Here is a 72089-nt window from a genome sequence, read left to right as displayed (position 1 = left end):
CCAGAAGGACACGCGCCGGAGAGCTGCCACATGGCAGTACATAGGGCAGGCGCAGCACCACCCTTGGCCGCGCCTGGACCATGTACTAGCACCCCGTGCACCCCCTCACGTCGCCTCTTCGCCTATAAGACCTCTCTGACCTAAAAACTCCGAAACATATCACCCTCCGACCACGAAAAGTTGCGTAGCCGCCGTCATCGCCGAAATCAAGTTTCGGGGGACAGAAGTCTCTGTTCCGGCACCCTGCCGGGACGGGGAAGTGCCCCCGGAGCCATCGCCATCGACTCCACCGCCTCCACTTCGACTCCATGATGGTTTGTGAGTAGTTCTTGCAGGGACTATGGGTTCTTGGCTGTAGCTAGATGGTACTCTCTCCCATGTGCTTCAATACAATGATCTCATGAGCTACCTTACATGATTGAGATCCATATGATGTAATCGGTGTTGTGTTTGTTGGGATCCGATGGATTGATCATTATGTTCAGTATATCTTATAAGTTTGTGAAGTATTTGTTGCTGCAATATTGTTATGTTTAATGCTTGTCACTAGCGCACGAGTGGCATGATCTTAGATCTAGACTCTATAATTGTTGCTTAGATTGTATCTACAAATTGTATGCACATGTCTTTGTCCGGAACCTGATGCCCCAAAGTGATCTCGAATTGGGATAACCGGAGGGGATGACTTTGATATGATGATCACATGTTTTCACCAAGTGTTAATGCTTTGCTCCGGTGCTCTATTAAAAGGAGTACCTTAATTACAAGTAGTTTCCCTTGAGGCCCCGCTGCAAACGGGCTGGTAGGACAAAAGATGTTATGCAAGTTTCTCATTGCGAGCACGAATGACTATATATGGAAAACATGCCTACGATATTAATAGACTGGATATTTTGTCTTAATGCTAAATTCAATTCTGCCAATTGTCCAGCTGTAATTTGTTCACCCAACACTTGTTATGTGGAGAGTTACCACTAGTGTAGATCGTCGGGAACCCCGGTCCTTTATTTTATCATCATTGCTTTTCAATCAACTACGCGCTGGGATATTTTCCAGTGCCATCTCCTCTGTGTTACTGCTACAACTGTGTTACTATTGCTCTCATATTACTGCCGCATCACATTTCCCTGTCAACACGCTATCAAAGTAGTACCAACTATTTTCTGGCGCCGCATCATATTACCACTGCTTTCACATCACCCTGTTGTTAGTGCTTTTCCAGGTGCAGCTGAATTGACAACTCCGCTGTCAAGGCTTATAAGTATTCTTTGGCTCCCCTTGTGTCGAATCAACAAATTTGGGTTTTACTTCCCTCGAAGACTGTTGCGATCCCCTATACTTGTGAGTCATCACTACCTTTAAACCTTCAAAATTATTACTTGTTTTGTGTTTTGTTTTAGCTCATGAGGAAGTATTGAATGGTTTATTGTATTTTCATGACTTCACACCTTGACCAGCATACATAATGTGCTAAAGTCCTTAATATTGCAAAAAGATCAAGGAAACCTGGTGCCCATGCCAAATAAAATATAAAATAAATAAATAATGCTCCGCACATTATGTACTAGAGAGACCCTAAATAATGGTGTGCATTGGAGAACTAACTGGGAGCCGCTCTTGAGGTCACTATATGAAAGGATGATAGATTATTTGATGCCATTCATTGACATAGACATGCATACCTCTCAAAATATATATTGTCAACACTCCTATTGCTTTCAAAATAAAAAGTTCTAGCACATGAGTAATCTTGCTTCCCTCTGTGCAGGGCATTTCTTTTACTTTTATGTTGAGTCTTCATATTCTTGCTTTATGCAGCACTAAGAGAGCATAGTTGTCATTCTGAGTATAATGTGCATAGTCCCAAAATTTATTATTGATTCATTCATGATTATGAATATTGCTTGTTCTCCAATTATTTGTATCTAGTCACCCTCTAAACTTTAAAGCTGCCCTGGCATTTATGTTTTGCTCGTTCATAAAGGACAAGATGAATACCACTTTGCTATGTTTTTGCAATGCTCATAAACAAACAGTTGCTTTCAGTGCATTATTATTCATGATCTTTTGTTTGAGTTACTTCTCTTGTTATAACATAGTTGCTAAGTATTGTTAGAATTATATCTATCATGCCTATGTTTAGAGTACTTTGATCCCAGCTCACAATGCTTTTACAACAACTTGATCAAGATTGTGTTGGCTTCATGTCACCTCAAAAATTATCTTTGTTATCACTTACCTACCCGAGAACGAGCAGGAGTTAAGCTTGGGGATGCTGATATGTTGCAAACGTATCTATCTATAATTTTTGATGCTCCATGCTTGTTTTACACCAATTTCTATATGTTTTGTCTACAATTTGTGGCGCTTTTATGTATTTTCCGGAACTAACCTATTGACAAGATGCAACAGTGTCAGTTCATGTTTTTTGTTGTTTTTGTATTTCAGAAAAGTTGTACAGGAAATATTCTCGGAATTGGACGAAACAAAAGCCGAAGTTAATATTTTACCGTAACAAAGACAAAGTCCGGAGGAGAGACGGAGGGGCGCCACAGGGCGGCCACACTACCCCATGGCGCGACCAAGGGTGGGCATGCGCCATGGCATGGTGTGGGCCACCCAGGCGGCCACCGACCTCGCCATTCCGCCTATATAAATCCTTCGACGCAAAAACCCTAAATCATCCAGCCTCCGTCCACGAAAAGTTCCGTCGCCGCCGCCATCGTCCATACAAGTTTCGGGGGTCGGAAGTTCCTGTCCGGCACCCTGCCGGGACGGGGATTGACCCCCGGAGCCATCTCCATCGAATCCAGCGCCTCCACTTCGACTCCATGATGGTTTGTGAGTAGTTCTCCCCTAGACTACGGGTTCTCGGTTGTAGCTAGTTGGTACTCTCTCCCATGTACTTCAATGCAATGATCTCATGAGCTGCCTTACATGATTGAGATCCATATGATGTAATCGGTGTTGTGTTTGTTGGGATCCGATAAATTGTGGAATTGTGATCAGATTGTTCATTATATTATCATACTACTGTTATTTAAGATCTTGCATGCTCTCCGGTACTTGTAGTTACCCTGATCAAGTAGTTGCCTGTATCTCCAAGAGGGAGTATTTATGCTCGATGGTGGGTTCATGCCTCTAGTTATCTGGAAGGGTGACAATAACTTCTAAGATTGTAGATGTGCTGTTTCTACTAGGAAGAAAACAACAATATTTTGTCTAAGAATAATTCTATTGTTTACTTTACACACATTGCTTAATGCGATAATCTGTTGCTTCCAACTTAATACTGGAAGGGGTTCGGATGATAACCTGAAGGTGGATTATTAGTCATAGCCGCAGTTAGATTACGGTCTATGTATTATGTTGTAATGCCCAATTAAATACTACAGTAACCTTTGTCTTATCATAGCATGCATTGTCATGCCCTCACAATTATCAATTGCCCAACTGTAATTTATTCACCCAACACATGTTATTTGGAGAGTTAGCACTAGTGTAGATAGCTGGGAATCCCGGTCGTCTGTCATCATCATTGCTCTACAGTCAACTACGCACTAGAATATTTTCCGGTGCAACCTCCTATGTGTTACTGCTTCTGCTGTCGTGTTTGCCATTGCTCTCATATTACTGCTGCTTTCACATCACCCCGGTTACTAGTGCTTTTCCAGGTGCAGCTGAATTGACAACTCCGCTGTTAAGGCTTATAAGTATTCTTTACCTCCCCTTGTGTTGAATCAATAAATTGGGGTTTTACTTCCCTCGAAGACTGTTCCGATCCCCTATACTTGTGGGTCATCAAGCACCGTTATGTAGATAAGAAGAGGACTGATTTGAACTAAATTAGAGGCAAGGTATGTATATATGCTCGCATGCGTAGAGGAGCCATGAAGGGTTCACTTTTTGGCTATCCAGCGCCTGCAGGTGTGGGAAAGCTGAAATCAAGAGTTTCTCATGGGTCAACTTTTAGCTGCTATAGGTTGCTTTAAGAACCGTGATATACTGATATGCAGGAAATCTTTTTTGTTGTGGGGAACCAAACACGCAATACTTGGTCCAGTGGAAACGAGAAATGACCTCGTGAGGAACCAAACTAGCCCTAGGTGTATACACGTGGTGTGGCTTTTTGTTCTAGGGGAATCAACCGTTTGATGGTTACGTGGTGTGGGTTGAGACAATCGATCTGTTGGATTTGGCACCTGACGGCTTTGATTCGTTTCGTCATCTTCTTCATTTTTTCATGGTCAAATAATACATAAATTAGAGCATCTCTAACAAATAATATATAATAGGACACCAAAGAAAATTGCACTATGAACTATACATGAGAAAAATCCAGAATATACTGTGCAATTTTTGTTTTACAAGATGATGCGAAATAGTTTATGTTGCCACACAAGATGATTGAAAATAGGGCAGGACTACCGCACAACTACATCCATAATTGCATACATATATGAAATAAATAATACTCACCACGTTCCTAAATATAAGTCATATAGTTTCTGGCACGAAAATTAAGGAACAAATATTTAGGAAAAATTACACCATGTTTGGCTGGAATTAGCCCTAGGAAATTGACGTGAGATAATAGAGGACTTTGCGTAAGCTAAGGAAAACTAATCAAATCCCTAAAAATATTGTGGGGCAACGCAGTAAACTTTATATTCTGGAATATTTCTCAAAAAACTATATGGCTTATATGTAGGAACAGAGGGAGTATGAAACTTCATCTCAAATAAATCAAAATAGAACACAAATAGTACTCAATTATTACATCATAATACAAATAGTTCATCAAATGATCCATCAAGTAGCACACGAATCAACACAAAAACAACATTGAATTCTCCAAAACAACAAAATGACTCGGTCTCTGCCTCTATGCAGCCGCATCAGTTGACCCATCAAGTCGTAGATGTCATGGACCTCATTCTTGTCAAGCTCATTCTCAATGATCATGCCATGCATGATCACACAATCAATCATGATGTGCGAATTGATTTGTTAATCCTAGATTGGGTTGCAAAGTCCCAAATGCTCGCTCCACATCTTTCCTAACCTCCGATTGAGCATTACGGAATTGGAGTTCTTTCTTTTCGTGAGGGTTTTGAAGTGGCTTCACAAATGTAACCCACTTTGGATAGACGTTATCCACAAGGTAGTATCCCATGTTATAGGTGCGGCCATCTGCTTGAAACTCAACCGATGGTGACTCACCATTGGCTAGCTTGGTAAAAAGAGCTGCCCATTGGGGAATATTGATGTCATTGCAAGAACTAGGCACTCATGCCCTATCCATGTCTCATGATCGGCCACGGTCTTAAAAATGATAGTGAAATCCTTCATAGACCCTCCGAATTGTCCATCCCATGTTGCATGACAGCTTTTCCACCTCCAATGCATGAAATATATGGAAGTGAGTATAGATGGAAACCCACATGCTAAGTTCTTCTTCAACAGCCGGGCTGTGTCCTGAGCATTGGATGCTCTAAAAAACTCAGGCCTGAACACCTCAACCACCGCAACTGCGAAACTCTTCACACGCTTCCGCTCTCACTCATACGACAATCACCTTTTGGTAGGTTCTATGCCCAAGCTCTCGGACACAACTCATCATCTGCTCGAAGAACCGATTATGCAACTTAACACACTATGTAATGTGGTTGAACAAATCAAGAGACATATAGAACCTATGGCAAAAAGATCTCTCGGGATACACCGGATGCTCAACATAATAGTTGAGCATGAAATTATTATCCGCATCAATATCTTCCAATGATACTCTAATCATCTAACTCCTTTTGGGACTATTTTCTTTTTGTCCTAAGTGATACAAAAGTTAGTTTTTACATCGCCATCATCTGAGACATTATTAATAGGTGGATGGCAATTAAGTTGGATCCAATACTACTGTACCATGTGAAGTTGTGAACACGCAGCTTGCTGAGCGATGCTCGCTTCATCGCTCTATATAAAATCCAGCTAACGGCAGAAACCAGTCGAAAGCGTACTGCTAGTGCTAGGCTCACTCACAAGTCACAACTCACGGGTAGTGCCATAGCACGCTCTCATTCTCCAAGGACAAGAACAGAAAGAATGTTGAGCCCTGGCATTTCGGTCAAGAGGCGCCACGGCGGCGTGGGGTTCGCGCTTGGGTGCGGCTGCAAGGACGCCAAGAGCGTGTCCGTTTCCGCGTCGCCGTCGCCGTCCGGCGCTGGTACGTCGACGACGACCGAAACGCGGCGCGGGGGCGCGAGGTCGACGAACCCGTCGGCGTCGACCACGACGGACACGCTGACCTCCGCTTCGTCGTCGTCCTTCGTCTGGGAGGACGCCGTGGCAGAGTTCGGTTGCATCGACGACGGCGGCCCCTTCAAGATGGACAGCTCGGCAGCAGCCACGCAGAGCTTCTCCGGCCTGCTGCGCGAGCTCAGCGAGCTGGAGCAGAGCGTCGCGTCGTGGGGCCGGAAGAGCCACAGCGAGAAGAAGCTCTCGGCGCCGCTGCAGGGCCGCGTCGACAAGAAACTCCCGACGCCACCGCAGGGCCGCGTCGACAAGAAACTCTCGACGCCGCTGCAGGACCGCATCGACAAGAAACCCTCCACGCCGCCGCGGGAGGCCAGGAAGGTGACCACGAAGAGCGGCGGCGACTCGACGAAGGGCGCTAAAGCCTACCACCGCGCCGGTGGCGTCGTCCAGGTGGCGGGGCTCGACGGCCGCGTGGAGGTGGGGCTGGACGGCAGCGTGGCGGTGGTGAAGCAGTCGGAGGACCCGCTGGGCGATTTCCGGCAGTCGATGGTGCAGATGATCGTGGAGCACGGGATGGTGGCCGGCGAGGAGCTGCGCGAGATGCTCCGGCGCTTCCTCAACCTCAACGCGCCGCACCACCACGACGTCATCCTCCGCGCGTTCACCGAGATCTGGGACGCCGTGTTCGCCGCCTCCGTCGACGACCCAGTCGTCCTCTCCACCGCAACCGCCACCGTCCTGACCCGCCGCGAGCCGTCTCCTGCAAGGCCGCCCGTGCCGAGGACCCCTCCGCGCCACCACCACTCGCCATCGGCATGGCGCGTGTAAACGTGCCACGTGAATATACTGCTACTCTTCGATCTTATCATTTGATTTGCCATTCGAGCTAGTTGGCAGGGAAGGTAGCGTTGGATTGGACTTACCACCAGTTCATTCTTGTACGTGAGTGAGTTTGTGATCTGTATAATGTGTGTTCTTCCGTATGTTTTCTCTCCGTACGTTCTTCTTCTCGTACGTACGAGTAGAGCACAGCTGGAACTCGACCATCCAGCGCGACCTCACGCGTACAACAAGATGGAGCACGTACTCGTGCCGGCGTCGGCGTGTACCTGGATCATACATACCCAGAGTGTCAGCGGATAGATCGGGCGTGCGACGCTTCGGTTGGGAGTGGACCGGTGGGGACTGGAGCTTGGGGCCAATACGCCATGGACGACAGCCAGTTGTGGTTGGATGGGAACGTGAGAGAGAGCGGGGCCTGTTCGTCTCGCATGCGCGCCCGCCCGTGCATTGCGGCCGGGGCAACCCGCAGTGCATGGGTCAATACGGCAGCTTAAATTGTCCGTTGCTAGTACGGGGTTCCGATTTTGTGAGTCCTGCCCATGCCACCTGCTCCTAGCAATGCCAAACCCTCTACTGTGTCAACAGCTAGCATTATGGCCAGTCGTTTCTTAAAATGGAGATAAGGAAGTTCAAATATCAGTATTTTATAAATCGATTGATAGATATATCAACCAACAAAATAAAAGTAGCAAAAAAAGCAAAGCACGTAGCAACTATCCATTCTGAAGTCAACTAATATGTTTTTAAACATAAGGCTCTCGGCCCGGCTTTATATATAAAGCCCACATGGCAAACGAAGCAATCCACCACATACAAATATCGTCTGAGACCAAGCACACACACACGTACCATAAAACCATACAAGTGCCACTCAGGCTACCCATGAAAGAACAAAGAAAAGGTAGATACTACACTAGGACGCCGCCTGTCATGGAGCTCCGGTCCTTGTCCTCGCCTGAAGCCGCCTAAGCTCTCCCAGCGCCTCGTCCAGAAGCACCATGTCCCGCTGTCTGACCAGTACCCTCCAGCTCTGCATGTATATAGACATCGTGAACATAGCGTCAGCCGGATGTGCGATCATTTTCCCCTCTAGAGCTAGCTTGTTGCGTATATTCCAAAGTGTCCACGCTAACGCCGCAAAGGCATACCAAGCAAGTCTACGTAGGGGCCCGGACAGGCCTTGTACTAAGGAGATGAAGTCCCCGACCCCTGTCGGATCCCAGGTGCATGAGAGGAGCTCCCTAACTCCAGCCCACAAAAATCTCGCGAGGTGGCAGCTCAAGAAAATGTGGTCGCAGTCCTCCAACATACCACACATCGCGCAGCTCCCGTCGGATGGTCCATGCCTCTTGGCCACCTGCTCTGCCGACGGAAGCCGCCCCCTAATGAGTTGCCAAAGAAAGACCCTTATCTTTGGGGGAACTCTAGTAGCCCACACCTCCTTGAAGAATGTGACCGTCGCCCCTTGCGACAGGCGAAGGTATAAGGAGTGTGTAGAGAAAGTCCCGGATGGCTCCAAGCCCCAAGACACTTGGTCCTCCCCCATGGAGTGTGGGTGTAGATCAAAAATCCTGCAGAGGTTTTCCCATTCTACCACCTCCGTAGTGCCAAAGGTCCGGCGGAACCTGATGTGCCACCCCGCCTCTGTCCTAACCCCTGCCACCATAGCGGAGTGGTTGTCACAGCAGGCAAAGAGGCGCGGGAATGTCAGATACAAAGGGGCCCTCCCCGTCCACCAGTCAAGCCAGAAATACGTCCGTCTCCCATCACGGACGTGGTGTTTGGCCCCCAGCTTGAAGTACCATTTGAGCTTCTGTATTGTCTTCCAGAATTGGGACCCTTTAGTCGGTACCAACGGGGAGAACAAGTCATTATTGCCCAAGTACTTGGCCCTTAGAAGGTCTGCCCATAGACCTTCTGCATTCTGGTAGAGCTTCCAAATCCAACCTACCATAAGAGCAATATTCATGTTTTTCGTATGGAGAATTCCCAGCCCTCCATACTCCTTAGGTTTGCACACCGTGGCCCAGTCCACCATATGGTATTTGCGTTTGTTCCCCACCCCTTCCCAGAAAAAACGGCTCCTCGAGGAGTTCATCGCCCCATGCGTAGAGTCATAGAGGAGGTAAAGACCCATAGCGAACATCGGAAGACTCGAGAGACACGAGTTTGTCAACTCCAGTCTACCCGCCGATGCCAGAAAGAGACCCTGCCAGGGATCAACCCTATGCCCGACCTTCTCCGTCAGAAAGGACCAATCCGCTACCGTCAGCCTTTTGTCGCTTATCGGTAGGCCGAGGTAACGAAGAGGAAAGCTCCCTAGCTTGCAATTGAGTGCGCATGCCACCCTCTTCTGTTCATCCATTGCGACCCCTGTCACAATGGCTTCACTCTTGTCGAAGTTAATCTTGAGCCCCGACATGTTCTCGAAGCATAGCAGAATGAACTTCAAGTTAGCAATTCCTAATCGTGACGGTTCGATCATGACCATAGTGTCATCCGCGTACTGGAGGTGGGTTACTCCTCCCGGAATGAGGTGCGACACAACACCCTTGATGTGCCCCGCCTCATTGGCCCTCGAGAGGATGGCTGCCAACGAGTCTGCCATGAAGTCAAAGAGAATGGGCGAGAGTGGATCCCCCTGTCTCACACCTCTCGCGTTCCGAAAGTAAGGACCAATCTCCCCGTTGACATTCACCGCCGTCTGTCCCCCAGTGACCAATTGCATCAGACGGTGCACCACCATTGCTGAGAAGCCCTTTCTCAGCAAGACTTCCCTCAAGAAGTCCCAATTGACCCTGTCGTAAGCTTTTTCGAAGTCCAGCTTAAATAGCAGAGCCTTCAGTTTCTTAACACGTAACTCATGTGTGATCTCGTGCAGCGCCAGCACACCCTCGTGCAGGCTCCTGCCTTTGATGAAAGCAGTCTGGTTCCTATCAATCGTCCTGTTGGCAAGGGGTCCGAGCCTAATCGCGTACGCTTTGGCTATGAACTTGAAGATAACATTAATGAGCGCTATGGGCCTAAACTGTCTAATATCATCAGCCCCTTTCACTTTCGGGATAAGCGAGATAACGCCGAAGTTGAGCCTAGCGATGTCCACCCTCCCTAGGGCGAAATCGTTAAGGATCTGAAGAATAGGTGTCCTAAGAATACCCCAGTATTTCTTAAAGAACAACACCGGAAGCCCATCCGGTCCCGGAGCCGAGTCCTGCTTCATGGAGTCGAGGACTCCGTCTAATTCCTCCGGTGTGAAGGTGATCTCCATGGCTAGGTTCTCCTCCTGTGAGATCCTCGTCGCCTCATCCCAAAGGCCAGGAGCAAGGGAGAAAGCCTGCTGCTCTCCCTCCGCCCCCATGAGACCAGAGTAGAACTCATAGATATGCTCAGTCATGCCTTTCTGGTCATCAATCTCGCGGTCGTCTACCCTAAGACGCGGGATCATGCACTTCCTCCTTCTCCCATTAGCAATGGCATGGAAGTAGGCCGTGCAAGCATCCCCTTGGAGAGTCCATTGAAGGCGGCTACGTTGCCTCCAATATTCCTCCTCCACCTCGTCGAGATGGACAAGCTGGTCCTCTAGATGATACCGGAGGGCCCATCCCTCCTCATCTAGCCCGGAAGAGTCCGCAATCGCATCAAGCTCGGTCACCCTCCGAAGCAGACCCGCCCGAAAATCCCTCTTCTCCTTCCCAAGATTCGCACCCCATCCCTTGAGGAACTGGCGCAGGCACCTGGAGATGCATTGCCAAAGGTCAATGCTGCAGCGATGAGGACCCTTCTCATGTATGCAAAGTTCGATCTTGCCCCTTACAAGATCGTCGAAACCGGCCACACTAAACCACCATGTCTGAAAAAAGAATCTTGGTGGTCGTTTAAAACCATTCTCTCCGCTGTCCAGCAAAAGTGGGTTATGGTCAGACCCAATCCTTGTGACAGCCAAGAGAGAACACAAGGGAAAGATAGTCTCCCACGAGGGGGTGACGAACACCCTGTCCAACACCGAACGAATGGGGTCAACCTGATTGTTAGTCCAGGTAAAGCGGGGCCCTGCCCGATTCAGCTCCCTCAAGGCCATCGCGGCGATGGCATCGTTGAAGCGTCTGATCCTCGACCAGCAGACTACCTCATTACTCTTGTCTTGACTCCTCCTAATGAGGTTGAAGTCGCCCCCGACCACCAGAGGTAAGCTGCAATTAGCCACCTCCGCCTCAAGCTCTTCTAGGAACTCCCTTGTCCTAGAGTGATCAGCTGGGCCGTAAACAAGGACAAAACACCACTTAACTTTGTTATTGCGCTGGTAGATGTCTGCACTGATGAAGAATTTCCCTTTTCTCCATATGCCTACCTCAAAGCACTCGTCCCTGAAACCCAACAACATTCCCCCTGAATGCCCCTCGGCTGGAACCCAGTTCCAAGCGAATTGTCCACCACACTCGAGGCTACGAAGCTCCCCGGAGGTGAAATCCGGTTTAATAGTCTCTTGGAGGCCTAGGATATCTACCCTCTCTTGTCTCATATAGGATCTGAGTTGGGATCGGCGCCCTAGCCGCCCAAAACCCCGAAGATTATAGATGAGCGCCCTCATTTGGGACCCTTCCTCTTGGTCAGCCCCTTCCTTACCGTTAGCGTAGGCCTGACAGGCTTAACACAGCTACGCCTAGGTCTTCCTTTAAGCCCGGTCAGAACAGGCCGAGCCGCGGCCTCCCCCGGCCCACCCTGCGCCTCCGCGCCAGAAGCCACCCCTGGTGCCTCAGACGGAGAGAGGTTCGACGCGGATGTCCCAGCATCCACGTTGGTGGTAGCCCCTGCCACCACCGCATCCGACTCCTCCCGCCTGGCCAACTCCTCTGCCTCCAGACGGTGTCGGGTTTCCGCCATAGCCGCTTGCACAGCTTCCTTCGCTCTCACCAGCGACAGTGCCTTCCTAGGCGCCCCCACCTTCGGGTGGAAAATCAAACAACTATCCCTAACCACCGAGGAAAGATGCGAATCAGGAAGAACATCAAGAACCGAAAAATCCGTACCTTTCGCCTTGTTCTTGCCCTTGACGATCTCCAGGTTCTTCTCCGCGGCGAGGCGCTGCGCCTTCTCGAGTGCCAGGGTCCCAGCATCAGCGCCGCCGTTCCTGTCGCTCTTGCGCACCGCCGCCACCACCTCCTTGTTCTTGCGCGCGTATGGGATCGCCTTGGACCTCCTCCCCTGCACCAGCGGCACGTCGACCATGGCCTCCTTCAGCAAGTTCTTGTGCATGGAAGGTGCCACGGCATCCTCCCTCTCGTCGTCGCCCTCCTCCTCCGAGTCAGACACCACCCATCCATCTTTGTCCGCCTCCGGCTCCCTCCCTGGCGAGCCCAACCTTGTGATCTTGGTAGGTGGGCCACCCATAGAAGGGCTCTCAGCCACCCAGGAGGAGATCGGGTCCGTGACCTGCGAGTCCGTCTCCGTGGACACGAGCGAGCCCTCAGTGGCCACCAGCACCCCACTCCCCGGCACCTGCAGAGCGTCAACAGCAGGCAACACTGCGCCCCCATCCAGCCCCGCCTCCTTGTCCGAGGCCCTCCCCAACTCGAGCCCCAAGTTGGTTCCGTATTGGTCAAAGGGCTGCATCAGCCCGCCCACAGGTCCTCCCTGGATCCTGGGCGCGGGGGGCGCGCTCTGTGAGGTCAACTTCCTGGCCCCAGACTGACCCGAGCTCTTCCCAGCTCCCGAGTCCGCCCCCTTACCCTTCTCCTTGTTCTGCTCAGATGATTTCTTCTTCCTGTGCTTGTTCCATTCGTCATCAGAGGACATCTCCTCAGAGTCAGCGTCGTCCTGGTCCGGTCGTGGTGGTGGCGGAGGCCCGCCAGAACTGCCACCGGCTCCCCCGCGTGGCCCTTCCTCCACCTGTAGCGTGACCGTGTACCCCTCACCATTCACAAACACCTGCACCGAACCCTTCATGCGCTCCGGGTACCTCCCTTGGAACCGGATGCGAATGGGCTCCCTGTCACGCTTCAAGATCGACAAGTCATCCACATCAATCGGCCTACCCACCATGACGAATGCCGCCATGAGACGCTCCCTGGTCATCAGGTCTTCCGGCACCCCAGTGAGACGCACCCAGGTGGACGGCAGCACTAGGCTCGGCTTAGGTGCGAGGAACACCTCCCGGATCGCCGTCTCCTTCTCACTGATTGGCAAGAACAGCTTTCCACTTGCAGTGGCCAGGCGGAGCGTGGCTCGTGAGGGGAACACCACAGTGAACTCCGAATCTGACTTCTTGGTCACTTGCCAATCCCAAAGGTCATCCACCAGTAGCTTCAGCTCCTCCGTGAGCTTGTCCTCAGAAAGGGGCTCATCGTTGAACTTGATGACTGCCGTGAAAGTCTCCCCGGAGACCTGGCCCGCCTTCAAAGGCTCAACGTCAATGTTATAGAACCCGCCCCCCTGTGATGGCATGTCCCATCGATTGCAGTCGCAGCGACTTCCCGCGGCTCGGGCAGCTCGCCGAGGAGTGTCCTTCACCGCTGCAGATGACACAGAGGGGCTCAAATTGGCATTCAGATTGATAATGCCCCTCCCGTCCACACTTGAAGCACTCTCCAGCCACCGGCGCTCCGGCCTTGGTTTGCCCCACCTTGTTCTTGCCTTTCTACATCGCCGCCCCCGCGACATTGCCGGAGTTCTTCTTTCCTTTCGCCTTGGCCTGCGACCGAGGCCCTCGGTCCCCTTGACCTGCATAGCCCTCCCGGTCGCCTTGCCGCGCGTCCAGCGCCTCATCCCTACGAGGTTGCTCCCTCCATCTCTGCGGCGGAGCCTCCCAGCTCTCCCTGCCGCGCTCTTGGTACCTGTACCCCTGGTCGCCATCTTGATATCGATAGCCTCCCTCAGATCTTCCATAATCTTGTCTCCAACTTGCCTCCCTCTCTTGCCAGCCGCCATCTCCCCTGCTACCCCCATCCTGTCTGCCTCCTCCCGCACCAGCTCTGCCACCCCCGTCCCGCCTTCCATACCCTTCGCCCACCGCGCGCCGTCCGGGCTCGTCGAGGCGCCTCTTGCGGCCTTCCTCGCCGCGCTCCATCAGAACCGCCGCGAAGGAACGAGAAAGTGGGGCGGGAGGTGGGATTCGGCGGAGGAGACGATGTGGCGGCGCGGTTGGATCTTGCAGCCGTCGCCGCACCTCACTCGCTCTTGCAGTCAACTAGTATGTCGCCAGCCAGCCAGACTCAAGTATCAGTATGTTATTACTCGATCGATATACATATATCAACCACCAAAATAAAAGTAGCAAAAAGCAAAGCATGTAGCAACTATCCATTCTAAAATCAACTAGTATGTCGCCAGCGTGACTTTAGATATCCCGAGCAACCACCAACAAGCTTTACATTCTTGCTGATAGACGACAGTAGAAAAGGCCATAATTGGATCCAATGTGTAACCAAAAAGATAACCTGTATTTTTTTGTAACTTTCATCTTGTTAAAAATAATATTATTTCTACATGTTCAAATAGACCAATGTAGAGCTAAAACATCAATGCGTATTTCAGCCTTACCTTTCTTACCAACCATTCAACCCATTGCCAAACATGTTCGTAATGTTGGCCCGAGGTGAAATATTGTAGTCAATATACATGATAATCCACACGATACGAGCGAAAAGGAAAGAAAAAAACATATGCTCAGCTATATCCTCGTCATGGAAGCAACAATTTTTATATCATTTCCAATTTATTTTAGGAAAATTATCCCTTTGTGAGCAACACTTTATGCTTGAGGAACCACATGATTTTATTTAATGCGATTTTTTAACATCCTCATATAGGTTTGAACAAATCTAGTGTACATTCATCATGTTCACATACATAGACTTGACTGTCAACTGACCCGGGCCATAATCTTCCACGTAAAACTATCAGGTTGGTCAGATAACTTGACCACTATTAGTCTTCGGCATAAGTGCAAACCATCATATACACTTACTACTAGTTAAGCCTCTCCTAAAACGAATATTTGGAGGAGTTTGTGATAAAACATCAACAATGAAAATAATTGTGTGTTGCAGAATGTTATATATCGACAGATATTGTTGAGCTAGAGGTACACCTCTAGCTATATCTTTCCAGAACCTAGTACTCTTTCCATCTCTAACTATTAAAAAAACTCCATTAAAAATATCATCGCTGAAATGCAGGAGGCCTTTCCAAAAGGAGTAGTCGATGGGTTTAGCCTGAACTTGGGATAGGGTTTTTTTGTTAAGAAATTTGTTATCCAACCCTACCACATCCCTTCCCATTTAGAAGTTTAAAAAGCTGGCCCCTTGTTGGTTATGAAAGTAGATGTATTATCCAGCCGCCCAGATTCAAGTTCCGAGGGAGGCAGAATTGGGTTCTTATTATTTTTTAAAAAATGTAGGGGCTTCCCCCACCGTATTCCTTTCTAAAAAAAGGTTTAAAAAATAATGTACTTAATAAACACTTGTGTTTTAGTTTAAGTAGTTCAATTCGTAAACCTCCATGGTCTTCTGGTAAAAAATTAGAATCCATTTTGTGAGCCGACATATCTTTTCGGTGTCATCAATTTGCCAAAAAAAAGTCTTGATCTAAGAAAGTCTAGTGTATTTTTTTATCACCCATGTGGGTATCTCAAGTAAAGATACATTAACATTGGCATACTTGTGAGAACAGAGTTAATGAAAATAAGTCGATCTCCATATGAGAGCACCTTGCTGAGCTTCTTAGGGTGTGTTTGGTAGCCCGGGGCTACTCAGAAACTCTCCTCCCAACCGAGATTTTGAGCGAATCCGGTGTTTGTTAGACCGGCTCCTCCCACCTCCACACTGCTGAGTCAATACGAAAAACGGCCCAGAGCCGGGGCGAGCAGCGAAGCTCAAATCGAGCTTCGCTGCCCATCCGGGATGAGCTAATCCCGCACAATACTGTAGCAGCGGCCCGCAGCCCCCCAAGACCCCCGCCCCGCACGTCATTTTCCCCCACGCCGCGTCTCCTCCGCTAGTCCTCTCTCTCTTATCCTCGACGCCACTAGCGCTGCCATGGCCGCCACCGCGAAGCCCCCGCTGAAGTATCCCGTCGGCCGAGCAGGGAACGCGCCGCCGACTCCCTCCCATCATTATCTCCCGTCGGCCGAGCAGGGAACGCGCCGCCGCCTCCCTCCCATCTCTGGCTGCGCATGGTGGACAGGAAGGCCGGCGTCCGCCACCGCTCCTCCTCCGGCCGGCGTCCGCCACCGCTCCTCCCCCGTCCGGATCCGCCAGCCGCTCCTCCTCCGTCCGGCGGAAGCAGCTCTCCCGACGGCGGCTTGTGCGTGCTCGGCCGGCGGCCGGCTTGTGCTCGCTCGACCGGTGGCCAACTACTGCACGGGATCCACCAGCCAAGGGACTTGATTGCTTTTTTATTTTTTTATTGAGGGACCGGATTGCTTTTCCTTTTTCTACTTGAGGACCTTTGTGTAAAAAACTGGACCAGCACATCTCACCCTATACAACCTGTACCAAACAACATCTAAACTCAGCATCTCTCACCTGATACAGGCTACCAAACAAGCAATAAAATCTCAGTTGAGCATGTATGAGGTCACCATGTATGAGGGGAGATGGTTATTCTGAGTAGCCCCGGGCTACCAAACACACCCTTAGTGGACCAGGTCCGATTGGATTCCATTTAGCGTTTCAGAGTTTTGTGTGATTAATAGGCATCCCAAGATGCCGGAAAGGAATAGAACCATTTTCACAACCAATTTTTTTTTGTTTATAATGTTGCTCCTCGTCTTTTGCTTTCCTAAAATGGAAAATCTCACTTTGTACAAATTGATTTTTCAGTCCCTATGATTGCCCTCTCAATGAAAATTGCCGACCTATCAGCAACTATTCATGCTACTCCCGTCGTCTCGTGGCGGCGCAGGAAAACCCTAATCGCCCGAGAAAGACGGAGCAAACCCTACGTTGCTGCTGCTGCTGCTGCTGCGGCTAGAAGCATGATCCCATCTAATGGCCTTGCAAATGAAGAAAAATATCTGATAAAAAAAATTCTCGGGCGCAGCGCAAGCGTATGTATGTTGCTTCGATCTTCGATCGCGCGCCTGCCGACTACAAAAGGGCATCATATCGGCATGGTTCAGGTACTCAGGAGCCGGTGGTCGTTAGGCGAAATTGGACGCAGGTGATCGACGCAATGATGCGCTGATGCACGTACACGACGAGAGGAGACTACCACGAAAAGCGTACAGAATCTTTGCCGCACATACACGGCGAGCAACCACGGCCGGTCCGCGTGAGATGCACTGAATTTCTTCCTGAGACAGACAGACAGACAGACGGACCAGGGGCACGGACGCGAAACGGAACAAATTCTTCCATCGCCAGCTCGCCCTAGGGCCATGGGAAGGGACAACGGACAAGGCGGCAAGCCAGCCCGGGGCTCGCAGGTCGCGACCCGCTTGTCTCCACCCCCGTCCTCGGCATCCTCCTCCGTACGTCATCACAGCTCAGCTACTCGTTACTGATCTCCGGTCGTGACTCATGAGTAGACGAGGACAGTGTGGTTCAGTCTTCCAGTTCAGTTCAGCAATTGGGAATTCAGAATATTTCTGCCCTTTTCACAAAAAAAAAAGAATATTTCTGCCCTAGCGTACTACGTACTAACAGATAAGACGTGCATGGCATTGGCATGGACAGTCCATCTTGGGGCGCCTCCGCTCCTCGATCTACAGTCCAAGTTGAGCCTCAACTTGAACGCCGGCAAGATGCAGACGCAGCTACCAGGTCACCAGCGCCTGAGAACGTGTGCTGTTTCTATTTTATTTTCCCCTGACAGAGAGAACGACTGTATTAGTACCCGAGTAAACAATCCCCTTGATGACGTAGTTACCGGCGTCCGATGAAGTGCAAATCATCATCTGCAGGATTAACAGGAGTGACGACGGCAATACGCCACGTTGTCTTACTCATAGCTCGTAGCGTTGTCAATAACCTGCCAGCTACCCTGGTTGATGCTAGTGCTACTGAACTAAATACTAAACGTCAGTTTCGTCTGTACTGTTTGTTTCGAGCCTCCAGTCCAGCGGAAGCAATCGGAGTGAGGAGTTAAACAGGAGTTATCTATACGATTGGTGACTTGACTGTAACAGATGAAGTCAAACTTTCTTTGCGCTGAAGGTGACGTCCAAAATTCTGAACTGAGCCGATAATCCAGATCTGTCTGAACTGGCATTTCTTGACGCGGCGGTAGAAGCAGATCAAATCTCGAACCCCCCCCCATAACGTGTATGATTGCCAGCAGAATTTTTTTTTTTTTGAAACGGAGGCAAAAGCTTTGCCTCAATCTATTAATTAAGGAGAAGATTTACAAAGTAGCAAAACGGATACTTTACAACACGCCTACTCTCGCGGCATCAAAAGACTCACACGCTTGGCCCCCGCGGCAACCCAAAGTTTTAACTCATTTTTTATGTTCCCAAAAACCACCGATGGTGGTGCATGCTTGTGGCGAAAAATCCGAGCATTCCGCTCGTTCCAAACTTCCCAAGAGGTGAGGAGAACAACGGAAGCGAGCGCTCTCCGACTAGGCGTAGACGTGCCGGTCAAGAGGCTCCACCAATCTTGAAGAGACATCGCATGCCATGCCTGGAGGTCAAGAAAATATAACCCAAGCCACGCTTTGAGGAGGCCCCAAAGTCTTTGGGTGAATCTACAATTAACAAGAAGGTGGTCGATGGATTCCGGACTCCTCGAACAAAGGGGACAAATGGCATTGTTGGGCCAACCTCTATTTTGCAAACGATCCGCCGTCCAAAGCCTATTTTGTAGGGCAAGCCAAGCGAAAAACTTTACTTTGGGCGGCGCCCAAATCTTCCAAATGGATCTCCTAAAGTTGGATGCGGTGGCACCAAAAAATTGTGCCTTATAAGCCGAAGCCGCCGAGTATTGACCATCATCCGTAAGCGTCCAAGAGATAGAGTCATCCATGTCATCATGAAGAACGTAGTCATGCACCTTGATCCAAAGATCCACAAATTGCTCGAGGTGGGCGATAGTGAAATCTCCCTCAATGTGAATCATGGCAATCCAAGCATCATTTTTTGTAGCATTGTTGACCGTGCACTTTTTGTTCTTGGACTCCGCATAGATTAGGGGGGCGATGTCTTTAGGCTTCGAGCCATCAAGCCAAGGGGCGTCCCAAAACTTAGTTTTCAAACCGTTTCCAACCACGATTTTTGTGGAAGCATAGAAGAGGTCCATGTCCACCTCCGTACAAGGGTTTCCCAATCCGATCCAAATCTTGGTTGGGTCCGTCCACTCCAACCAAGGCCACCGCAATCTAAGAGCTCTTGCGAATTTATCGTTGTTGAGCACTCCAAGACCCCCCAGATCTTTGGGGCGGCACACCGTCTCCCAATTGACTTTACATTGCCCTCCCGTGACTTTATCGGTAGCCGTCCAAAGAAAGGCTCTCTCAATCTTCTTCATTTTCTCAATGATGGGTGGCGGAACAACAAGGGGGGTAAGGTGGTAGATCGCTTGAGAGGCAATGACGGACTTCACGAGGGCTGTGCGGCCGGCCATGTTGATAAATTTGCCATCCCAAGTGGGAATCTTCCCGGCCATCTTATCGATGAGGTGTTGCAAATCGATGCTCTTCAATTGCCATATTGAAAGAGGGAGCCCAAGGTATTTCATCGGGAAATTTTGTCTACAAACCGGTAGACCCTCAAGAATATCGTCCAAAGAAAGATCATGGCAACGGATAGAAACGACGGAGCTCTTTTGGAAGTTGGTGCGGAGACCGGTGACCTCACCAAACGCCTCGAGTATACGAGCAAGGTTTTGAATGTCTTCTCTTATGGGCGCAAGGAAAATTGCCGCGTCGTCGGCGTAAAGGGAAGTGCGCAAGATAGGGCCCCGGCCCCTAACTTTGTGGAGTAGGCCATGGGATGTGGCAAGGTCAAGCACTTGTTGCAACGGGTCAATGCCAAGGTTGAAAAGCAATGGAGAGAGAGGATCCCCTTGTCGAAGACCGCGACTGTGGGAGATGGGGGGGGGGGGGGGGGGCACACCATTAGGAAGGACACGAGAGGTAGATGTGGCGAAGAGGGCGGTGATCCAATTGCGGAAAGCACTCGGGAAGCCTCGCCGTTGAAGGAGATCAATCAAGTAGTCCCACCTAATGGAGTCAAAGGCTTTACGAATGTCAAGCTTGAAGAGAAAACTCGGGGTCTTGTTTTTATGCAACCTTCTTGCCATGTTTTGAACATAGAGGAAGTTGTCATGAATGCTCCTTCTTTTGATGAATGCACTTTGGGCATTTGAAATGAGCTCATTCATGGAAGGACCGAGGTGGATGGCAAGCATTTTTGTGATGACTTTTGCAATAGAGTGGATGAGACGCATCTGGGGAGATTGGCTACACGGAGACCTGATTTATTGGGTCAAATCTAATGTTATGTTATGCATCTCATTTGGCTGCTTACATTTATTCCAACGCTCATTTATGCATTTTGCTTGGTTGTTAATAAAGGTGGCTCACGGCTGGCACCATGCAAATTTAAGTTGTTTGGTCGCATGTGTTCCTGTGTTGTGTGTCGCCTATTCTCACAAGTGGTGATCCACTAATCTGAGCTAACATGCTACATACTCCATTAAACTATCAGGCAACATCGAATTAACGCCGTTTTAGCCCTAGCTACTAGCAAATAGCAGTTCACCAAGATATTACATAGTTACTAGCAAATAACCGTTATACGCATAAATAGGGGTAGTTCATACTACCTCCGGACCTTTTTAATCGACGCGGGTCTATGTCAGTCTACCCACGCGATACACAATTTTTTGCTCCCATTCGCGTCGATTTAATCCGACCGGAGGGAGTAGAACATAACGGCTTCACATTCTTCTTCCTCTTTTGATCCTAGTGTGGCCTCTATTAGCCACATTTCGTTAGCTCAGTACTAACTCTTGTTCTTCCAAGCACGATTATCATGAACAGGGACACCACTGCCAACATCAATATCATCAGAAGTCTCTTCTAGGGAGAAACTTATCAAGGCAATAACCTAAGATCCAATTATAGAGAATGCAACATGTAAGAAATCTTGTGTGCTATATTAATATAGCGGGGCAAAAGCCTATTTCAAGGAACATGTAAGAAATCTTAACTTGGATGGGGAAGGGATGAAATGAATCATGATCAAGTATCTTAAATCTATTTTTCAGAGTAGTGAATGCCCTCTCAATCATGACTCTAAGGTTAGAGTGTCTGAGATTCAAAAATTTGTTGGCATCTCCGGGATACTGCCCTCCAGAGAACTCGTTGAGATGGTACCTTATTGACCTGAAGGGTGGAAGAAAACCAGGACGACAAGCATATCCAACATCTCCTAGGTAGAACTTACCTTTCGGCATTTTGGACTCATCAGGTCGAGCCATGCTGTCAGCAAGAATGCTTGCATCATGGGCTAATCCTTCCCATCCAGCTAACACATAGGTGAAATTCAAATTGAGATCAACAAGGGCAAGCATATTTTGGCCAGTGTAGTGCTTTTGCCCTCATGTATGCATGAGATTGGCTTTCGGCGATCACCATGTATGCTTGAAGATAGTGACAACTTGCCAAATCCGGTGACGATTGGGACGAGAGGTGACAGAGACGAAGATGACAAGTCGGTGCCACATATCTACAAGCCCTACCACTGCCAGTGTCGGAGACGAGAGGGTGACGAAGCCGGTGCTAGAGATATGCAAACTCGGAGCAGTCGATGCCGCAGATCTAAATCTCCGCTGCCCGAGAGGAAATATGAGGATGGATTTGTCCTCCCACTGGCGATGACCGAGTAAGAGGGAGGTGAGACTACATTTCGCCAAACCATGCATACAATTCTTTGCCTCTCACCATCACCTTGCTTGCTCCTCGCGCACGTTGTTCCTCTCTTTACGACCAAGTATCATGTGTGAGTGACGGTTGTTGCGTTCCTCTAGAGTCGTCCCGATGCCGCCTTAATTTTTTTGCGAACCCAAAGCATGACCTACCGCGAACAAACAAACGAGCATTGAGCCAGGTGCAAAGTTGTCTTTTGCAATTTGCAGCCGTGCATCCACCGATTGTGGGAAGCGGGCCCCAAACTCCAGGTCACACGACCTACGATCACAACCTGTTTTTACCACTAGCTCGAGTTTTTTGATCCAGCGAGCATGGGTAACAAGTACTCCCTCCGATTCATATTAATTGATTTTAATATGGATGAACTAAAATGTGTCTAGATACATCCATATTAGAGTCAATTAATATGAACCGGAGGGAGTAACAACTTTTGAAATGCTAGGATTGGACACATGCTTTATATGGCAAGTCTACTAATATTTATTCGGTATTGTAGATGTTCATATTCGTATGTACATAACTTAGCCAAACTTGGAAAGATGGTGACTTTTAAGTAAACGTATATGTCTTATATTTAAGAGGGAAGGTACCTAGCAGGACGAATCTTTGCAGGAATCTGCTGGAATTTCAGCCCAAATCTGAAGCCCATTTGTCAATGCAGCCCGTTACTTCATTTTGAAATTTCTGTAGTCATAATAACTTGCACTAGGACAGCACTCACCTCGCGCGTATGATGATGGGTACATAAAACCTCCGCTGTTCTCACGAGGCCGGAGGAACGCCATGAATTCGGTTCGCGCGCAACGCAAGAGTGGCTGCTGGCATGCAGCTACCGACCGCAAAAACTATTATCGGCCGGTATCCCCATCAGATATGCCTGGACATGCATCGTCAGCTCACGTGGCGGGGCCTTTAGTTCGGAACTAAAGCGGAAAGTCTTTAGTCGTGATTCACTAGTCTCGTTTGTATAACCGGAACTAAAGGCCCTTACTAACCGAGACTAAAACCCCTTTTTAATATGTTTTGATGAAGCCAGAGATCGACGAGTGTGCTTTGTTTGCTGCAGGACCAAGCGTGGAAAGTTTGCTGTTTTGATAGAGATCCACCTAGCACCCGTGATAGAGATCAAACGTGCAGCTATCGTCTTCTTAGATGATAAAAGGACCTAGATTGAGTCGATGTTACTTACTCCGTTTTAAAATAATTGAAGTTCTAATTTTGAAATTGCTCTAAGTTCTATCAAATTTATAAATAAAAATGTCAATATCTATATCATCAAAAATATATACTTGTTGAACATGTCGTATGATTAATCTAAGAAAACTATATTGATGTTCCACATATATGAAATGTTTTTTCTACAAACTTGATCAAACTTTTTTTTGTGGGGACAAACTTGGTTAAACTTAAAGTACTACCTTCGATCAAACTTAACTGTCACATATTTATGCATAAATCTGTCTTGATTTTATTGGACGTGCACCAACTAATTTGGACGATAGTTAGTTGTTAGATTTAGAACAAATATTTATATAGAACATCAATTATTTTAGAAAGGATTGAGCAACTCGCAGTCACATGTAATCATATGTTCGCATCTTCTCTTTTAAACGATCTATCTAGCTAAGCATGAATCTAAGAATAACGAGACTGAATGCGGGTGTACAACCAAAATTTCAAATAGAAATGACATAGACAGGTGTCGCACAGCTCGCGAATCAATTTGTAACACTACACAGCAGCGAGAAACAAACAATGTATGACAGCATGAGTCGTCCAAAAGATCAACCGGGCTCAAAGAAGCGATCGGTGGTCATGCACTCATGCCTCAGGGCAGAGGCAGCTAATCAGTATCTCCAGCGGCGCGACGTTGGACCGAAAAATGCGTCTGGTCTGATACCTCCTCCAACGGGACGATGTAAAGTAACCGGGCCATGCGTTTTGGATGCGTCTCTGCGGACGCACAAAGTGTCCGCTCGCGTCTGGTGGACGTTTCGTCTGGCTCTCCTGGCAGTGACCCAACGTCAATGCGTCTTCTTCGTCATAACTAGCGCTGAGGCGTCGCTTCGGCAGGCCGCGTAAATGGCGATGCCCCGTGTGGCGCGCGGTCGTCGCCTACCTCTGCGCATGAAGTAATGGCGTTGCCACACGTGCTGCGGCCATCGCTCTGCCTCTGATCTATGTAAACAGGGGCGCGAGCATCTCATCTCCTCCCTACAAAACCCTAGCCGCCGCACAACTTCCACCGTAGCGCCGCCACCGCTCAGCCTCCACCGGAGCCACCATGAGCAGCGCCGGCCGCGGCCAGGCTGCCGCGCCTCCACCTCCACCTCCACCTTCCACTCCACCTCCCCCGGCCTCGAGCTCCGACAAGGAGTTCAACGACGACGACAGCACGGGCGACCTCCTCGACCCTGTCAGGGACGCCAAGGCCTTGGCTGAAGCGGAGAAAGAAGCAGAGGAGAAGAAGGCAGCCCACGCGGCGTTCGACGCCGAGATGGAACAGCATAGGCTGGCGGCCGCTGCAGCCACAGAGGACTCCGACTCCGACATATCATGGTCTTTCGGTGACCCTGATGCGCCTACCCCGAAGGAGAGGGTGGCGGAGCAGAGAGCTATAGTCGAGTCCTTCGAGACGCTTAAGGATGACGCCGCCAACGCGAGGCTGCAGCAGTGCTTGCAAGAGGACACGGCGGCGCACCGAGCCATAGCGGCCACACGGAAGGCGGCGAAGAAGCAGACGAGAGAGCGACGCAACAACGGGACCGGCCCGTCAGGCAGCAAGTAGTTTAGAGTTCTAGAACTACTTTGTATAGTTTCTATGTTTTCAAATGTGCTATTCCGTACTTTTATTTGCTTTCAAATATGTTATAAATCTACAATTTGGTCGCCCCGATGGAAGCACGCAAACGAACACGCGAACAAAATATGTCCGTTGAGCGATGCAAACGGATGTTCGCGACCACTTTTGGACGTCCGAAATGCATCGTTCGTTGGAGATGCCCTAAGGTCTTGAAGCGGCGGGCGGCGGCACCCTGGAGCTGGAGCGGTCACACGGGCCGGAGGCGAAGACGGAGAGCCACACGACGAGCGGGGTGCCGAGGAGGACGAGCCCCACGGGCACCATCCACAGCCTGGCGTTCGCGCGGTGGAACGCGGCCGCCCACCAGACCAGCAGCGCGCCGCCGCCGAGGCCCACCACCACCAGGCTCGCGGCGACGAGCGACGCCGGCACCGACCGCGTTGCGGCGGCTGCCATGTCACCGTCAAGTGCATGCGCGGCCGGCGACGGCGTCGTGCGGGTCCCTGCGGCCATCGCCAAGGAGGCCTCACAGGAAGCGGCACTCTATAGTACATATATACGCACGCGCGTGCGCCGCGGTCACGCCCGGCGGGCGCTGCCCGTGCTGCTTCTCGCGCCGCCGGTTCCGTTCCTCGTGTTCGGCGTGCCGTATTCTCACTTCGGCTTTGATCATCGGTGCAAGTTGTACCTCGCCTGACGTAGCCAAACCGCGAGTTTTCCTGCTTGCACGTCATGCGATTCTGGTCAGGCAGTGAGGTAGATACTACGTACTAAAGCTAGATTATTTTTTGGCTATGTGAGAACGTGGAGTGGTGTTTTGGAACATGGGATCATATGCTCCCTATATTTTGAAATGTATCTTACACATATTTTAAATTTTAAAAAAATTAAAACAAAAAATTCGCACGTACAACTTCACGTGCTACGCGCTCACAAAGTCGTTTCATAAAAAATGAACTTATCATGTGACGTGTGTAAAAAAGACAAAAATCAGTGCTGAAAACAATACTTTTCACAGGATAAGTTTTCTCTTTTTTACATAGGCCACAAAAAATATTATTTTTTCGTGAAACTTGACGCATACACATATATTATGGAGATGTACATGTAGAATTTTTTGTCAAAATTTTTCCACACTTCGAAATATGTTTTGTTGGTAGAGGGAGCATACGCACCCGGGAGCCGAATTGAATTTCCGGTGAGAACGACAGTATCTACTAATAACCAAGGAGAAAAATAGCGCGCTATAATAAAATGGCGTAGGTCTAAAAATACGCTATTAGCATGCTATAGCGCTATATAGCGCTAAAATAGCGTAGTGTCGGCTCTCCAGATATGCTATAGCGTGCACGCTATTTTTTTTCATACTAATAACACACGCATCTAACTTTGTTGCCGGGCTCTTCGACGTCGACGATTGTTTCCTTTTGGACAATGGAACCACAGCAAAAGAGGTAAAGTTTCAAGAAAGTTACTCCGTATTACTCTTTTCTTTTGCTGCTGTCCTGGAGAAATTCTGCGTTGAGGCGCGGGCCTCGTTGTTTAATTTTCTTTCCGCTAGTACTCCTACAAAGAATAGGCCGCAACTCAAGAACTACCAACTGGAAACTCAAATGTAGTCCGATCTAGACGTGTAGTCACTGATACTGTGTGCAAAATCTTAACGCTAGATACTTTGTATTCCAGGCTAAACAAAAATTGATAAAAGTGTTGAACTGAGTATATGGGAAGCGCCCATTTCCAGAGCTCCAAACTTTGTCAGATTTGATAGTTTTTGTGTTAGCCTGAAACATGAAGATCTTTTCATTGAGATTATGCAGGTTTGTAGAATACACCATTGACTATATCCAGATTTTTGGTCCATGTATTTTGAAACCTATAAATATGATTTTTTATTTTTTGAAATAAAACTCTATTTGTCTGCGCTCCCGACCGGAAACTCCTTATAAAGGAAGAACTGAACAGGAATGAGAACCTGAAAACCCGAAATTCCTATGCAGCATATTGGTTGAACATCACAAAACTGGCCTAGTTTACACCATGTTACATTCATAATCACTTGCACACATCAGTCCCTGCAGAAAAAAACAGAGAAAGAGTTTCTGCCTGAACAAGAATCACTATGTAGCAAGCTCACTGGGTGATGATGGGATTGTTGGAAATGAATTCCTGAACTGTACACACAAAGAACTCCTCATCACTACTACTACTACTGCCAAATGGGCTCATAGCTTCTACATACACAATCTAGGAGAACTGAGCGAGTTAAGAACTAGACAGCTGCGGAAATAATAGACTCATCAATTACACCCTACCATGTCATGCACAAGTTTGTCCTGCTTCATCAGACTTCTTCATGGACCTACTCAACTGAAACACTGGATTCCTGCAGAGTCTCCCTACTCCTTTCCTAAATTTAAATCTGTCAAACAAGCCTTCAGCACTGTCATTACTGAGCTTATTTGCATTACTGCTATCTTGGCAGCTAAAATCATTCTCCTCAGGAGAAAATTCGTTATTGCTTTTGTCATGGACAGTACCAGTGCCACACTTCTTGGGTTCCCCAATACTGGCTTGCGCATCATGGTGAAGCGCTTCTTCTACTCTCAAGAGGAAGTGGTCAAGTGTAGCCCCACTAATCATGGGGCGTTCAACATTTTCGTGACTTGAACAAATGAAGGGATTGTTCAAATTAACTAATTTATGAGGTTCATCTCTGTCACTTGAGGAACCAGAGTTAGACGTGGATGTCCTTGCTGCAGCAGCTGACTCTTCCCTTTCTTTTACAGTTTTCAGGATCAATGTCTTTAAAAAATTCATCACTTGAACTGCATGTATCAAAGCAGTCAAGGGATCGGCCATCTGAAAGAGAGATGTATATATCATAAGTTATATTGTTCGATTGCAAGCTTGAAGAACAAATACGTCGAGACATGAATAGGCATCTTTACCTGAGTCATGTTTGGTGCGAAAACCATTGCGATATTCCGTGCATTCATCTTGTTGTAGTTTTGATGTTGCACAACATCGGCCATCAGATTGATGGCCCAATCGAGTAATGCTGCTTCCACTGGAGGTACGATACTTGCAACGATAGCACATTCTTCTTCAGTGTTGCAGTGCATCACTTGTTCTGGAGTTAAAGAGTCTAATACTCCACTCGGAAGTTCCCGGAACCATGCCTACATATTAGCAGTCATATTGATCATGAAATGACACAGATGAAAAACTGGTGAATAAAAAGGATCATTTATTCATTTCAAAAACCCATTTCTGTGTAGATTTTTCTTCAAAGTAAAACATTTAATCAAATATAGTTTATGCATTGGAAATACTGTGCATTGACAAAGCCTGAATTCGGATGTTTGAAGGCTCTCTACATGTCAGAATTGCAGAAAGCATGATGTTGCCGTACACATAAAAGACTTATGTTAAGGACAGTTAATTGCGGAGACCAAAATGATGTCCTTACTCCTTACACATAAGGCCTATGTTGAAAAAAGAAAAGGCAGTCCGAAATAAATAAATACTATTGGTAGAAGGAAGTTCACCACACCTTTATAAGGCCAGCGAGACAGTGCATGTCAACTCCATCTGGAACAACACCTCGGTTTAGTTCCTCCCTGACATGTAGTTCCTGGCTATTATCAGCATTTATTCTGAAGACCCCTTCAGCCTAGCAGAACAAGAAAGGATATTTTCAGAACCCAGGTACTCAAATGAATTTCTAAGATTTCCTGATTATGCTTGGCTTTTACCTGAAGGCCGCCAAGTAAATATAACTTCCTTTGCATATTCAATAGTATTGTTGGGACACTGTTTCCTCTTTTATCGAACGAGCATTGCATGGACCTTGGTGAAACTCCAAATACACTCACACTGTGTGGGGAAATAGAGTTAGTAAACATAAGTTGTGTTGCGGTCCAATAGATGTAATAAAATATCAAGGCATTGCCTAATGTTGGCTCAGATTGATCTCGAGATGATTACTAGAATTATGTGTAATTTTGCGTGTTTGGCAATGTGGTGTCTTGTTTCTCTCCCGGGTAAGTCCATCATGGACAGGACAGGTAATGTAACTTAAAAACTCTACTTCTGGACAACGAGATGAGTAAGGTATGTACCATACGTTTTCAATAATGTTCATTAAGAAAACAAAAGGTAAATTAACTGGATGTTGAATGCCTTAAACTCATATTTTTTCTTCAGAAAAATAGAATGCCTACAGATAAGTAACTACTGATAAGTAACTGTACAAGCGTCAAGGACGAAATGGAACTGATAGGTGGTGACTACTGACAAGTAACTACTACTAATACAAAAATATGATACTATTTGAAATGTGTTTGCCTCTTCAGAAATGAATAGTGTAAAGCTAAAAAGAACAGAACACCCCAATACCCATTTCCTGGTAGGTACAGAGGGCTAATTCCCCAAAATAGAGTGTGTTTTAGAAGGTTCCCGGGTGGTTGAGCAGCAATAGTAGTTCTGAAAAGGAAAAGTAGGTTTGCAACCAACAGCAGCTGGCTCAACCATTTGGGCTCAAGTCAACCAAAATTGAAGGCGCAACTGACCATTCCGTGCTCCCTTTTTTCCCTGGTTAGGTGCACTAACTAGCTGGACATCACGTGACGTTGCAAATTCAAAAATGAGGATGAGGGACCGGACAACGCAAAATTCAGCTTAACCCACGAACACTAGCACCGCGGATTCTCAATCTGAGCGGCGGAATTCGGAGTACAGAGCTCAGCCGCAGAATCATCTGCGAATCTAGGGGCATGGCGGAGCGGCGGTACTGACCTGGCGCTGGGCGCGGGGCGAGGCACCTCGGGCTCGAGGTCGGCGGGGAGGCCGAGGAAGCCGACGAAGCGGTCGAAGGTGACGTGCGAGACGTGGCGCACCTCGGTGGGCCGCCCTATCTGCATCCCGGAGGCAGCGGTGGCGGCCGCAGCCCCGCCTCCTTCCTCGGCGCGCACGCTGCTGCAGAGCAGCAGCGACCTCCGCAGCGCCGCCGCCACCATGTCCACCACGGAAACCCCTCCTCCCCTCGCCGACGGCAGTATTACCGGCGACGCGACCGGCGCATCGCCCTCCCCCTCTCCCTCGTATGGCTCCTCCTCCTCCTCCTCCTCTTCCTCTTCGTCCTCTTCGTCCTCCTCTTCGGTGTCGGAGCAGGAGAGGGGGATTTGGCGGCTGAAGCGGATCCGGGGCGACGCCATGTTCCTAAATACGACGGGCAGCTAGGGGGCAAGGAAGGAATCCCAACTCCCACGAGAGAAGCAAGCAGGCGGGGATAGGGCTCGGAGGTGGGAGAGAAGTGGCGAGCGAGCGGCGCTGGCGTGCTGCTATATTTGTGTTACAGGCCTCTGCCACGCTGGCTGGTTAGCTTAACTGCCTCTTTATACTTTGCCGTCTCAAGCTTAGCTCGCGTTTACAATCTCACTCTGGCTGGCTCGCTGGCTCCTAGCGCCTGCGCCATGTGACTGTCTTTTTGTGCATTAGCCGCCGCCTTCGGATCTCATCTAAATCGTATTTGTACTTTTTTTTTTTTTGAGAAAGAGGCAAAAGCTTTGGCTATTATATTGACTAGCAAAAGTACACGTACGTTGCAACGGAATTAAAATAAACTAGGAAAAGAGCCCGTGCGTTGCACCGGGAGAGAATCACAAAATGTAATGCCTTAATTGAAACCCACACCTCTACGTACGGGTGAGAATCACAGAATGAGAGGCGAGGTTTTTTAGACCAGACAAGCAGAAAGGTCATGTGCGGGGGGGTTGAGACATGATCATGCCGGCAGCGGCGGCGGCGAAGAGTGTTGTTACGCAGCTAAACCCTAGTCGGCGGCGGCGCTTCTGTAGAGGATGATGACCGGCCTGCTCGACAGCCGCTAGCGCGGATGGGGTCAAGGCCCGCTTTCGTGAGAAGAGAAGTGTCCTGATATGATTTTGCTAAGGTGTACGAAGGGGCACCTAGTATAAGGGAAATACTTTTGAACCGCCACTGCTTCACCAAGAAAGGCTGGCCGCGCTCAGTGCATTGCTATGGGTAGACGAAATATTGTATTCATGATTTTAGTATCAATTAAAGAAGAGGCAGGTTATTATGTAAGATAAGAATAGTGGATCACAATTACACTTTGTTATATCGCCTGTAAACGATGAACCAAAACAGGCTTTCTTACTTTTTTTTAGTTTCTAGCTATCTAACTAAGATTTTTTGCTTCTGGCCTAGATATTGTGCTTGACGTGCCACGAGCTGTGTCTTTTAACTAAAATAATAAGTATGGTCTGCAGCATGTTTCTTTATCATAACATCCAATCGGTCTAGGTCTAAGTTAGCTCGTAACTTTCGTTTACAGCAAATTGGCCTGTACTTAACTTGAAAAATAATTCAAGCAAAAAAGAAAAGAAGAACCTCAGCACATGTCGGCCCAGCCAGACCAAACTGGCCCACCTAGGCCCCAGCTGACGGACACCAATCTCCATCGCCAATCCTTCCCACTCGGTCGACTCCATCCCCAGACGCGCCGCCTCCGGATCATCTTGTTCCCTCTCGCGTCCTCCCCATGGATTGCAGACGCTCCATCAGGTTCCATCTTCTTCGACCTGCAGTTTTCTGTCCCCGCTCGAAACTGATCTGCAACTCCCGACCGTGATCGACCGCCTAGTTTGCGGTTCATGTGCTGCTACTTACTGTTTTCAGGCGCCTTATTGAAACCCACAGAACTTAGGTATATAAACTGGTGAAAGTCCCCATTGCGAATCGAGGTGGGACTATTGAACCCAGAATATGGCATCCTCTTCTTTGCCGTGGGCGGCTGCGCCTCGCGTCCAAGAAGCTGCCAGACGAAGCTTTTGTGCATAATTGTTGTTGGGCCTTGGCCCTTGGCCCATGTGTACGTGACTGAGCCAAGTCAGGTAGCGATCGGGGAGAGAGGGTAGCCATCGAACGAACTGTTATTCCTTAAATCGGTGGCAATCGTTGTAATTTGCACTCAAACTCTGGGGCAGCTAAAAAACGGACGAAAATTCGGGGGAGAAACCTTATCTCCTTTATTAGTAGGTATAGATTGAACATGCTAGGTTTTAAGTATAGCTCGGTTTTGGATGTAGCATTGTTTGAGAAGTATGTTATTTTCACCCAAATTTCTATCTGTTTTGCTATGTCTTAGTCAACTGAGATTTTCTTAAGTCTAAGTCACTTACAAAAATTTGCCTTGAGTTGCACTTTTCTGTTAAAAAAGTGCAATTGCACTTTTCTGACAGAAATGTGCAACTGAACCGAGTTGCACTTTTCTTTAAACTGTAGTTGGACTTTTCTGAGTTGACTGAGACTTAAGAAAATCTCAGTCAACTGAGACGTAGACACACCCAATTTCTATTCCATTAGATACCCCACTACATAGCAATCCAGACAAAAGTCTATACCTAATATTAAATAGGAGGACCATCTTCTCGTATCTATCTTGTTGCTACATCATAATAAAAATTCATCATTTTTATATTAACTAAGCACATAAAAAGAAATAAATCTATGCATTTACATTGTTTGCATTATGACCATAATAAAATTAAGTGCAAGATGATGTATAGTATTCACCGATTGAACTCGGAGAATATTTGCAATAAAGTATAATTTTTCAATCATTTTTATAGGAAAAATATTTTTCAGGATTATTAGTGAAGTGAAAGATCAAACATGTAAACATAAATACACGAAGTATTAGGAATTAAGTCTTACCTCCACGGTCGCAGTAGAGGTCTAAAAATCCCAAGTATCTGTATTCTATGTACCTTTGTATTTCTGTAAAGGCGGAATTTAACCTTGCATCATTTGCCGCTATTGATAAAAAATTGTTTGTGCGGTTTTAGTTTCAGCAGCTACGACAGCATCGGTGTTTGCAACTCAAGGACATTGGGAGATCAGGCCAGAGCTGGCAACAATACGTTCCTCTCCTTCTTTTCGGTGCAACAATATTTCGCATATCAACAGGAGCAGAAACATCAAAGCCCATCATCATGCTCGTTTAGCTTTGAGAATTCAGAGTATCGTATTAATGTCACGGTGGGGCAAGCAACCACTATACCATGGATCACTAAGAGCAAGTACAATAAGGCTTAGTGCAGGCTATAAGGATTTAAATATTATATTTATGCTTAGTTGGAGAAAAGAGAAGATCACAGAGAAGTTAAGTGGGCTCTCATGCAAAAGCCAACTCTAGCACGTGCTCGTGGGCACTTTGTGGGAGTAAAATATGGAACATATATTCTTAAAGTACTACAATTATATATCTAACTATTGTAAATGATGGCTATAGGCTAGCTATTGATGACATGGCATCTTGATTATAGCTAACAACCAGCTATATTATTGAACTTGCTTTAAATAAAAATGATACAATATGCTTATATTGTCTTTGCTTCTATTACTTGCATTCCAAAATAATTTAGCTATATAAAAAGGCTTACATTTGATAACACGGGTAGTAATTTATAATAGAGCATCCTATCGGTGACGAAGGGGAACCATGGCAATGCCCATAGGTTATGTAGGGGAGATGAGTGGGGGCAATTTTAGTACAAATTCTATAAATTTGCATCTTTTTTGTCAAATATGAACAAATTAGGCAGAAGTTCAAAATTTTGAGTGGGGGTTGTAGCACTGTGGCGCTGACCACGTCCACCCATGAAGTTATGGACTTGGGTTTTAGGGAAGAGAATGCGCTGATGGATTCGTTGTAGGATAACGTTGCATAGAAAACAAAAATTTTCCTACCGCGAACACGCAATCCAATCCAAGATGCAATCTAGAAGACGGTAGCAACGAGGGGGTATCGAGTCTCACCCTTGAAGAGATTCCAAAGCCTACAAGAGGAGGCTCTTGTTGCTGCGGTAGACGTTCACTTGCCGCTTGCAAAAGCGCGTAGAAGATCTTGATCACGATCGGTTCCGGCGCCACGAACGGCAAAGCACTCTCCGTACTCGGTCACACGTTCGGTTGTTGATGAAGACGACGTCCACCTCCCGTTCCAGCGGGCAGCGGAAGTAGTAGCTCCTCTTGAATCCGACAGCACGACGGCGTGGTGTCGGTGGCGGTGGAGAACTCCGGCGGAGCTTCACTAAAGCTACGCGGAAGATATGGAGGAGAGGGGGGCGGCTAGGGTTTGGGAGGGGGTGGCCGGCCACTTTAATGGGGCGGCCAGCTTGTGGTCTTGGGGTGGCCGGCCCCCTCCCTTGGCCCCTCATTATATAGGTGGAACCCCAAGTGTTGGACTCCAAGTCTTCGAATAAGACCCGAAACCAAAACCTTCCATATGAAGAGGAAACCTAGCCAAGCTAGGACTCCCACTAGAGGTGGGAGTTCCACCTCCCATATGGGGGGTTGGCCGGCCCCCTAAGGGGGAGTCCACTTGGGACTCCTCCCCCACTAGGGTTGGCCGGCCATGGAGGTGGAGTCCCATGTGGACTCCACCTTCCTTGGTGGTTTCTTCCGGACTTTTCTAGAACCTTCTAGAACCTTCCATAGAACCTTCCGCGACATTTTAATTCACATAAAATGACATCCTATATATGAATCTTATTCTCCGGACCATTCCGGAACTCCTCGTGATGTCCGGGATCTCATCCGGGACTCCGAACAAATATTCGAACTCCATTCCATATTTCAAGTACTACCATTTTAACATCCAACTTTAAGTGTGTCACCCTACGGTTCGTGAACTATGCGGACATGGTTGAGTACTCACTCTGACCAATAACCAATAGCGGGATCTGAAGATCCATAATGGTTCCCACATATTCAACGATGACTTTAGTGATCGAATGAACCATTCACATACAATACCAATTCCCTTTGTCACGCGATATTTTACTTGTCCGAGGTTTGATCTTCGGTATCACTCTATACCTTGTTCAACCTCGTCTCCTGACAAGTACTCTTTACTCGTACCATGGTATGTGGTCTCTTATGAACTCATTCATATGCTTGCAAGACATTAGACGACATTCCACCGAGAGGGCCCAGAGTATATCTATCCGTCATCGGGATGGACAAATCCCACTGTTGATCCATATGCCTCAACTCATACTTTCCGGATACTTAATCCCACCTTTATAGCCACCCATTTACGCAGTGGTGTTTGGTGTAATCAAAGTACCTTTCCGGTATAAGTGATTTACATGATCTCATGGTCATAAGGACTAGGTAACTATGTATCGAAAGCTTATAGCAAATAACTTAATGACGAGATCTTATGCTATGCTTAATTGGGTGTGTCCATTACATCATTCATATAATGATATAACCTTGTTATTAATAACATCCAATGTTCATGATTATGAAACTAATCATCCATTAATCAACAAGCTAGTTTAAGAGGCATACTAGGGACTTCTTGTTGTCTACATATCACACATGTACTAATGTTTCGGTTAATACAATTATAGCATGATATATAAACATTTATCATAAACATAAAGATATAAATAATAACCACTTTATTATTGCCTCTAGGGCATATCTCCTTCATTCGTCAGCGTACAAACAATACAACACACATGCATGATTTACTCAGCTTCGGACCCCTAGTGGGAAAACCCTACGTGATGCTCGTTTGCTCTTGATTCATGATGATTAGGGCTACAATGTCGGTGTGATGGCTATGGTGTGATCTAGGTTATATATCATGGAATTGTCATCCCCGTCGATCCCTCCTAGTCCTTATAAATAAGGAAATGACTCAGGACTCCGGGTTGGTTACATGTTTTGCTACCTCTGTGTGGGCTTGTACTTGTGTTGCACGCCATGCTCCTGGGCTTCGGCTGCTATTGCATCTTGGGCTTCATGGGTCTTTAGTTGAACTGCACCAAATATGGTAACAATGGGTACCCGATAGGATATGCCCACGCCAGTAGCCCCCGGGTGTCTAGGGGAGTCGCAAGCTCATGTAGAGACTTAGTCATAATATTAATCAAATTCGTAAGGTTACACTATCAACCTCGAAGAATATTAGATGAAAGTTATGCAGTCGCAGTCGACACGATTGTCAGGTGGAGCTTTAGACCCAAAAGTGCATCAGGTTAGCGTCACACAATCAGATCTTACCTTCACGTTGTTAACATGGCAACCAGACATGTTCACGCAGCGGATGCAATCAGGGTAGTCGAGGAGTTGTCGAATCCACACTCGATGTTATGAAGGTTGCAGTTGATAGGGTAGTGAGAAGCCAAGAGTCAATGCTGCGAACATAATCGACACACCAAACAATTTTTTCATTATTTTTTTATCTGGTGTGTGACCATTGCTTCCAATGGAAGTAGCCCCCGAGACTTTGTGCAAGTGCTTGTAGCCATGCATAGGCTCAAGTTTGTCATGGAACCCGCGGAGTTACTCGACTCAGGTCATGCATTTGTCGACTCTTGTTGGAGGATTTAATAAAGCATCTTCGTGACTTCAAAGATGAAATCTCGGTGCACTCGAGTGTTGCTCTACGCAGTTGATGGGACACAACGATGTGTCCCTTGTCAGAATGTTGACCAACACACGCAACCGCTGGGCTGACTTGACCACAAAGAGCGCGTGGAAAAGATAGCGACACCTCAATTTTTGCAGAGGCCGAGTTAATGACATGATGATTTGCTTCCTGTGTTGACACGTGTTTCCGCGGATATGAATGCATGGGGCATTAGGTTAAATCCGACGGTAGCATGTACCTTCCATGGTACTATATAAAGGAAAACCCAAACGGCCTTTTCTCCCATTCTTTTCGCTGCCGCGTCCTCTTCTTCTTCCCCAGGTATCTTCGCCACCATCTTCTAGGAAACCTAGTTGAGGTGTCATGGGTAAGGAGAAGATTATCTCTGATGCTACCAAATCGGCGGAGGCGGTAGTGAAGCGCCCCCTTGGTAGCAAGAACAAGCCCAAGATCACTCCTCCCGTTATTGTGGGGGGAGTGACGGAGAAGCGTGATGATGGCTGCTCACGTGGTAGCAAGAAGGACTAACCCTTCCGCGCCGAGGGAAGACGTTGTGGAGGGGGATAAGTGTTCTCCTCCTCCCCAAGTTATTTGCACCCAAGGTCATGACCGTAGCCAGTTCTCTTCCCTCCTCCAGGATATCCTCCGAAGGACGTACAATTCAAGGTCCGACGATCCGAGTTCTTCGTCTTTGTGAATGAACAAGCCTTGGAGCGCTTGAATCTCCCTGAGGCGTTTGTCAAGGCCGCCGGTGAGCAGGAACCTGATCGTGCCTTTCTGAAGGAATCTAGCAAGGGTCAAGGAACATGGCAGCTCTCGGTGTACTTCGACGAGGATGGGTGCATGTTCTTCACCAACAGCTGGAAGGAGTTTGCCTTCGCCTACGGCCCCAGGTTTCTTCTGACATTCTGCCACTTCCAAGGTACCCGCGACTTCACCGTCAAGATCTTCGACAGTCTTATGTGTCGTCGCCACTACCGTCCCATGGAGGGTTGAAGAAGCCAAGGGAGCCAACATCTCCATGATCTTCTTCTCGGCGCGGCTCGTCGGCCTCAAGCGCGGACACCTGGAGCTGAGATTTTCTTCAAGTAGTAGTAGTCCTTTGTCTTCAAAATTTGTACCAGGTCTCAAATGTAACCCTAACTCTCCAGCGCCGGCAACCTTGAATCCCCTAACCCTAACTTCCTACGGTGGTCTCTCGTCCACCTGTTCTCTCCATTGTTTTCGCGCTGTGGGTGCAAGGAAGAAGAGGAATCATGAGAAGATATAAGGTGGTGAGTAGATAAGATAGGATGATTGCATCGCGCTGATCCGACTGTGGTAAATTTGGCCAAGTCTAAACTTTTTATTTCGAACCATGTAGGAGGATTCATGTGCAGGAGGCAGGCTCACACGGGCAAAGTACATGGCCAGATACATCAAAAGTGAAACGACCAATTCTAGACTAGGCTGAAAACAAGAGTAGTCTAGACTGAAAATGGTACATACCTACAACATGATATAAGAGCAACCCAACTACTCCACACGGAGGGCGAGGCGTCCCTTGCTCGCTTTGCTCCACAGCCGGGCGTCGACCTTAATATGCTCAATTATTTGATGAAGTGACCTATAGATGTTGTCAAAAACTTGACCATTTCTTTCTCGCCAGATCGACCAAAGGGTTAGCATGATCAGGGAATTCAGATTCTTGTCGCGTTGATTCTGCAGCCTCCGTCTTGCTTCCGTCCACCAACATCAGAGAGATTGATCAGCAGTCACAATGTTGATCTGGGGGAACCTTCCCAAGTCAGCATATGGCTCCAGATGATTTTCACGCCCGCACAACCAAGAAAAAGGTGTTGTGCATCTTCATTGGAGGAATTACAGAAAACACACTTGTCGTGATGAGGGAGGCCTCGTTTAGGGAGGCGATCAGCAGTCCACGATCTGCTCTGTAGGAAGAGCCAAACAGCCAATTTGCATTTTGTAGGGGCCCAAGAATTTCTGAACTTCTCTTATTTTCTCCCAAAGATCTAGGACTTGCAAAAACGACCGGATGCTTACCCTTAATATCCCCAATCCAGCAACCGTTGATCAAGGCCTCAGCTACCATTCTCTTGGCCAGAACAAATGGTGAAATCATCTTGTCAATATCAGGGACGATTTCTTCTACCGATTTATTATTAATCCACTAAATAATAAATCTCAGCTACATGCTTGTATCCAAATCAGGAGGTGAGCATCCCCAAGCGCGCTTCTTCGCTACCAACATGAAAGCCAACCGGACCCTAGCTGAACCATGTTTGGAAGGTCTGACTGACAGTAAACACTAGATACGGATGTGGTGCACATTTCCGGCTGGTGCGATGGGATTAGGGAAGGAAACTGAAAGCCAATCCGAGTACTACTAGGATTCGTACTCAGACAAGTTAACCCAAAGAGGCGGTTCAGGAAAGGCTGGAAACCTTCTCGGATTCATACTGACCAAGGATATAAGGCCAACCGTGTGATCGCTGAGATGCATATTTTCCTTGCCTCGCTACGCTACTACATACAGCCATCCATCTCCTCCGGCGAGCGAGTGCCTTCGTCTCCGTGCGTCTTCGCAATCTCGAGGGAAGGATGGCGGTGTACTACCGGTACAGGAGTGGCGTGGACACGTTCTCTCTCCCTGTCGCGGCGCCCTCCATCTCCGTTGGTGTTGGTGTATATAGTGCTATGCAAATATCTTTACTATTAAATTAGAATAGGTGGCTGCCTGGTGTCACAAACGGGCCAATATTTTTTTTCTCTTAGGCCCAACCTGAATTGGAATTCCAAATCCCACTCATGCACAGATTACACAATCTGGAAGCGAACGTACGCGTAAGTTTCCAAAAAAAAAAACTTATGCTTTCCTCGATTTCGTTCGTCAGAGTGAGCTTTCGTCCGTCATTATTTGCACCTTCACATTGCCCAATACGTTTGGTTTTCGCACAAGAGAGTCCTAGCCGATCTTGATTTAATCTGAGATGTACCAGACCTGGAGTCCGCCACCAGCCCGTCTCATCCGTACCGAAAGTACATGGACACATAACCGGGCTCAGCCTCCCCCCGAAAAGAGCTCAGATCGACGACGGTTCCTCTATATATAAACGCTCTCCATGATCTTACGATCTTTGCTTCCAATCGACAAAAACTTTGTGGTGGCTTAGGTGCTAAGCGATGGAGAAATAGACGGCTGCGTCCGGTTCGACCTCACTAGCTGCCGCGGCGACTTCTACTCATTGGGATCGATGAGCGATGGCCCGCCACACCAAGAAACTGTCGAGCTACGTCGGCCGTCCAGCCGCCGGCGTCGCGACCCAACAGCAGAGGTACGAGCGCAAGTTGTGCCGATGGCGCATAACCTATCCTCGAACCCGCCGGCCGGCCAACGTTCAGTCATGAAAAAACGAACATCCGAACGTCCAGAACCAACAGCAGAGGTACGAGCGCAAATTGTGCCGGTGGCGCATAAGCTCTCCTCGAACCCGACGGCCGGCCAGCGTTCAGTCAGGAAACAACGAACAGCCGAACGGCCCGAAAAGCGGAAGATTTGTATTGATCGACATGAAAAACCGCCCGTCTTCCGGCGTTCCATGGAAGTTGATCATAAACAGTTCGTATTGCATACCAACTATGACTTCGTCGCTGATGCAATCAAACTGATTCACCCTTGAACTCAACTATTATGTACGTGGCTTTACCAATCAGATTGCTTTTTTTTTCCTCATATTTTTACCCAGCCCATCACCAGAACCGGATTGATCAGTGCGCTGGCGCCGACGCCGGATCAAGAGAGATCGATCAAGTACGTCCCGGCGGAGCTACCCATATTATTGCGTGCAAAAGTGCAACCCTGCTAGCTCCTGTGCCCGGTCTTTATTTTGATTCTCTCACCTGGTCAAGTCTCCTACGCTGGATCCCATAGGCCATATTCAGTTGCATGCATCCATTGGGCGGGCTTCCTGGTACGGCGAGTCACACTAGAGCGCTCAACGACTCGAGGCAGGGAAAGACTCGGTTCAGTCGTCATGCAGAACTGCCGTAGCAGATGAAGCGGCTATTGAAAAAACAAAACAAAAGTTCCTAGCTTGGGCCAATCACTTGTAACCAAGAAATATATCTAACTTAGTCGCGAGCAAAGATAAGAAAATTTCAATTACAGTTATAAGGAATGAAGCGATCGACTTTGTCAAGTAAATGCTGGTGGTATAAGATGGACAAGCTGGATGAGGCCACCAACAAAAAAATCACACTCTATTTACAAACTCAAGGACATCAAGGAGTATTGATAAGTGCTAATCGCCACCAAAGCGGTGGGCTATGTTAAGACCACATATATATATCCCGGCTCCTTCACAAGGCCGATTACATGGCAAATGAAACAAGATAGTATGCTTTTATGGCTGGGAAGATAGTTGCTAAGTAATAACGACTCTGGTGTATTTGACTGACTCTTGATTTTTATTACCGTCGCAACGCACGGGCATTTGTGCTATATAGTTGTAGGAGGACTAAGATGTAAAAAGTAGCAAAGATAAGTGAAGTAACAGAGAGAAAGCGATGGACCAGGATCCATCCAGAATTTTCCCAAGCTCGCTATCCATGGCTGTCCCTCTCCTCAAATCCTAACACTAAAAATCCAATTCAAACAATATGGTATCAGAGCAGTAAGATCTGGTGCGATCTCGCTGCAATCCAGCTCCCAGTGGTGCCGTGTCGCCACGATTTGGTGGAGCAACGGTGCTGTGTCGCCGTGATTTGCGGGCGGAGGTGCGTGAGCTGCCGCACAGAGCGTCGCCTCCGGCAAGCTGCGTGGTGGCCAAGTACTGTCGTCGCCTCCGGCAAGCTGCGTGGAGGAGCGTGGTGGCCAAGTACTGTCGAAGCTGCCTGTGTTGTCTGTACTGCTGCCAAACGATAGAAGATACTGCTGCAGAATTGTGTGTCAGTTTGGGATTCTTTGGCTGCCTCAAGTCTGTTGCTTGTGTGCCTGTACGGTGCATCCTAGAGTCATTACTTTGACACATTCTTAGATTGAGAAACAATGGGGGATCACAACAAACAAAAACCAGCGGAATCTAGTGCTGACAAGCTATACGAGATGTTCAGCAAGATGTTTGAACAACAACAGCTGAATACAATCCCTACAATTTTCAGGTATGCACTTGAACCTAATCCGGTGAAACTGTCCGGACCAGGCAACTACATTAGTTGGGCTCGTCATGCCCAATTGATTTTGAGCTCTCATGGATATATTGATCTGCTACTTCCTAATGAAGAGGTAGATATACAAAGTGAATTCAGTGCTAAACAAGTTAATGACAAAGTACTAGTGTGGATGTTGGGAAGCATGGAACCAACAGTCCGAGAACAAGTTGAAACTATGGCCAGCGTCTCAGAAGTTTGGACTGCTCTAGAGAGGCAGTTTGCAGGGAAGTCAAACAAGATGCAGGCTACTCGTGTCATGCACGAGTTAACTCACCTAAAGCAAGACTCAAAATCTATAACCGAGTATGCCGGTGAGATGAAAAAATTATACAGAGATTTGCATTACTATCATCCATTTGAACCTGTTGACAAGAGGGACTTGGCTATTCATCACAAATGGTTTGAGTCTTTTGTGAGCAAGATTTTTTTAGATGGTCTGGACCAGAAATTTAACCTTCGCCGTCAATTAATTTTCTCGAAACCAGAATGGCCCAGCCTAGAAGACGTTGTGTCTAATGTGATGGAGGAGGAAACACGACTTGCTGATGGTAATGAGGATACTCAGAACGTTTTAGATGCTCGTGCAGCCATGCTACAATCAATGCGTACCCCTGGAAAAAGGGTGAGTGCAGATAATAACAGATGGTTCTGTGACTACTGCAAGAAAACAGGGCATATCAAAGACAATTGCTACAAGCTGCATGGTTTTCCCCCTGGATGGCAAAAAGGGAGATCTCAGCAAGGGGGAGCTGTAGGCGGTAAGTGGAAACATGCTAATCATGCTGCAAGTACAGGAGAGGTACCAGTGGTAGATCTTCAAGCACTCGAGGAGTTTAAATCCAAGCTCAAAATCTCAGAAGGCTCATCTTCCTCCCAGGGTTCCTCTAAAGCTGATTCCAGTTTCTTTGTCACTTCGCAAGGTATGGAATCTCAGGCTCATACTTGCACAACCCAGTCTAGACCTTGGATTATTGATACCGGAGCTACTAACCACATGACCGGAGCCTCACAATTATTTTCTTCCTACAAATCATGTCCGGGTAAGGACAAAGTGCGTGTAGCTGATGGATCCACATCATCTATCATAGGGCGTGGATCCATCTGGTGCACTAAGACATTGTTGTTGTCACCAGTCCTACATGTTCCAAATTTCCCTGTTAATCTTCTATCAGTTAGCTCTACTACAAAGTCTCTTAATTGTATAGCTTGGTTTGATCCTACCTGTTGTGCTTTTCAGGAGTTGGGGACAGGGAGACTACTTGGGACTGGGACCATGCGTGATGGTCTATACTATCTTGATCAAGGAAGTGATGAAGTTGCCCTTGCAACCTGCATGTCTCCTAGTCAAGAATTATTTCTCTACCACTGTAGGCTTGGACACCTCTCTTTTACCGCCTTATCTCGTATTTATCCTTCTTTATTTAGCTCGTGCCACATGGAATCTCTAGTATGTGATGCTTGTGAGTTGGCTAAACATACAAGGGGTACCTATCCTAGTAGGGCATTAAGAAGCAACAAACCATTTGATGTTATCCACTCTGATGTTTGGGGACCCTGTGAGGTTCACTCTGTTTCTGGACATAGGTGGTTTGTAACCTTTATTGACTGTTTTAGCCGTTATACTTGGCTTTATCTACTGAAAAATAAAAGTGACGTGTTTTCAGTTTTCAAAGATTTATTTTCTCTTATTAGAAACCAGTTTGGAACAACTATAAAGATTTTACGTTCTGACAATGGTACTGAATATATTAACCATGAGTTCAGGGATTTCCTTGCATCAAATGGCATTGAACACCAGACAACATGTGTTAACACCCCTGAACAGAATGGTGTTGCAGAACGTAAAAATCGTCATTTACTTGAAGTTGCTCGTTCACTTATGTTTACCATGAATGTTCCTAAGTTTCTTTGGGGAGAGGCAATCAAAACTGCAACATACTTGATAAATCGCATGCCTCTCCGTGTTCTTGATTATAAGACTCCTGCCGAGTGTCTCTTGAAAACAAATGATTTTGTGGTCCCACCCAAGGTCTTTGGTTGTGTTTGCTTTGTTCACGATTATAGAAATTCCGTTGGGAAACTAGATCCTCGTGCCATAAAGTGTGTTTTTATGGGATATTCTCCTTCTCAAAAGGGTTATAGATGTTGGTGTCCCTCTGAGCGTCGTTTCTTTGTGAGTATGGATGTAACATTTCGTGAACATGAATCTTATTATGGCCCAGCCAATGAAACTGGAATTACTCTTTCTCCACCTGAAGTGCAACAAGAGGGGGAGAATAATGGAGGCACTCTTGTGGGCTCTATTGTTGTTCCTACTTCAGGTATGCCATCAATTGACAATAATAATCATAGTCAGGGGGAGGATACAAATAATGAGAGTGGTGGTAATGATAGTAATTCGAGTCTAGAGGACATGCAAGATGCAACTGAAAACTCGTCACCGTCTTATCAAGATGGAGATACTCCTATGCATGAGGACCCAGGTACCAACTCACTCTCCTTTAGTCCAGTTACTCCTAGCTCAATAGGTCAAGATGATAACCGGCTAGCTACTCCCAATCCTCAAAATGATCTACCTATTGCTCTCAGAAAACCTACTAGATCTCTAAATGCCCCTCGATACCTCAAAGACTACATTGGGTATAAACATGACATTGCCCATTTCATGTCATATAACCATTGTAGTCCATCATTCCAAAGTTTTATTGTCTCTCTTGATTCTGTATCCATACCTACTAACTGGAAAGAAGCTAAGGAAGATCCAAAGTGGAAGGAGGCTATGCTTGAAGAGATGAGAGCCCTGGAAAAGAACAAAACTTGGGAGCTTGTTGATCTACCACTAGGTAAGCAGCCTGTAGGCTGTAAGTGGGTTTTTACTGTTAAACATACACCAGATGGTAAAGTGGACAGATACAAAGCTCGTCTTGTGGCAAAGGGATACACACAGACATATGGAATTGATTATGATGAAACTTTTGCTCCGGTAGCTAAAATGAATTCAGTAAGAACACTCATTTCTTGTGCAGTTAACTTTGATTGGAATATTTACCAGATGGATATAAAAAATGCATTTCTCCATGGTGATCTTCAAGAAGAAGTTTATATGCATGTACCCCCAGGATTTGAGACAAACCAAACCATCGGAAAAGTGCTACGCTTGCATCGTTCCTTGTATGGACTAAAACAATCACCTCGAGCTTGGTTTGATAGGTTTCGACATGCCGTACTCAAAAAAGGCTATTGTCAAAGCAATGCTGACCACACTTTATTTTACAAGCGTAGTGTGGGTAAGATTACTATACTCATAGTGTATGTGGATGACATCGTTATTACTGGGGATGATCATGAGGAAATTTCACACTTGAAGAAACATCTTGCGCAAGAATTTGAAGTTAAAGATCTAGGACATTTGAGGTACTTTCTCGGGATAGAGGTATCAAGAGGACCTAAAGGTATATTCATTTCGCAAAGAAAGTATGTCCTAGATTTACTTCGTGAGGCTAGTATGCTTGGATGTCGACCTGCTAGCACTCCAATTGAGCAAAACCATCGCTTGATGGCTAGCTCAGGGAGACCGGTGGATCGTGAGTGCTATCAAAGGATTGTTGGTAAGCTTATATATCTTTCACATACTCGGCCCGATATTGCATTTGCTGTGAGTATAGTTAGTCAATTTATGCATGATCCAAGATCTTCTCATATGGACGCTGTGACTCGGATCTTGCGCTATTTAAAGGGTTGCCCCGCAAAAGGTTTGTTGTACACTCGCCAAAGTAGCCTTCAAGTTGAATGCTACACAGATGCTGATTGGGCTGGCTCATTAGATGATCGACGATCGACATCGGGGTATTGTACATTTGTTGGAGGAAACATAGTATCATGGCGCAGCAAGAAACAAACTGTTGTAGCTAGATCTACCGCCGAGGCTGAATTTCGAGCAATGGCACATGGTCTATGTGAGGTGTTGTGGCTAAGGATTCTCCTCACAGAGCTTGGACTATTCCAAGGCACTCCACTGATGTTGTATTGTGATAACAAGGCGGCTATAGATATTGCAAATAACCCCGTACAACACGACCGAACGAAGCATGTGGAAATTGATCGACATTTCATCAAAGAGAAACTAGATAAAGGCATAATTTGCATGCCATATGTGAGTTCGACTAGCCAAATCGCCGATGTTTTTACGAAAGGGCTACCTGAGAAATCTTTCTCTATTTTCTGTAGCAAGATGGGTCTTTATGATGTATTTGCCCCATCTTGAGGGGGAGTGTTGGTGTATATAGTGCTATGCAAATATATAGTTGTAGGAGGACTAAGATGTAAAAAGTAGCAAAGATAAGTGAAGTAACAAAGAGAAAGCGATGGACCAGGATCCATCCAGAATTTTCCCAAGCTCGCTATCCATGGCTGTCCCTCTCCTCAAATCCTAACACTAAAAATCCAATTCAAACAATAGTTGGCGAGGTGAAGCGCCTAATCATGGGGACAAGCCGCCACGGTCACGGCCGGACACGCGGCCGGGGTCCCAGGGAGGGCATCGCGATCTCCGACGCGCAGACCGGCGAGGAGTACACGGACGACATGGCGTTGGTCCTGCGCAACTCGACGGTGGTGGTGCGCCGAGTCGCCGGGCCTCCGGCCGATGCCATCGTGTCGCCATCCACTCAACGCCCCAAAGCGGCGCAGGACGGTGGCGGTTCTTCGTCGGATTCTTCCTCGAGGTCGAGCTCGAGCGTGTCGACGGCTGAGGAGGACGACGAGGCCAAGGCCATCAGCGCGGTGATCGACGCTGCGGAACTTAAGTGGGAGGGCCCGTCTCGTTACAATCACCGTGGCGCAGTATACCCTGGGCGGGCGCCGCATGCCGGCTACGTGTGTCGCAGGTGTCGCGTCCCAGGCCACTTCATCCAGCATTGCCCCACCAATGGCGACCGGAGATTCGACTTCGGGGAGGCGACGGCAGTGATTTCCCCTGCGCCAGAGACACCAGTCCATGACGATGGCGTCCCGGCGGATCTCCACTGCAAGATTTGCTGGAAGGTGATGGTGGACGCGGTGGTGACTAGCAAGTGCTGCTTCAGCAGTTTCTGTGAGAGGTGCATCAGAGCCCACATCGTCGCCAGCTCCAAGTGCGTGTGCGGGGCGCAGGCGCGCGCAGACGACCTGATCCCTAATCAGGCGTTGCGCACCACCATCTCCAACATTCTCGCCGCCAGGGCCAGCAGCAGCGTTTCTGGCGGAACAACAGAGAAGCCGAGGAGCTCCGTAGACAGCAACGCGGCCGCGGAGCCCGCGTCTCAGGACCAGAGTCCGGCCGCCTCAGAAAACAGCCACGTTTCTTCCAAGATGAGCGCCGCATCGGAGCATAGCGACGGAAGCGATTCGACATCGGCTCCAGCGGCGGCGCATGAGCCGAGAAAGAAGAAGCGCGAGACGATGGACGACACAGCGGGAGTGCGCGCCGAGAACCATGCCGGTCATCAGCGCGGCTGCTACGACGTTCCTCCATTCGCCCCGGCATGCTACGATCCTGCCTTCTTTGGTTGGATGCCGTGGTCAGCCGATCCTTCAATGTACCACGGCTACGGCGGCATGCCTTACGCTTACGGTGGCACCGGTTACCCGACGGGCCCGCAGCATGTCGACGCCATGGACAACATGGCAGCTTCGTATGGGTACCACGGCGAACGCCATGACGGCAGGAAGAGGACGGGGTGCGACGATCAGAGGCAGCATGACCGAAGTTTCAAGAGAAGGTGCGGCGGGAGCAGAGCACAGGTCGCGTTAGTTCTGACGTGAAGGCGCTGAAGGTCTGAAGCTGCCCTTGTGCCCAATGGTGACAGTCTAACAGAGTTTGATAATTTTTGTAGTTATTCGAATGTCTTGGAATGTAACTAGTGGATGATTATGATTCGAAGAGCTGGATGCGTACAAGCGTACTTGTGCATTCGAATCTCCCGTCTTCCAGTCTTTCATGTAATTGTACGAGCAATAAACAGAACTGATGTCTCTTGAGTTTCAACCTGTGAGCCTTGTTATGTACTCCTACTTCCTCCGTCTCACTAAAAGTGTCTCAACTTTATCAAAAATTGATACATCTAAATTTTAATAAAGTTAAGATATTTTTAGTGGGACGAAAGGTGCCAGACTACCAGTAGCCACTGTGAGCTTTCGTTCCAAGGGGACGCCATGGTCAGGGTCCTGGCCGAGGAAGATCGGGGTATGGCGTAGGCCGTGGCTATCAAGGTAATGCATACTCTGGTTTCGGTGGTAGTCGCAACTTTGTGGAAGGCGAATCTAGTGGCTCCGCAAATATGCATAACGGACAGTATGAGGGGAATAGAGGCAGTAACGCTGGTTTTCAGAGAGGGGGTTCATACAATTACAATTCTGATCGTTTTGGGCATGGAGGAAATTATAACAGGTGGAATTCTGGGCGTGGTGGCGAGTTTGTGAACAGATCCCGTGGACAGGGGACGGATGGAACTGCGCGGAACAGTTTCGACGTCAAGTTCCTGCAGCAAACTGTCCAGGCTGTAGTAGCTGCGGTTACTGCGGCTACCAAGGTGACCGAAGTGCCGATTGTACAGGCTTCCACTGCTGTTGGGGTGGGCAGTGCTAGTGTTGCTGCTACAGTAGCCGGTGAACAGCTTTTGGAGGCGCCGGTGGCGGTGCCCAAACCAAGTGTGCAACTACCGGGGAATGCGCAGGTGGTGGCAGAGGGAATCGAGAATGCTGCGAAAGGAAAAGAGAATGAGGTTCAAGGTCCTTTGAAGAAGAAGAAGGACGATAAAGCCAGTTGTTTTCGCTGCAAGAAGCCGGGACATTATATAGATGATTGTCCTGCGCCTTTTTGCGACATCTGTGAATCCATCCATCATGCTACACAAGCTTGCCATTTGTTGAATGCACCAAAACCATCTGCAATTCTCAATGGATATGCTAATGAGGCACTCATGTTTTTTGAATTGCAATGTGGTGCATTTAAGCCCAAGGTAGAAAATCCAAAATTGGCCAAAGTGACAGTGGATGGGGATGTGTTGACTATACCAGAGATTATTGAGCAGCTAAAGAAGATTGTACCATCTGAAAAGTTTGTTTGGGAAGTCTTTCATCTAAAAGATAATGTTTTTCGAGTTAAGTTTCCTAGTAAATTGGAGGTTCAAAGATTGAAGAATTTTGGCACATACATCTGTACGGATAGAGAGTCTTCTTTGTCTTTTGACATATGGTCATCTTTGGAGGAGCCTTTCGTATATGCTTCTTGAAGTCTGGGTGCGGGTTTCAGGGTTGCCATCGGATATTAGGACGGATTACTTATCTTTATGGGGAGTAGGAACTTTGTTTGGTAAGACACTTGATATTGATATGGCCTATACTCGCAAAAATAAAGAGCTTAGAATCAAGATTGGATGTCTTGATCATAGGCTCATCCCAACAGATAGTGACATGTTCATCAGGAGGGGTTTCTTTAAACTCCGTTTTGAGGTGGAACTTGAGGAGCAATCTAAAGAAGTTAACATGATGGATACAAACAATGGTTCTGATGGTAATGATGGCGCAAATCAGGGTGATGAGAAAAATGAGGAAGGTCATGATATGGAGACTGACAAAAAAGGAAATGACATGGCAGATTTATCCAAGAATGATGAACAAGAGGATTCTCATATGCATAATGGGGTTGAAGGAATGCAAGAGCAATTGGGCAATTTAGATGCAATACAAATTGGAACACTGCATGTGAAACTTGCTTCTACAGGTATTTGTTCCGATGTAAAAAAATTGAACCAATACGATCACTTGTGCAACTCTATATCTCATGCTGTTTTTGCTCCACTAAATGACGAATTGCGCGCGACTTTTAATGTAGATTTCATGCAAAAGTAATGTTCTTCAGACTCTGATGTAACTGGTGACTGCCAGGCTGCTATTGGGCAGCAGCTGGCCACCGATCCTTCGGGATCCGTCGCTGTCTGTCCGGCACAGCTGCTTGCGACCAATGACGGGGCGCCGCAGCAGGTTGGCCGACAGCGTCCGCTGGTTCTGTCGGGCTCCAGTGGTCCCCTGTCACCGGCCTCGCTTGTTGTGCGAGGGAGACACGCAGCCTCGGTCGGCCATGTGCGGACGGTCAAGAGCAGGAGCAGCAGCGAGGGGGATCTTCTGCGCCGTTGGCGGTGCGCCGGGCTGTACCTCCTGTTTCTCCTCTGCCGCAGAAGATCAAGTGCATGGGGACAAGGGGAGAATCACCAGGTTTTGAGATCGGTGCCAATGATTGGCCACCGATTGGCACTACTGTACCTGCTGTGAAGATTGGGGGATTGGCTATGCATGATAATTCTACAGACAAGAGTATGTTAGTTATTCCTATGGATGAAAAAGATACTTATTTAGTGGATATGGGGAAAGTTCATATAAATAGTACTGATAATTCTTCTTACTCTTTATATGATGATGATGATTCTGATGTTGTAGGGTCGGTTTTGGAGCCCAAATTGGTTAATTCATTGGAAAAGACTAATGAAGGGCCTACAAATAAGGGGTCGGTGTCTACAATGGGGGAGTCTAGCAACATTAGTTTCTAGGGCAGGATGGGGATTGCCTCATCTCCAGTGACTGATGGTAAGCTTTCAGATTTTCCTCATATTACGCCATCTTCTACAAAAATTGTTGTTTCCTTGTCTCTAATTGAATGTTCCGCTGATAATATGTTAGTTCGCCATACTATGGAAGAGGTTATTGCTTTTGGGGGTATTCCTAAACCCTCGTGTGTGAGGACTAGTCAGAGATTGGGGGGCCATGTTGATGTGGACATGCCCCAGATGGAGAAGGCGATGTTAAATGCACAGTTGAGAGATGTTTCTCCTTGTGCAGGTAAGTCTTCATCTCCTAAGTTTTCTATTGTTAATATGCCGGAATCTGAAATCACGCATAAAGCCAATAGGTTGGGTATTTCCTTAGGACAATCACAAGGGGAGATTGTAAAATCTATTAGAGGAATTAAGATGCTAGAAGAAGAGCGAATTTTAACAATTCTACAAAAAAATGTACAAGAGAATGTGAATAGAGAGGAGGATCCTTCAACTCTGGTAATAATGTCTAAAGTTTCTACCTTATGTGAAGATTTGATTGAGGATGATGGCATCCCACTGGATTTGGATGATCGTTTGGAACATCTAGATCCAGAAGTCAATAAAAAAAAACTAGGGTGAGAAAAACTTACGATACAAATAATATTCGCAAAAGTACTAGAAAAAGAACTAAAAAACAATTTTCCTAATGCAGCATCTAAAAGGAATGAATTGGAATCCTGGAGGTTTTGGGGATACCGCTAAGTATTTGTTTGTTAAATAAGCAATTAGAGAACATAAATTAGATTTTGTAGCCTTATTGGAGACTGGAAGATCTAATTTCTCTATTCCTTTTTTAAATCAACTTGCGGCGGGTTATAGTTACACTTGGTTTTGTTTACCACCTCATGGTTGGTCTGGAGGTATTTTAGTTGGAATAAATTCAGACACTCTTGAGGTGATAAAGGTGAGCACTGGGGACTTTTGTGTAAAACTCCATGTTAAGTGTAAAAGAGATGGTTTTGAATGGATTCTAGTGCCAGTCTATGGGGCTGCCCAAGATGCACATAAAGCAGAATTCTTGGCCGAATTAGTGAGAATATGTGAGTCAGAAACATTACCTATGTTGGTAGGTGGTGATTTCAATATTATTCGAAAGCCGGAGGAAAAAATAATAATAATTTCAGAGCGCGTTGGCCTTTTGTGTTTAATGCGATTATTGAACATTTGAACTTGCGTGAAATTGCTCTTTCGGGGAGACAGTTCACGTGGGCGAGTCGTCCAGAGGAACCAACGTATGAGAAGCTAGACAAAGTCCTAGCTTCCGTTTCTTGGGAACAAAAATTTCCCCTTGTCACTGTTCGTGCATTAACAAGGGCGGACTCGGACCATACACCGATTCTTATTGATTCAGGAGTGAAGGCTCACTTGGGCAATAAGCCAAAAATTTCCTTTGAGTTGCATTGGTTGCGACAAGAAGGTTTTATTGAGATGATTGAAAAAGAATGGAATTTAGTGATGGCGGGTTTGAATCCGATGGAGGTATGGTTGAATAAACTTAGGCATGTAAGAAAATTTCTTAGAGGATGGGCGAAAAATCAAAGCGGGAAGTACAAAAAAGAGAAGGATAGGTTACTGGGGATAATAGATTTTTTGGATGTGAAAGCTGAAACAAATATCTTGACACTGTCGGAAAGGACAGTTTTAAAAAAGGCAAATGATGATCTAAATAAATTAAGGAGAGAAGAGGAGTCTAAATGGGTTCAAAGAGCGAAAGTGAAACACATCCAAGAGGGAGGAAATAATACAAGGTATTTTCATTTGATTGCAAATGGGAAACATCGCAAAAAGAAAATATTCCAGTTAGAACAACAAGAAGGAACCATTGTTGGGGAAGACAATCTGCAGGTTTATATTACAGAATTTTATAAGAAACTATTTGGGGCACCGGTTCCGAATAATATCTCGTTGGCTGAAGAAGAAGTGCAGGACATTCCTCAGATATCTGATATTGAGAATGATATTTTGATATCACAGTTTTCTGAGGAAGAGGTTCATGATGCGCTATTTCAGATGGAACGTAATAAAGCTCCAGGTCCGGATGGATTTCCTGCGGAGTTTTACCAAAAATGTTGGGATATAATAAAGGATGATTTGATGGCGCTTTTTAATCAGTTTAGTAGTGGGGACTTGCCTCTCTACAAATTGAATTTTGGTGTCATCACTTTATTACCCAAGAAGGAGGATGTGGTCCAAATACAACAATATAGACCTATTTGCCTGTTGAATGTGTGTTTCAATTTTTTTACTAAAGCTGGCACAAATCGTATAACGGGGATTGCCCCACGTGTTATAAAACCTACACAATAAGCCTTTATGCCAGGGAGAAACATTTTAGAAGGGGTGGTCATTCTTCATGAGACAATTCATGAGTTGCATAGTAAGAAATTGGATGGGGTCTTATTTAAGATCGATTTTGAGAAGGCATATGATAAAGTTAAATGGCCTTTTTTACAACAGACATTGAGAATGAAGGGATTCGCTCCAGAATGGTGTAGAATTGTGCAACAATTTGTTCAAGGGGGAAGTGTTGGGGTAAAAGTGAATGATGACATTGGTCATTATTTCCAAACAAAAAAAGGGTTGCGACAAGGTGATCCGTTGTCTCCGATACTTTTCAATATTGTAGTGGATATGCTAGCCATCATAATTGAACGAGCAAAAATGATGGTCAAGTGGGGGGACTTATTCCTCATCTTGTTGAGGGAGGTATCTCCATACTACAATATGCTGATGACACTATACTTTTTATGGAGCATGACCTTATGAAAGTTGTTAACATGAAGTTAATTTTATGCCTGTTTGAAGAACTCTCAGGGCTTAAAATTAATTTTCATAAGAGCGAGATTTTTTGTTTTGGGAAGGCAAAGGGAGAGGAGGACCAATATAAGCAGATTTTTGGATGCGACCCTGGTTCTTTACCCTTTAGATACTTAGGTATTCCTATCCACTACAGAAAACTCAGAAATTCTGATTGGTACCCAGTGGAAACTCGGTTTGAATGCAAATTGAGATGCTGGAAAGGCAAATTACTATCCTATGGGGATAGACTTGTCCTTATCAATTAAGTTTTAACAAGCCTACCTATGTTTATGCTATCTTTTCTTGAGATACCCGTTGGGGTAAGGAAAAGATTAGATTTCTATAGGTCTAGATTCTTTTGGCAATCCGATGAAAATAAAAGAAAATATAGACTTACAAAATGGAATATTGTATGTCGGCCCAAAGATCAAGGGGGTTTAGGTATTGAGGTTCTGGAACTTAAGAATAGATGTTTATTGAGTAAGTGGCTTTATAAACTTCTTAATGAGGATGGGATGTGGCAAGAATTGCTACACAATAAATATTTAAGACACAAGACATTATCCGGGGTACAAGCTAAACCCACAGATTCTCCCTTTTGGAAAGGTTTGATGGGGGTGAGAGACGATTTTTTTCAGTAGAGGATTCCTCAAAGTTGGTAATGGTGAATCAACTCGTTTTTGGGAAGATACATGGTTAGGAAAAAAGTCACTAGCTGAACAATACCCATCCTTATATAATATTGTGCATCACAAGAATGTAACATTAGCTCAAGAGTTAGCACAAACGCCACTGAATATCAGTTTCAGGAGGTTGTTGGTGGGTAACAAATGGACTCTGTGGTTACAGTTATGCCAAAAACTTATGGGGGTTACTTTAAATGATGAGAACGATCGATTTATTTGGAATTTAACAGCCAACGGTTTGTTTTCAGTCAAATCTATGTATGAGGATCTTATGAATGACCACACTCCTTTTCTACGAAAATACCTATGGAAAGTTAAAGTGTCTCTTAAGATAAAAATATTTATGTGGTTTCTGAGTAATAAGGTGTTACTTACGAAAGATAATTTAGTTAAAAGAAGGTGGAATGGGTGTACAAAATGTGTTTTTTGTGGGGAACAGGAGACTATTGAACACCTCTTCATCACTTGCCCTTTAGCTAAACTATACTTTGGCGCACTGTCACTTTCACTTTTGACCTCCCACCTCCTGCCAATATTACTAATATGTTTGGTAATTGGTTAAATGGAGTTGATAGACAATCTAAGGCTTTCATCCGGGTTGGAGTTTCGGCCTTATGCTGGTCTATATGGAGGGCAAGGAATGACATTATTTTTAACAAAAAACAATCTTTTCACTTTTTGCAGGTTATCCATATGGTGGCACATTGGGTTCAGTTGTGGGCTCTACTGTCACCGGAGGGACAACGGGATGCTATGGCTACTGGATGCACACGGCTCCAGACGGTCGCTCAGGATATCTTGTGCCAGGCTGGCTGGCGGCACAATAGGCGGCTACATTGATAAGTAGTCCATTTTTGCTTTGTTTCTTTCGATGGTTGATTTTTGTATCAATTGAAAGGATCGTATGCCGCACCTAGAGGGGGGGGGGTGAATAGGTGCTAACCAATTTTTAGTTCTTTTTCAATTTAGGCTTGACACAAAGGTAAATTCTCTAGATATGCAACTAAGTGAATTTACCTATATGACAAGGCAAACAACTAAACAAGATATAGCTAAGCAATACAAGAGATAGAATAGGATAGAGGTAACCGAGAGTGGAGCACGCGATGACACGGAGATGATTCCCGTAGTTCCCTTCCTTTGCAAGAAGGTACGTCTACGTTTGGAGGAGTGTGGTTGCTACGAAAGCCAAACCAACAGCCACGAAGGCTTCACTCAGATCTCCGGTGAGCAACGCCACGAAGGCCTAGCCCACTTCCACTAAGGGATTTCCTCGAGGCGGAAACCGGGCCTTTACAAGGTTCTTGGGGCACACATCCACAACTGAATTGGAAGCTCCCAAATCTGTAACAATACAACAATCAACAACAACACATCAACACAAATCAACTAGGGAACCAAATAGGAACACTAGCATGAGATCCCTCAAACAAGAGAGGGGGAAATGAAAAACGCTTCGGTGAGGATGTAGATCGGTGTCTTCTCCTTCGAATCTCCAAAGATCAAGAGCTTTGGTTGGGGGAGGAAGGAGATCTTGCAAATCTTGTGTTCTTGAGGTGGCTCTAATGGTGGTGAAGCTTGGCAGATTTTTCTTGCAATGATTGAGCAGCTTGTCCCTTTGGAGACGAAAGCTATTTATATGATTGGAGCTCTCAGATCTGACCGTTGGGGACGAAATCCACTTACACCGGAAGTTCCGGCCTGGAGGGCCGGAAGTTCCGGCTTCCACCGGAAGTACCGGCCAGGAGGGCCGGAACTTCCGCCTTCGACAGTTGTCCAGCACAAGAGATGATGGGGCGGAACTTGGGCGGAACTTCCGCTGACCGGAAGTTCCGGCCAAGTTCCGGCCAAGTTCCGGAAACTTGCGAAAACCATACTGGACAACACAGAGCCCCTAAACCAGAATTCCGTAACTTGCCCGGAAGTTGGGCGGAAGTTCCGCTGACCGGAACTTGAAGTTCCGCTGACCGGAACTTCCGGCCAACTCCACCGGAACTTCCGGTCAGGGAAAAACATCCAAACACAGAACTGCGCTGAGAGGCTCCTGCTGAACGTACCAGGGCGGAACTTCCGCCAGCTTGGGCCGGAACTTCCGCCAGAGACAAAAAAACCTGCAGAGCTTCAGAACAGTCATACCAATTCACCGAACCAACATATATCTTGATAACTTGTACCTGTCTACATCAACACACATAAAAATATACCTAGTGTTGACATCGAACACACAAAACCCAAAAGGGCGGGAAATGTTCTTTCAATCTCCCCCTTTTTGGTGTTTGATGACAACACAAGTATTTGCAAGGAATGGATAAAGTAAACCAACAATGTGAGAGATATAGAGGAGCTCCCCCTAGATATGAGCATTGGTACAAAAGAAGCTCCCCCTATATCTTGCATCCGTCTTCCAAGGGTTAGCAAAGCAACATAGTGATAAGCATATGGATAATAAGATCATGCACACATAGATAACCAAGGAAGACTCACATACGGAGTTTACCATACACAAATATAAGGTTCCAAACACATAGATAGAGTTTACAAACCAAATAGCTAAGAACATAGTTCGACACCACAAGGATAAATAGAATCACAAGCAATAAAAACCAAAGCCAACACGAGCTTGTGACTCCCCCATGCAAATACCCAACGGAGAGCAACCTAATAAGGTCTCACTCTCCCCCTTTGGCACCAAGGCACCAAAAAAAGGATAGGAGAATCTACACGTCCCAAGGGTCGGCGTTAGCCCAGCCGGGAGGGAGGTTCGATGAAGCGCCGGGGTAGGGAGGAGTGTGAGGAGGAGACTCGATCTCAAGGCCATCCGAAGGAAGAGGAACACCATGCCGAGAAACCCAGTCAGCCTCCGGAGTGATATTCTCCTCGGATCCGGGAGGAGACACTTCCACCTCAAGGGCCCTCATGATGGGCTCTTCTGACGAACCCTAGACTTCTTGGCTTCGACATGCTGCTGATACTGACGGTGGTTGACTGCAGAGGTGAGGCAAAATATCTGTCTCATGCGGCGTGCAAGCTTAGAAGCCCAGCTAGGTGGCTTCTCATCCATGGGGGTAACATCTTCAAGAGGAGAGTTTTGGCGCTTGGTCCTCAATGACTTCACTTCATGGGATGTGATATTGAGAGGAATGGAGTGAAGGAGTGTAGTCTCACAAGTATCAACCCAAGTGTCCTCAATGAGCTTCATAATGTACGGAGCATAGGAGGGAAGCTTCTTCTCCATCACACAGGACCACATCTCATGGTAGATGTAGTCCATCACATCAAGCTTCTCACCGGTGCCCTTCTTAGCAAATGAGTTTGCCATTAGATCCACTTCATATAGATGTAGCTCATCAAGGTTGCCACCCTTTGGTCCAATGGTTTCCCGGTAGACTCTAAGCATAATGTCCCAAGTAGGGAGAAGATCCGCACTCTTGCCCGGTACACCCCAACCTGGGATGTAGAGGTTCTCCAAGACTTCCCTTGTTTGAGCCCATGAGCTATCATGGCACCTCCAACCATTTGCATCTACGCCCGGGTAGCGAGGGTATCCAAGGGCGGCTCCAAACTTTGCCAAGTTAGACTCAAGGAGCCTCTCATGAGTCATCCACCGAAATGTTCTAGCTTCATCTTGCTCAAAGTGGACGGTGGCATAAAATTGTTGAATCAACCCGATATCATAATCCTTGTTGAGCTCCATAATGGGATAGAGCCCAAACTCTCCACACATAGCATAGGCTTCATCAAAGTACTTGGGTGCGGCCATCTTTCCGGTGTCAATGGCATGTTGAGGGGCTACCCCTTCTTGAATGGCACATAGACCTCATAGAATATTTCCTCTTGAGTCTTGTTGTGGAACCGCTTATCCCCAACCCTATTGCTCCGAGGGGTGAGGTAAGGGTTCATATCACGGAGCTCCTTGTACTCAAGGTATTGCATGTTCTTCACGGATACATGGATGTTCTTGCCTCGAACAGCGGGTGACTTGAGCCTCTGAGCTGCTTGCTGACGAGAGGTGAGCTTGGAAGGCCTAGTTTGCTCAAATTCTTCCTCAATCTCATCCACATGAGACTTGCCTCTCTTCTTGGAACCACCTGGAAGGAATCAAAATGATAGGAATGATGAATGAGTGCACACAAGCAAGGAGGCCAAAACCAGAGCCTGCACAGGATATTGGGTAATAGCAGAAAAATTCGCCAGGCCGGAAGTTCCGGTGAGAACCGACGGAAGTTCCGCCCCGGGGCGGAACTTCCGGCGTGAAGGGCCGGAACTTCCGGCTGTTCGAAAACAGCGGCAGTTTCTCACCAGATCTGCGGCAATGGCTTGGTGAACCGCATTACCACGACATCCTATGCACGATCTAGTAGAGGAAAGGCATCTAGAGAAATTCTACCATAGCTTTGCCTAGAGTATGCCCTATAGTTCATCTAGTGAGGTCTACCCACACATAGAGAGGGAGAGGGCACAAACCGGGGGAGCCATGCAGGAGAAGAGGGAGGGGATGCCGATCCACGGAGTCGATCCGGCGGGGGTCGCCGGAGGATGGAGATCCGGCCGGAGGGAGGAGTAGCCGCCACAGGGAGAGAAGAACACGAAATAGATCTTGGAAGGGGAAAAAAGAGGGAGGCAGGAACTGCTCCCCGTTCCGGACGGTTTATATAGTGGAATCTTAAGGGCGGAAGTTCCGCTCGTTGGAGCCGGAACTTCCGGTCCCTCAGAAACCACCTTAACCAGTCAGGACAGCGGCAGGAACTGGCGGATACACTCCAGCCGGAAGTACCGGTCGGAATGACCGGAACTTCCGGTGAAACAAGAAAACTGTGCCAGGAACAGAATTTTGACAGGAACAAGTTGCACTCGGAGAAGGTGAAGGATATGGCTTAGATGAGATAGGCTTAGGACAGATACGCCAAACTGTGGGATGGTACGTGATCACTCATTTTTGCAAATAATGCAAATGAAGGCCAAAAATGAGTGATTTCCCATAAACAAGGAGATGTCAATAAAATCCAATGAAGATCCAAATAACTCCAACTCTTCACGAAGAAGAGTGTGGTGGCCTAGGCCACCATATATGAGTGTTATGGTATGGCACCGCGAAGATATATCTTGGGTCCAAACCAATATTCATCATTTAAGCTCACATATCAACATATGATATAACGAGAATGAAATCTTTAATGTTGGCATTATGGGGGGAGGGATAGCTCAATAATTTAAACCGCACTCCCCCTATTTCCATGCCCACATCTAAACCAAATAAAGTTTTGAGACGAAGGTGTGTTTGCAAGATGGTCAAGCTATACTCCTTGAATCAATGATATTTAGCTCATTCCTCAAATAAGTGAACCTTGCTTCATCAAGAGGCTTCGTGAATATATCGGCAAGTTGATCTTTGGTAGGAACATAGATAAGCTCAATATCACCACGGGCAACATGATCCCTAATGAAATGATTCCGGATCTCAATATGCTTCGTTCTTGAATGTTGCACCGGATTATAGGCAATCTTGATGGCACTTTCATTGTCACATAATAGAGGCACTTTGTCACAAATGACACCGTATTCCTTTAAAGTTTGCCTCATCCATAACAATTGAGTGCATCCACTTGCGGCGGCAACATATTCGGCTTCGGCGGTGGAGAGAGATATACAATTTTGCTTCTTAGATGACCAACACACCAAGGACCTACCAAGAAATTGGCAAGCCCCGGAGGTTGATTTCCTATCATCCTTGTCTCCCGCCCAATCCGCATTGGTGTATCCATTGAGAATAAAACTTGAGCCTTTGGGGTACCAAATACCATATCTTGGGGTATCAACCAAATATCGAAAGATTCTCTTGAGAGCTATCATGTGGCTCTCCTTAGGAGAAGCTTGATACCTTGCACACACACCAACACTCAACACTATGTCTGGTCTAGATGCACAAAGGTAAAGCAAGGATCCAATCATGGAGCGATATACCTTTTGATCCACCTCTTTACCATTGGGATCAAGTGCAAGATGACATTTGGTAACCATAGGAGTGGCAACACCTTTCATCTCGGTCATCTTGAACCTCTTGAGCATGTCTTGGAGATATTTTGCTTGGTTGATGAAGGTTCCTCCTCTCAATTGCTTGATCTCAAAACCAAGGAAGAACTTCATCTCTCCCATCATAGACATCTCAAACCTATCGGTCATAAGCTTTGAGAATTCATCATTGAAAGCTTTGTTAGTAGAGCCAAAGATAATATCATCAACATATAATTGGCAAACGAAAAGCTCCCCATTGACCCTCTTAGTAAAAAGAGTGGGATCGATTAGCCCAACATCAAACCCACGGTCTACCAATAATTCCTTAAGGTGCTCATACCAAGCTCTAGGAGCTTGTTTGAGACCATAAAGGGCTTTATCAAGCTTGTAGCCATGGTTAGGGAAGTTGAGATCCTCGAACCCCGGGGGTTGCTTAACATAAACCTCTTCATGCAAAGGACCATTAAGAAATGCACTTTTCACATCCATTTGTTGTAACTTAAAGTTATGATGCGATGCATAAGCAAGAAGGATACGGATGGACTCAAGGCGAGCCACGGGAGCATAGGTCTCTCCAAAATCAATTCCCTCAACTTGAGAGAACCCTTGAGCCACCAATCTTGCCTTGTTCCTCACACCATTTCCAAACTCATCTTGCTTGTTCTTGAATATCCATTTAGTGCCAATAACATTGCGGCACCCCTTTGGCTTCTCTACTAAGGTCCACACTTTGTTGCGCTTGAAGTTGTTGAGTTCTTCGTGCATAGCTTCCAACCAATCCGAATCTTCAAGGGCTTCAAATACTTTCTTGGGTTCCACTAAGGAGATATAAGCATGATGGTTGATAAAATTAGCCAATTGCCTTCTTGTGGAAACCTTTGCCCTTATATCACCAAGAACCTTATCATGAGTGTGATCACGAAGCTCAAGGTTCCTTTCTCTTCTTGCTAGATGACGGGCCTCGATCTCCTCCTTGGTTCTTCTTGGCCTTGGAGGTATCACTTGATCAACTTGATCTTTTGGGTCCCCGTCTTGACCTTCAACTTGAGCAACTTCAATTTCTTGAGAGTGATCAACCTCATGTGCTTGATCTTGGACATCATTTGGTGCGGAGCAAATATCCAATGGATACTTGTCGGAGCCATCATGAATTCTTGGTTGATCTTGTCCTTGATCTTGTCCTTGATCTTGCCCTTGATCTTGCACACAAGAGGGAGAGTTTTGTTCTTGTTCTTGGGTTGGTGCATCATTTGCTTCACTTGATGGGGTTTGTTGATGTTGAGAAGATGATGGCTCCACCGTGGTAGAGCATAGTCCTTCCCGAGATGCCACACAGTGTCCCTCAACGGGGCGGAAAAATCCCACACCCATTCTTACTATGGCATCTTGAGGTATTTCATCACCTGCACATACGTCAACTTGCCCCACTTGGGAGCCATCATTTTCTTCAAACCTCACACTACAAGATTCAATGATAATCCTGGAGGCTATATCAAAGATACTATAAGTGTGAGACTCGGCATCGTAACCAACAAATATACCCTCCAAAGCTTTAGGAGCAAATTTAGATAAACGAACCCCTTTGATTTTGTAGAAACACTTACACCCGAACACCTTGAAGTATGAGATATTAGGCTTGTTCCCGGTGAGTATTTCATATGGAGTCTTGTTCAAGCCCTTGCGGAGATAGAGCCGGTTGGAGGAGTGACAAGCGGTGGAGATGGCTTCGGCCCAAAAGTTATAGCGGGATTTATACTCCGCCATCATAGACCTTGCCATATCCATAAGAGTCCGGTTCTTCCTCTCCGCAACACCATTTTGTTGAGGGGTGTAAGCAGCGGAATATTGATGGCGAATCCCCTCATCACTAAGAAAATCATTGAGTGTGTAGTTCTTGAACTCGGAGCCGTTGTCACTTCTTATTGCCATAATGAGGAGGTTGTGTTGGTGTTGCACCTCAGTAGCAAAGTCAATGAATATTTGTTGAGTCTCATCTTTCGTCTTGAGAAAGTAGACCCAAGTGTATCTTGAGTAGTCATCGACAATCACCAAGCAATGTTTCTTCGCACCAAGACTTGCATGAGTAACGGGACCAAAGAGATCCACATGAAGGAGCTCCAAGATCCTCTTGGAAGAGATGATGGTCTTGCTTGGGTGCGGAGAGTCATGCATTTTGCCTTCAACACAAGCCCTACAAACACGATCTTTGGCAAAAGACACATTTTCCGTTTGTCCCACAATATGGTTCCCCTTGTGAAGACTTTGCAAAGTTCTCATGTTGACATGGGCTAGGCGGCGATGCCACAACCAACCCACGTCCGCCTTTCCGAATAGGCACATCGCACTTGTAGTGGTGGTCCCCGAAAATTCCATCACATACAAGTTGTGTTCGCGATACCCAACGAATGCGACTTTTAGAGTCTTGCTCCACAAGAGGACCACAATATCATTATCAATAAAGACGGCGAAACCCATCTTGCCAAGGGCGGAAACGGAAAGCAAATTGTAACCAAGGGTTTTGACAAGCATGACATCCACAAGAGTAATGTTGTGTGCAACCACAACCTTGCCAAAACCCAATACCTCGGATGTAGAATTATCGCCAAAGGAGACGGTGATATGATTTATGTTAGGCTTCAACTCCTTGACGAGGTTCTTGCCACCGGTCATATGACTTGTACATCCACTATCAAGTACCCATTTGAACCTCCGGCGGCATAGTCCTACATGAGATCAATTCTTGGATTTAGGTACCCATTTTTCAATGGGTCCTCTTTTGTTAGCAACAAGGGTCTTTGGAACCCAAATAGACCAAGCAACATAACCATCATATGGACCAACATATTTAGCATAAACATCACCATAATAATCTTTAAAAAGAACATAGTGAGGGTTATCAATTCCCGCACCATCATCAATAATGGTTTTGCCCGTTTGGGTTTCACCATTAGTAGTGACCTTCTTTTGTGCGGGCTTGGCTTTTGGCTTGTTTGCCTTTTTAGCCTTGGTATTGAAACCAAGTCCCTCCTTCCCATTGTTTGACCTTTGCTTACTCAAAAGATCATCCAAGGAAAGTTTACTTTGAGGAGAGGAGGCCTTAGCAAGTTCATCTTTCAACCTAGCATTTTCCTCAATAATATTTGCATGATCACATGAAGGAGTAGAAGTACTAGGTATGTCATATGAAGCAAGCCTAATTTGAAGTTGCTCATAAGACTCGGAGAGGAGAGAGTATTCACTCTTCAAGGCTTTGTGAGCCTTGTCTAGTTCATCTAGATCCATCACAAGTTTCTCATGATCAACACCAAATTTGGCCTTTTCCTTTATAAGCACTTTAGTCTTAGCTCTAGCAAGATCTCTAGCTTTAGTGAGCTTGTTAAGTTTATCTTGAAGTTCTTCAAGATTTTCTAGCCTCTCTTCAAGAGATGCTATAGTTTCTTGACATTCCTCAAGAGCATTTTTAAGAGCATGTATTTCTAGAGAGTCTTCTCTCTCTATTTGGCACTTTTTCTCAAGAGTATCATTTAGTTGAGCTATATGAACCATGAGACTTGAAACATGCTTCTTAGTGTTACCTTGTTGGTTACTAATGAAATCATCAAACTCTAGCATTTCTTGTTTCACTTTTAGACTAGCGGGATCAACCCCTAGATCATTAGAAATGTTAGGCATAGAGGGGTTAGGAGATGATACCTCGGAAGATTTAGCCATGAGGCAACTTTCTTCCTCCACATGAATGACCTCATTGGGAGATTCACTTATTGATGAAGAGTTAGTAGAGAGGGAGGCAAGGGCAACCAATCCATTTGAGGTTGCATCTTCTTCATCATCAACATCTTCATCTCCGGAGGTATACTCTTCTTGAGTTGATAGCACAATAGATGTGTCCAAGGTGGACCTTGCCATGAAGCAATGTGCATTCTTGCGTTGAGGGTTCTCATTGGGTGAATCAAAGAGAGAGGAAGAGGGAATGTTGGTGGTGACAATGGCGGCCACTTCTCTTGAGCTTTCCTCTTCATCATCACTAACACTTTCAATCTCATCGGAAGAGTATTCTTCATTAGCCACTAGCACAATCCTTGAGGGCCTTTTGCCCTTCTTGTTCTTGTTATAGAATTTCTTGTTTGGGGGCTTTGAATATTTGCCCTTTGAGTCTTTGCTCTTGACCTTGGGGATGAGCCTTCCACCATTAGTCTCCCTATTCTCATAGGGACATTCAGCAATGAAATGGCGCTTGTCATTGCAATTGTAGCAAGATCTTGTTCTTGGGCCCGAGCTTGAGGGACCCCTTGAGTTGTTTCTCTTGATGTTGTCTTCCTTGGCCTTGGAAGGATCAATCCAAAAAGTGTTTGCATGGAACGCCATGTGGTCATGGTAGTGGTGTTCCAAGTCTTCCGGATAATTCATGCTCCAAGATGCCCTATAAGATTCTTGAGGGATCACTTCTTGCACGGGGTTGACCACCAAGGCAAGGTTGGACCCTTTTGTCATCCCAATGGCACGATTGCGGGAATCATGAGAGTTTTGCTCAAGCACCTTGAGAGCTTGCATCTCGTGCACGGCGTGTTGAGAGGTGAGAGAGGCATAGCATTCTCTTCCGACAAGAGTCTTGACATCAGTAGGCTCAAACGGGATCATGCACTCAATGTACTTCTCCTTGATCCAAGAGTCATTAATGTGAGTGGCTCCAACATTCCGGAAGGAGCCGGAAACGGTGAGAAGTCTTCCATACATATCTTCATGATCTTCATCCGGTAGCCTCATGAATCCTTCAGCTTTATTCCGAAGAGCATTATACTTGTTCCTTCTTGTGCTCTCACTTCCAATGCAACTCGCGGCCAAACCATCCCATGCTTCCTTGGCGGTGGTGAAGTGCCGAACACGAGACAACTCCTTTGTCCCCACACTAGTTTGAATCATGTGCAAGGCGGTGTTGTTGAGTTGACTATCAACCGCTTCTCTTCTAGTCAACTTGTCGGGGTTGTAAGGCTTGAAGCCTTCCACGATGATTCTCCAAAGTTCATTGGAGGCACTGCGAACATGAGAGCTAAACTCAAATTGCCAAGTATCGTAATCATTAACGGAAAACTTAGGTGGGTCGCCCCGGATGTTTATATGAGGATGGGGAACCGGTATATCGGGAGATAGAAAAGGTGGAGGTACTCGATTGTAGCTCTCACTTCCACTAGTTCCCTTGGGAGATGCAATGGGGGGTTTGATAGTGTTTAAGTTATCACCATCCTCGGGTGTGGTAGCGGAAGGTAATACCGAAGTATCACCCTCTACTACCGCATCCGTGATATTAACCTCTATGGTGGGAGCCACGGGACGGGGAGGAGTCAAAAGCTCGGAAATCATTTTTCTCATGCTTTCCATTTGAGCATCCATGGATGACTTCAACGAATTGATATCATCCATGGTGACCGACCTAGCCTCCCCTTCCGAAGGTCCATCGTTCGGCATACTCTTAGGCGGTTAAGCCCGAAATAAGAGCCGAGGCTCTGATACCAATTGAAAGGATCGTATGCCGCACCTAGAGGGGGGGTGAATAGGTGCTAACCAATTTTTAGTTCTTTTTCAATTTAGGCTTGACACAAAGGTAAATTCTCTAGATATGCAACTAAGTGAATTTACCTATATGACAAGGCAAACAACTAAGCAAGATATAGCTAAGCAATACAAGAGATAGAATAGGATAGAGGTAACCGAGAGTGGAGCACGCGATGACACGGAGATGATTCCCGTAGTTCCCTTCCTTTGCAAGAAGGTACGTCTACGTTTGGAGGAGTGTGGTTGCTACGAAAGCCAAACCAACAGCCACGAAGGCTTCACTCAGATCTCCGGTGAGCAACGCCACGAAGGCCTAGCCCACTTCCACTAAGGGATTTCCTCGAGGCGGAAACCGGGCCTTTACAAGGTTCTTGGGGCACACATCCACAACTGAATTGGAAGCTCCCAAATCTGTAACAATACAACAATCAACAACAACACATCAACACAAATCAACTAGGGAACCAAATAGGAACACTAGCATGAGATCCCTCAGACAAGAGAGGGGGAAATGAAAAACGCTTCGGTGAGGATGTAGATCGGTGTCTTCTCCTTCGAATCTCCAAAGATCAAGAGCTTTGGTTGGGAGAGGAAGGAGATCTTGCAAATCTTGTGTTCTTGAGGTGGCTCTAATGGTGGTGAAGCTTGGCAGATTTTTCTTGCAATGATTGAGCAGCTTGTCCCTTTGGAGAAGAAAGCTATTTATATGATTGCAGCTCTCAGATCTGACCGTTGGGGACGAAATCCACTTACACCGGAAGTTCCGGCCTGGAGGGCCGGAAGTTCCGGCTTCCACCGGAAGTACCGGCCAGGAGGGCCGGAACTTCCGCCTTCGACAGTTGTCCAGCACAAGAGATGATGGGGCGGAACTTGGGCGGAACTTCCGGTAGTTCCGGCCAAGTTCCGGAAACTTGCGAAAACCATACTGGACAACACAGAGCCCCTAAACCAGAATTCCGGAACTTGCCCGGAAGTTGGGCGGAAGTTCCGCTGACCGGAACTTCCGGTCAGGGAAAAACATCCAAACACAGAACTGCGCTGAGAGGCTCCTGCTGAACGTACCAGGGCGGAACTTCCGCCAGCTTGGGCCGGAACTTCCGCCAGAGACAAAAAAAACCTGCAGAGCTTCAGAACAGTCATACCAATTCACCGAACCAACATATATCTTGATAACTTGTACCTGTCTACATCAACACACATAAAAATATACCTAGTGTTGACATCAAACACACAAAACCCAAAAGGGCGGGAAATGTTCTTTCATCAATCCTCGGTGATGCTTGAGTTGTAATAAACTATATACTACTTCGTGTTTTTCTTAATAAAAGGCCGTGTGCATCATCATGATGCAGAAGCCGGGGTTGTACTCCCCATTTCGAAAAAAAACTAGCCATGTGTAATCAGAAAATGGTCCTTGATCTCTTTGTCTGTCTGTAAAACCTACCTGAACACACGAATCACGCATAAGTTGGATTTGGAAGCGACACATGTTCTTGTCCTGGCGGGAAATGTTTCTTTTCTAGAAATGATTCGTTCCAAGCCATTGTTTCCTTCCTTCGTCAATGCATGCGGCAGCCGGGAGGAACCCGTCCAAGTAGAGCTAGAAATTTTCAATATTAAAACAACAAATTTCACATTAAAAAAAATCCTGAAAACAACTGGAGCGCGCTCTCTCTCTCCCCTAGAAGTGTAAGTGCAGAAAGAACGGATGTATGGACATACGGGAAGGAAAGATAAAAAGAGGCATTCAAGTGTGAATCTAGATATGAGAGACCTTTTTAGACGTGCAAATTTGAATAATTGATATTCGAACACATCTATATCCAATGGAGTATAAAATAGTAGATAAAAAAGTTAAATTAAGTCGATAAAATAGTACAACAAATTAAAATATATTATACATTATTACAAAATTATACTCCTATTTTTGTATCCGTTGTATAATAGTAGGCAATATTGTAAATATAAATTAATGGATCTTGGGGAGTGAGAAGTTGAAAATCCATCAGGATATCATTGCAAAATGAATAGGCCGTTGGACACGAGCAAATAATTTTGGGGTAAGATTTCAGCCTTGTGAAAGTTTTCCAATTAAAGGTTTAGTTCTTTTAATTAGTTGTTAAAAAAATAAAAGGCAAACTGAGGCTATGGTTACATGGGTGAATAGTTTTGGGGCAAAATTTGGGTCTTGCAAAAGGTGTTTCAAATAAAAGTTTAGTTCTTTCAATTTTCCGTTGTAATGCACATGCATGTTTACTAGTATTTACCGAGTTAATTTGAGAGGGCAGCTGCTAGAATGAATGATGAAAACTCTATGTTCAGTACAATATGTTAATTGCCGAAGGATGACTGAAGAAAGGGCAATATTTGTACCCTGATGATATTTATAAGAACACCAATCGCAACTATTATTTGATGCAATATTTTTATTTGCACGTCAGAATTCTAGAGGCCTTGATTATTTGCATGAATAAATGATTTTTTTTTGTTATTAGAGTAGAGAAAGTATGTCACATACACATACACACCTATATAAATGATTGGTATTTTCCAGTGGTTGAACTTACTATAGTCATGGGATGTGTCCCTATTTAGTAAAAGAAACCTCAGACCATGCATGTTTTTCTTCCCGGATAGACAGTAAAATTCGTGAAATGATAGTGCTCCTATGAACAGTAAAAAGTAGTCTATACTGGAACAAAAATAATGGTAGATAGTTTGCTAAAAAAAATACATCAACAAGGAATGGCTCCTTTAGGTGTTATTATCACCTTTTATCGCTTTGTGATTGACATAATTATTTATATTGCTTTTTTTAGCCCAGCGGTCAATGGCCGTGGCGGAGCTCCGCGGAAAGAACACAACGACCATAAGAATAAGGGTGTACTGTAGTGCGGTGGTTCTTCGAGCCATTGTCGCCGGCGAGGATCATAGGCCATCGGCCAGAGCTTCGCGGCATCCTACGAAATCGACGCCTTCCTTCCTCCACAACATCGCCGCCGAGCAAAAAGGAAACCACCTCTCTCGTATGCGTGATTCGTGCGTCCAGGTAGGTTTTAACAAAGGGATCAAGGACCGTTTTGCAACTACAGGTTTTAACAAGGACATGTTCGCTATTACTCGTTTTGTCTAGGATCTGCGAAAAGAAACGTTTCCCACTAGGACAAGAACATGTGTCGCTTCCAAATTCAATTTGTGGTGAACAATGCACCCGTAGGACAACATTTTGTACCACTGATGTCTACGCACGCTTCTATTCCTGTAGACAGTGTTGGGCCTCCAAGAGCAGAGGTTTGTAGAACAGCAGCAAGTTTTCCTTAAGTGAATCACCCAAGGTTTATCGAACTCAGGGAGGAAGAGGTCAAAGATATCCCTCTCAAGCAACCCTGCGATCACAATGCAAGAAGTCTCTTGTGTCCCCAACACACCTAATACACTTGTCAGATGTATAGGTGCACTAGTTCGGCGAAGAGATAGTGAGATGCAAATGATATGGATGAATATGAGTGGCAATAGCAATCTGAATAAAATATGGCAGCGAGTAAACATGCAACGGAACAGTAAACAAATGGAGATTCGATGTTTGGAAACAAGGCCTAGGGATCCTACTTTCACTAGTGGACACTCTCAACATTGATCACATAATAAAACCACTCTACACTCTCTTGTTGGATGATGAACACCATTAATTGTGTAGGGCTACAAGAGCACCTCAATGCCGGAGTTAACAAGCTCCACAACATTCGATATTCATATTTAAATAACCTTAGAGTGCATGGCAAACCAACGCAATTATACCGAGTACTAACATAGCATGCACACCGTCACCGACAGACTATGAAAGGGGGAATAGATTGCATCAATACCATCATAGTAATAGTTAACTTCATAATCTACAAGAGATCACAATCATAGCATATACCGATTACTACATGATGCACACACTGTCAACATTACATCATGGAGGAGGAATAGTCTACTTTAATAACATCACTACAGTAGCACATAGATGATATTCAACTAGATCACAAAGAGAGAGAGATGAACCACATAGCTACAGCAGAGCCCTCAACCCCGGGGGTGAATTACTCCCTCCTCATCATGGAGACAGCAATGGCGGTGAATATGGCGGTGGAGATGACTCCGGGGGCAATTCCCCGTCCCGGCAGGGTGCCGGAACAGAGACTTCTGTCCCCCGAATTGGAGTTTCGCGATGGCAGCGGCGTCCCTGGAGTCTTTCTGGAGTTTCGTCAATCGGTTAGTTCCAGACAATGCATAAAATCATCATAAAGTGTGAACAAAACATGTAGGTATTGTCAATAAACAAGCATGGAACATAAGAAATTATCGATACGTCGGAGACGTATCAGCATCCCCAAGCTTAGTTCCTACTCGTCCTCGAGTAGGTAAACGATAAAAGATAATTTCTGAAGTGACATGCTACCAACATGATCTTGATCATACTATTGTAAAGCATATGAGATGAATGCAGCGATTAAGCAATGGTAAAGACAATGATTAAACAAGTGAATCATATAGCAAAGACTTTTCATGAATAGTACTTTCAAGACAAGCATCAATAAGTCTTGCATAAGAGTTAACTCATAAAGCAATAAATTCAAAGTAAAGGCATTGAAGCAACACAAAGGAAGATTAAGTTTCAGCGGTTGCTTTCAACTTATAACATGTATATCTCATGGATATTGTCAACATAGAGTAATATGATGAATGCAAATATGCAAGTATGTAAGAATCAATGCACAGTTAACACAAGTGTTTGCTTCTTGAGGTGGGAGGAAATAGGTAAACTGACTCAACATAAAAGTAGAAGAATGGCCCTTCGCAGAGGGAAGCATCGATTGCTATATTTATGCTAGAGCTTTATTTTGAAAACATAGAGAGCATAAAAGTAAAGTTTTGAGAGGTGTTTGTTGTTGTCGATGAATGGTAGTGGGCACTCTAACCCCCTTGCCAGACAAACCTTCAAAGAGCGGCTCCCATGAAACATTTTTATTTTTGGGTGGCACTCCTTCCAACCTTGCTTTCACAAACCATGGCTAACCGAATCCTCGGGTGCCTGCCAACAATCTCATACCATGAAGGAGTGCCTTTTTATTTTAGTTTTATTTAGATGACACTCCTCCCCACCTTTGCTTTCTCAAGCCATGGCTAACCGAATCATCGGGTGCCGTCCAACAATCACATACCATGGAGGAGTGTCTATTTTTGTAAAATTATGAAGGTTAATTAATTTGGGACTGGGAATCCCATTACCAGCTCTTTTTGCAAAATTATTGGATAAGCGGATGAAGCCACTAGTCCATTGGTGAAAGTTGCCCAACAAGATTGAAAGATAAACACCACATACTTCCTCATGAGCTATAAAACATTGACACAAATAAGGGATGATAAATTTTGAATTGTTTAAAGGTAGCACTCAAGCAATTTACTTCGGAATGGCGGAGAAATACCATGTAGTAGGTAGGTATGGTGGACGCAAATGGCATAGTTATTGGCTCAAGGATTTTGGATGCATGAGAAGTATTCCCTCTCAATACAAGGCTTAGGCTAGCAAGGCTATTTGAAGCAAACACAAGTATGAACCGGTACAGCAAAAATCACATAAAAACATATTGTAAGCATTATAAGACTCTACACTGTCTTCCTTGTTGTTCAAACCCTTACTAGAAAATATCTAGACCTTAGAGAGACCAATCATGCAAACCAAATTTTAACCAGCTCTATGTATTTCTTCACTAATAGGTGCAAAGTATATGATGCAAGAGCTTAATCATGAGTACAACAATTGCCAAGTATCAAGTTATTCAAGACATCATACCAATTACTACATGTAGCATTTCCCGTTTCCAACCATATAACAATGAACGAAGCAGTTTCAACCTTTGCCATGAAAATTAAAAGCTAAGAACACATGTGTTCATATGAACCAGCGGAGCGTGTCTCTCTCCCACACAAGCATTTATTCAAACAAAAACAAAAACAAATAGACGCTCCAAGTAAAATACATAAGATGTGACCGAATAAAAATATAGTTTCAAGAGAAGTGACCTGATAATTTTGTCGATGAAGAAGGGGATGCCTTGGGCATCCCCAAGCTTAGATGCTTGAGTCTTCTTGAAATATGCAGGGATGAACCACCGGGGCATCCCCAAGCTTAGAGCTTTCACTCTTCTTGATCATATTGTATCATCCTCCTCTCTTGACCCTTGAAAACTTCCTCCACACCAAACTCAAAGCAAACTCATTAGAGGGTTAGTGCATAATCAAAAATTTACATGTTCAGAGGTGACACAATCATTCTTAATACTTCTGGACATTGCTCAAAGCTTCTGAAAGTTAATGGAACAAAGAAATCCATTCAACATAGCAAAACCGGCAATGTGAAATAAAAGGCAGAATCTGTCAAAACAGAACAGTCCGTAAAGACGAATTTTTAAGAGGCACCAGACTTGCTCAGATGAAAATGCTCAAATTGAATGAAAGTTGCGTACATATCTGAGGATCACTCATGTAAATTGGCATAATTTTCTGAGTTACCTACAGAGAATTAGGCCCAGATTCGTGACAGCAAGAAATCTGTTTCTGCGCAGTAATCCAAATCTAGTATGAACCTTACTATCAAAGACTTTACTTGGCACAATAATGCAACAAAACTAAGATAAGGAGAGGTTGCTGATACGTCTCCGACGTATCGATAATTTCTTATGTTCCATGCCACATTATTGATGATATCTACATGTTTTATACATACTTTATGTCATATTTATGCATTTTCCGGCACTAACCTATTAACGAGATGCCGAAGAGCCAGTTGTTGTTTTCTGTTGTTTTTGGTTTCAGAAATCCTAGTAAGGAAATATTCTCGGAATTGGACGAAATCAACGCCCAGGGGCCTATTTTCACACGAAGCTTCCAGAAGACCGAAGGAG

The 72089-nt window shown here is 46.2% G+C and overlaps 4 protein-coding genes across 4 annotated transcripts; 3 read left to right on the top strand and 1 right to left on the bottom strand.

The window, feature by feature from the left end:
• The first annotated feature begins 6022 nt into the window (after positions 1-6022).
• On the top strand, positions 6023-7238 carry LOC127306671 (uncharacterized). The gene has a single exon (XM_051337340.1). The coding sequence runs from the start codon at positions 6103-6105 to the stop codon at positions 7081-7083; it is 981 nt and encodes a 326-aa protein (XP_051193300.1). The 5' UTR covers positions 6023-6102; the 3' UTR covers positions 7084-7238.
• A 19523-nt stretch (positions 7239-26761) lies between these two features.
• LOC127306672 (uncharacterized) lies at positions 26762-30143 on the bottom strand. The gene is made up of 5 exons (XM_051337341.2): positions 29573-30143; positions 28531-28651; positions 28329-28448; positions 27724-27954; positions 26762-27634 (listed from the first exon to the last, which is right to left on the bottom strand). The coding sequence occupies exons 1-5, from the start codon at positions 29989-29991 to the stop codon at positions 27092-27094; spliced, it is 1434 nt and encodes a 477-aa protein (XP_051193301.1). The 5' UTR covers positions 29992-30143; the 3' UTR covers positions 26762-27091.
• Positions 30144-38849: 8706 nt separating this feature from the next.
• On the top strand, positions 38850-47261 carry LOC127310160 (E3 ubiquitin ligase PQT3-like). The gene is made up of 3 exons (XM_071821607.1): positions 38850-38927; positions 44903-44911; positions 45933-47261. The coding sequence occupies exons 1-3, from the start codon at positions 38850-38852 to the stop codon at positions 47259-47261; spliced, it is 1416 nt and encodes a 471-aa protein (XP_071677708.1).
• LOC139832869 (uncharacterized) lies at positions 40835-42833 on the top strand. The gene is made up of 2 exons (XM_071822817.1): positions 40835-42379; positions 42697-42833. Exons 1-2 carry the CDS (start codon positions 41296-41298, stop codon positions 42738-42740), a joined length of 1128 nt encoding a protein of 375 aa, XP_071678918.1. The 5' UTR covers positions 40835-41295; the 3' UTR covers positions 42741-42833.
• Positions 47262-72089: the final 24828 nt, after the last annotated feature.

This window comes from Lolium perenne, chromosome 6 (assembly GCF_019359855.2).
Source record: "Lolium perenne isolate Kyuss_39 chromosome 6, Kyuss_2.0, whole genome shotgun sequence".
Classification (NCBI taxonomy): Eukaryota; Viridiplantae; Streptophyta; class Magnoliopsida; order Poales; family Poaceae; genus Lolium; species Lolium perenne.
The sequence above is the reverse complement of the archived record's forward strand: the minus strand, read 5'-3'. Positions and strand labels throughout refer to the sequence as shown.

What these genes read in the sequence shown, in the direction of transcription:
- LOC127306671 (XM_051337340.1), top strand. Translation starts at nt 6,103, where the DNA reads ATGTTGAGCCCTGGCATTTCGGTCAAGAGGCGCCACGGCGGCGTGGGG.
- LOC127306672 (XM_051337341.2), bottom strand. Translation starts at nt 29,991, where the DNA reads ATGGCGTCGCCCCGGATCCGCTTCAGCCGCCAAATCCCCCTCTCCTGC. An exon ending in CGCCCCGCGCCCAGCGCCAG is followed by an intron (nt 28,652 to 29,572) that starts GTCAGTACCGCC and finishes TTCCCCACACAG; the next exon opens with TGTGAGTGTATTTGGAGTTT. An exon ending in GTCTCGCTGGCCTTATAAAG is followed by an intron (nt 27,955 to 28,328) that starts GTGTGGTGAACT and finishes GCTAATATGTAG; the next exon opens with GCATGGTTCCGGGAACTTCC.
- LOC127310160 (XM_071821607.1), top strand. Translation starts at nt 38,850, where the DNA reads ATGGCGGTGTACTACCGGTACAGGAGTGGCGTGGACACGTTCTCTCTC.
- LOC139832869 (XM_071822817.1), top strand. Translation starts at nt 41,296, where the DNA reads ATGGGGGATCACAACAAACAAAAACCAGCGGAATCTAGTGCTGACAAG. An exon ending in TTTCTTTGTCACTTCGCAAG is followed by an intron (nt 42,380 to 42,696) that starts GTATGGAATCTC and finishes TGTGCTTTTCAG; the next exon opens with GAGTTGGGGACAGGGAGACT.